Source organism: Brienomyrus brachyistius, unplaced genomic scaffold (genome assembly GCF_023856365.1).
Source record: "Brienomyrus brachyistius isolate T26 unplaced genomic scaffold, BBRACH_0.4 scaffold45, whole genome shotgun sequence".
Classification (NCBI taxonomy): Eukaryota; Metazoa; Chordata; class Actinopteri; order Osteoglossiformes; family Mormyridae; genus Brienomyrus; species Brienomyrus brachyistius.
Window position 1 is genome coordinate 2420864 of NW_026042320.1, and position 71245 is coordinate 2492108.

Sequence of the window (71245 nt, forward strand, 5' to 3'; positions counted from 1 at the left end):
GGACGATAGCTGGTAGGCAATGTAGGGTCTTTGCCTGGTTTTAGCAAGAGACTAATGTTAGCGAATTCATATTTGGTGGTAGCCTACCATTTTCCCTGGTTTCTTGCAACATTCTGTATAATGTTGGTGCCAGAATTGTCCAGAATTCTTTATAGAATTCTGCTGGAAATCCATCTGGACCTGGCACCTTTTTATTGGGCATACCGTTCAGGGCTTCCTGGAGTTCACCTGGAGTCAGCGGAGAGTCCAGTGCCATCGCTTGATTGTCTGATAATTTCGGAAGGGTTATACTATCAAGAAACTGATCAATTTCGTCTTTAGATGGGTTTATCTGTGGTGAATATAAAGATTTGTAAAAGTCCCTGAAAGTGTTGCTTATTCTGTCAGGATCATATACTGTATCCCCAGTTGAGTCTTTAACAGCACATATAGCTGTTTTTTCTTATTTATTTTTAACTGATTAGCTAAAAATTTACCTGATTTGTTACCATGTTCATAATTTTGTCAGCGAAGCCTTTGTGCTAAGAATTGAGTTTTTTTATTAATAATTTCATTTAATTCTAGTTTTGCTTTACGTATTTTATTCAGCATTTCCTGTTCCTGGGATGATACACAGGCTTCTTCTAAGGATTTGATGGTTTCTTCTAATTCCTGGATACACTTGTTTTCTTTTTTCTTTTTATGTGATGAGAATGAGATTATTTTACCTCTCATCACAGCTTTGCCTGCTTCCCAGAGAACAGATGCTGATGTTCCAGGCAGGTCATTATAGTCTAAATATAAAGCCCACTCTTTTTTAAAATAGTTAATAAAGTCTCCATCTTTAAGCAATGATGTATTAAATCTCCAGTTTCTACTTGGTGGAATGGCCTTCCTATTTATTAGGGTTAAAGAAACAGGATCATGATCGCTGACAGCTATAGGGTGTATCTCTGTGTCTGAAATGTCACTCAGCAGTGAGCTACTGACTAGGAAATAATCCAGACGAGAGTAAGAGTGATGGACATGTGAGAAGAAAGTATATTCCCTAGGGGTGGGGTGAAGAGAACGCCATGCATCGCAAAGTCCGTAGTCGCTCATGTACTGTTTAACTATATTAGTGGATTTCCAATTGCGCTGAGCAGCTGTACTGAGCCTGTCCATTTCTTTATCTAGTCCAAAGTTGAGGTCGCCCCCCAGAACAAGTGCGCAATCTAGGTGTTCAGAGAGTGCGGTAAAGAAAACGTGGAAGAATGAGGGGTTATCAACATTTGTACCATATACTGTACTATATACATATACTAACAATATACAACTTTTTGTTAAGTATAGATAATTTAATGATTATAAATCTACCCTCTGGATCTATAACTGTGAAACTGACATTTGCACATGCAAATGAATGAGGTATAAGCGAGCGTGTACACGCTTGTGCGTGTGTGTGTCCTATGTGTCTGTGTGCGCTATGAGGTCAGAGTGGTTTCGGATTGGGAACAGAACTCTGCGTCGCTCCAGGATCTCTTTGGGGAACTGGTCGTTTACGCCAAAGTCCGTTCCTTTTAGCTCCCTGCCGCGGCTCTTCACCTGCTCCTTCTGCTTAAAATGTCCAAATTTAGCCACAATAGGACGCGGTCTCAGTGCACCAGGCCTTTTGGCTCCCAGCCGATGGACTCTCTCAAAGCAGATGTTTTTCAGGTGGGTCTTCATAAAGGTTTTAACAGTAACTTCTGCGTCCTCTTCGGCAGATTCCGAGATGCCTGAAAACACCAGGTTTTCGCTCATGTTACGGGCCTGTAGATCAATGACAGTCTCTTTTGTTTTTTATTTTCTTCATTTAGATGGGTCACATTTTCAGTTAGAGACTTAACCGTTTTCAACAGAGAGTTTCCACCTGCTGCTGGCTGAACTCCATAGATTCCCTCAGGGATTTGAATTCCTGATGTAGAATCTCGACCAGAGCCAACCTCGCGTCGAAGCTGGACAATCGCTTGTCGATTGAATCCAGGATGTCGGCAAAGTCTTTACCAGTCGGCGATGCTGTGCCAGGGGAGTCTGCCGGGCGACTTCTTTTGGAGGACGGCGTCTCACTTTTGGCTGGAGAAGATGCATTTGCGTTCTTCTTCATGACTATAATGTCAAAGTACCAGTCGATGTATTCCTGAAGAGATTCCAAATTCCCCTTGCTGTCCTCGCTGTTCATTCAGATTTTCCGCCAAGTCTCCGGCGTCTGACGTCACCTACAGCATTTCCTTTTGCTTTAACAAAATGATCCTTATACATATTAAGAAAAAATGTTAACTACAGTACATTGTATATATGCCTGGTGATTTTTGATTGAGTTTGATTATCAAACTCTACAGGACAGTCCTTGGGGTGTGCACTTGTGTGCGTGTCTGGGGTTTTGTGTGTGTGTGTGTGCGTGTATGTCTGTGTGTGTGCGTGTGTGTCTGTGTGTGTCTGTGTGTGTGTCTGTGTGTGTGTGTCTGTGTGTGTGTGTGTGTGTGTGTGTGTCTGTGTGTGTGTCTGTATGTGTGTGTCTGTGTGTGTGCGTGTGTGTCTGTGCCTGTGTCCTGGGGGTCAGACTGGAGAAGCTGGCGGAGGTGTCTGAGAGGAGGATGCTGAAAAAGCTTCTCAGTATCATGGACAACCCCTCCCACCCCATGTACGCAGACATGATGGGTCATCAGAGCTCCCACAGCAAAAGACTAACTGCCTCCAAATGCAGAACCGAACGACACAGGAAATCCTTCTTACCTGTGGCAATAAGACTGTATAACTCTTCCTCATTCTGTAGGTGATTTTTTCAGAACTGTCATTAATCCTTATTTGGATTGTGCAATATTAGACATCTGTTTGGTATTGAATGTTTGTTCTATCCCATCATCACATGCTGCTATCTCAATTATTCAAGGCACTACACTAAGACACTTTTCATTACCACATGCACTAATAATCTGTTATTTTATATTTGTTATAGCTTAGTTACAGTTTTTTATTTTTTTACTTTGTACAGAGTATGAGTATTTAGGAGTATTTATATAGTTATAATACAAAGTATTACTCATAGTTATTTGCACTATTATTTTCTTTACCTTACCTTTATTCCTATTGTTGCACTGAGCATGTAAAGGACAAAAGAATTTCCCTCTGGATAAATAAAGTTTTTTCTTATCTTATCTTATCTTATCTGTGCGTGTGTGTGTGTGTGCGTGCGTGTGTGTGTGTCTGTGTGTGTGCGTATGTCTGTGTGTGTGCGTGTGTCTGTGTGTGTGTCTGTGTGTGTGTGCGTGTGTGTGTGTGCGCTCGCATGAGTGTGAACAAACATTTACTGAAAAAGCTTGTTTATTAAAATAACTAAGGCATTATTCTACCAAAGTTTTAAAATGTTTTTAATGTATGTCACTACTGTAAATACCGGGCAATAGTTCCTATAGCTAATACATGTAATTAAATAAACCGGGGGCGACTTATTTAAAATAAACTAACAAAATACAGCTAAAATGTTTTTGATGCTGGTTGCTAAATGCCGCTCACTACACAGCAAATGTGCCAGTGTTAAATTAACACTGCATGGTGTTTATATGGGTCCAGTGTTATCTTTCACACTTTACAGAGTGCCTTGAGTGTTGTTTTTACAGTGTTAATCTTTATTAACTCAAATAGTGTTCAATTTACACCATAGGGTGTTACTGTAAGTCACCGAGTCTCCACCTCCACATATCTGCCCCATTTTAATATGCGCACAAGAAGTCATGAGGATCAGAAGAGCCGTCCCACATTTACCCACCATCATGAGAAAGACTCTGACCAAACAGGACCTTACAGCTGTTTCTTGGTTTATATTGAGACTTTGCTGACTCAGTTCTGACTGATCCTAAAGATCAGAGGGCTGTGGTGCTGGTGGGTTTATAGCATGTTGGTGTGAAGTCAGCAAAAATCTCTTGGAAACCGACAGCACACATCTCCAGAGTGGTATATGTTTTAATGGGGTGGGGGTGTATTTGATTGCCGGTCCTGCTCTTGAATGTTTAGCATATGTGGAAAGGTGTTAGGACAGTTGTGATGCCCTTTTCTGTGCAGCTCCTGGTATGGTGTGAACCTATATAGACACCATGCAGTGTTAATTTAACACTGGCACATTTGCTGTGTACTTTTAATAAGTCAACTATTTAGCAGAGCAGGGCAGCTTTATAGCTATTCAGAGTTTCTGTCAGTTTTTGAAATCCCAATAAGCGCTAAAGTTTGCCATTGTTTTTGATACAATCCCTGATGGAGTAGTTATGTTGTTGAAGAATTTTGTTCCATCTATGGATCCTGTTGAATCTGCTGTTGGTAAGGTGTGTTTTTCTATACATGCTTTTCAAGAAATAATAATTTAAAAAATCAGGACATTCTTTACCCAAAACTACACCTTCGTTCCATATGTTGTTTCATACTGGAATGGCATAGTGGATAATATACCTTGGAAAAAGGTGTGGACTTTACCATGTAAGTTTTTATTAACAAATAATGTAGAAGAAGTCACCTTTAAATTGTCACATAAAGTTTATCCGTCCAAATATTTTCAATCTAAAAGGATGAGAGAGATTGACACCAGCTGTTCTTTCTGTGAATGTGACTGCAAAACTAATGTTCGTTTATTTTGGTCTTGCCCTTTTTCTGAAAAATTCTACTCTGATATGCTTAACATGATACAAACAAATGTATGTCATAATTTTCAGTTTTCTTGTGTGGAGCCATTATTATTTTCCTGTATGTTAAGTATGGTATTCAATGTTGTTATTTTGTAGTGTTAATTGCATTGTTCATCCTATTGCAATATTGTAAGGTACTGTGTGGCTAATGGGTTTAGGACGGAGACAAGTGTGGTGTAATTCGGTCATGCAGAGAAACAGAAAGGAGCATACGCAGGCACGTCGGGCAGCTAAGGAGGGGTCCAAAAAGCAGCGGGCAAAGAGTGTGCTGGTGTAGGCAGAGAACTGAAGAAAAAGAATCGCCGCAGAGAATACTGATTAACAAACGGTTTTTGTTTGTTTTTTGTGTGCTTATAACACAGTGCTTGTTTCCGTTGAAGTGAAAGAAATCACATTATTATTAAAAAGAACCCGACGCATGCCTGGAAGTTATCCATTTTATCCAAGTGTGCAACACTTGTAAAGATGTTTTTTGCGGGTTTTTGTGACTGGAAGAATACATGTCACGATCGCCGTCGGGCGAGTAGGGAGCGGAGAATCAGGAACTCCGGCTTATTAGGTAGAACAAACAGACCAGGCGAAACACGGAGCACGACGTCTATGACGGAACTGGGGATACGTACTCTGACGTGGACTTAAATACACAGGACTGAATGAAACAAGAAGAAACATCTGATAACGTCCGGGTTCCATATGAGGTTAACGAGGGGGCGTGGCACACAGGAGGATCGTACGAGCCGAGCTTGACAATACAGATAAATTTAATACTACTAATTTTATATTCATAAATGTAAATACAATAAATCTAACCTATTTTTCCTTGTTCACAAATTAGACCTAATAAATTATATTAATCTAATCAGAAAGTCTAAAAATAAAAAACAATCAGAACTGTATCCTGATTTGATGCGTTTTTACCTGATGTATGGACATAGTGCTAAAATGTTCTGTCATATTTGGTATTGAGACGGTATCTTTTACTTTGTAATAACTCTGTCTGAATATCATTTTTTGTTTTTGTTTTGTTTAATGTTCTGTCTGTAAAATATATTACCTGTACTTGTTGAGTATTGGAAATTTTTTTTAAAAAGTGTGATTCAAGTGTTTAGTTTGACCTTTACTTCGCTACACCAGTTAATATATTTTGATGAAATTATAAAATTACACAGTTTTGTCTTTGACCCCCAAATACCTTGGATTCCTCCATTTCTAAATTTCTCAAATCGCCACTGTTAATGATTTAAGTGTTACTGCAGTACCGCTTTTTACACGCACGATCATCCTTAATCTGTGTTATAAGGCCACTTAAAAAAAATTGGTTCTCGTCCTTTTTTTTTGGAGGGGGTGGGTCGGGATTTTTTTATTATTATTATTTATTTATTTATTTACTAATTTTGATTGACTGTTTGGACTTTCAAATATGTAAGAAAATACATATTTGAAAATACATACCGAAGAGAGCAGACCTACTTAGTACGCCTCCTCAGTTCTTCCAGTTTGTTGCGTTTCAAATATATTAAATGTAAGAAAATACAAGAATGTAAATTCCTTGATCCATGTGTATCTCATAAATGCCTTCCTAACCATGGATTTGGATACTGATGTTTCATTCGTGAATATAAAAATGATACTATTTGAAACCAATATTCTGTTTGTCATTCCCATTCTAAATGAACAACCAAGATTTTAAAATATATATCTAGAAAGAAAGTGTATTAGAACATGTTAAAACACGAGGAATTTACAAAATACAGGAACCTGAATGGTTGAACAAGGAAATGCAACTCTACAAACAAGTACTTAAGAACATGTACCACATCACTTCCCCAGATTTAAATCTTTGCACCAGCCCATCTCAGGTAGAGACAAATTTAGGTTCATGAAACCATTCCAAGACTAGGATTACACAATGTGGATCAATCGTCGATGTGGAATGCGCGGGAAATTCAAATTTCGTCATTCTTGGGCATTTTCCATGCGATTTTTACGAAATAAAAAAAAATCGGGTCAGAGGCATTTCGGCGGGTCGAGAGGGAACGAGAACCATTTTTTTTAAGTGGCATAACCGAATTACGGTTATTGTTACTAATAGATGTGGACCCCTTGTTAGTTTCCCATATGCTAAATATTGTGTTCAATGTTATTATTTTGCACTGTTATTTGCATTGTTCATCTCTTGTGATGAACATCTCTTGTGTTCATCTCTAGTGCAATGTACTGCGTGGCTGATGGGTTTAGGGCAGGGACAACTGTGGTACGATTCAGGCAGGCAGGGTAACAGGAGCGGAGCACACACAGGCACTTTGGCCAGCTCGCGGTGGGGTCCACTGAGTGGAGTGCAAAGAGCGCATGCGTCATGCAGAGCACTAGACAAGGATCGCAGCATACAGTCCTGTTTAACAAGCGGGTTTTTGTGCTTGTGTTTCAGGTGAGCGAAACTGTTCAAAAGAAGGGGCAAAGTGAAACTTACTGTGTGATACTCACGTAACTGTTTTAGGATAAATGTAAATCGATCAGAACAGTTACGAATGAGTAATACAGAAATATTAATGAATATCAGTAAGGGAAAACCTGTAGCTACTCAGACCATACAGTTGTACGAGCTCGCCCGAACATTATCAGTGTGCGTATTGAGGAAAGTAAATTGTGGGATTATTGATTGTTTATATGTATAAGAACGAATGTGTTTATCTGTGTGTTAAGTTGTTTCGAAGCGAAATCGACGTAAATGTTTAAAAGTAATTGTATGTGTAAAAATGGAATGAGCGCGAGTGGAGTGCAAAGAACGCATGCGTCATGCAGAACACTCGACAAGGATCGCCGCATACAGTTCTGTTTAACAAGCGGGTTTTTGTGCTTGTGTTTCAGTGTTTTTCCGGTGAAGTAAAAATCATCACATCATTGAAAAAGAACCCTATGCATGCCTGGAATTTATTCACCTTGTCCAAGTGTGCAACATAGACACATAGATAATATCACCCCAAAACCTTACGAAGTGCCGCTGAGTCCGTGTCCATTTTTTGCATGAGACGGAGCTGATCATTTCCTGCCTGTAAACGAAAGTGAAATTAAGTGTCGGGATTTTAAAGGCAGAGTCGCCATTTTATCAAGAAACATTTTATCAAGATTCTGGAATAATGTAAAGATATTCTATGTTTCAAGGTAAGATTAAATTAATAATAATAAAATTGATATGTTTAACACAGCCTACATATACAGCGGAATTTAAAATTTTCAATATAATTGAACATTAAATATACTTCCGTACAGCACAGTAGGTTACTGTACGTGTATCAGAAGAGTTTTCAAATTAACATCAATAATATTTAATTATTTACGCTCAGCCATGAGTTGGCCTAATATGCTGTGCTGCGTAATTATGGACCGGGACGTAGGCTGTAATATTTTGAAGCTATATTAAGTTTTTCTTTTATTAAGTGTTGGGGATTAATGCCAGTGTGCCGAAACATCCGGGTTAAACTCAATGTTTGACATTTTATTAAATCAAAGGTTTTACTACGGATCTGTTCTGTGTTCTCCAATCTGAAATGTGCTGATCTTAATTGTAGTCATACTTTGCAGTCGTATTTAAACTCTTTAATGCAAATAGTACGCAAGTCTGATTTTAATAATCGGTAAAGAATAAGTCAAACGCAACCCACAGCGCAGCTGAATGACTGAAGGTGGTGTCACTTACTCCGCCGAACTGTGAGTAGTGGAGCCGACCAATCACAACAAATCATTAACAGTAATAAGATAGAAAGAGATTTCTCAATGGAGGAAATTGATGATTTTATATCGTCCAAGGTGTTTAGAGATTTTTCAATACCATCGATACGAGCCAAAATCCGGTCCAGCACAGAATCGGCGCCGCCCGCGATAGAATGGGAGTCGTCGTCTTCCTGACCAGCGGATACTTGTAGAGCTGATTAATTTTTTTTTTCTTGTCAGTGTGAGAACGAGTTGAGGAAAAAAATGGGAACATCTTTGTGACTTCGACATGGTTAAAGTATACAGTTGTGCTCAAAAGTTTACATACCCTGGCAGAATTTGTGATGTTTTGGCCATTTTTCAGAGAATATGAATGATAACACAATAACCTCTCTGTCACTCGTGGTTAGTCGTTGGGTGAAGCCATTTATTATCAAACAATTGTGTTTGCCTTTTTTACATCATAATGACAACAGAAAATATCCAAATGACCCTGATCAAAAGTTTACATACCCTAGTTCTTAATACCTTGTATTGCCTCCTTTAGCATCAATGACAGCTTGAAGTCTTTTGTGATAGTTGTGGATGAGACACTTTATCTTCTCAGATGGTAAAGCTGCCCATTCTTCTTGGCAAAATGTCTCCAGTTCCTGTACATTCTTGGGCTGTCTTGCATGAACTGCACGTTTGAGATCTCCCCAAAGTGGCTCAATGATATTGAGGTCAGGAGACTGAGATGGCCATTCCAGAACCTTCACTTTTTTCTGCTGTAGCCATTGACAAGTTGACTTGGCCTTGTGCTTTGGATCGTTGTCATGTTGGAATGTCCAAGAGCGTCCCATGCGCAGCTTCCGAGCTGATGAGTGCAAATGTTCCTCCAGTATTTTTTGATAATGTGCTGCATTCATCTTGCCATCAATTCTGGCCAAGTTCCCTGTGCCTGTGTAGCTCACACACCCCCAAAACATCAGCGATCCACCTCCGTGTTTCACAGTAGGGATGGTGTACTTTTCATCATGGGCATTGTTGAGTCCTCTCTAAATGTAACGTTTAATTTTAGTCTCATCACTCCAAATAACTTTGTTCCAGAAGTTTTGAGGCTTGTCTCGGTGCTGTTTGGCATATTGTAAGCGAGCTATTTTGTGGCATTTGCGCAGTAATGGCTTTCTTCTGGCCACTCGACCATGCAGCCCATTTTTCTTCAAGTGCCTCCTTATTGTGCATCTTCATACATCCACACCACTTTTTTTCAGAGACTCCTGTATGTCAGCTGAAGTTATTTGTGGGTTTTTCTTTGCATCCCGAACAATTTTCCTGGCAGTTGTGGCTGAAAGTTTTGTTAGTCTACCTGATCGTGGTTTGGTTTCAACAGAATCCCTCATTTTCCACTTCTTAATTAGGGTCTGAACACTGCTGACTGGCATTCTTAATTGCTTGGAAATCTTTTTATATCTTTTTCCTGTTTTATGAAGTTCAACAACCTTCTCCCGCAGATCCTTTGATAATTCTTTTGCTTTCCCCATGGCTCGGAATCCAACAAAAATCAGTGCAACACTGAATGACTCATGTCAGGAGCCTAGAAACTCATTGACTTTTTATACACACCCACTAATTACAAGCAAACAGATCACAGGTGAGGATGGTAACCTTTAGTAGTCATTTACACCTGTGTGTGTCAACCTGTGTCTATGTTATCATGCCAGAATTTCCAGGGTATGTAAACTTTTGATCGGGGTCATTTGGATATTTTCTGTTGTCATTATGATGTAAAAAAGGCAAACACAATTGTTTGATAATAAATGGCTTCACCCAACCACTAACCACGAGTGACAGAGAGGTTATTGTGTTATCATTCATATTCTCTGAAAAATGGCCAAAACATCACAAATTCTGCCAGGGTATGTAAACTTTTGAGCACAACTGTATTCGGAACTGTTGTAATAGCGATTTGGACTTGTCATACTTTTAGGTCCCTTGGAAATCAGTCTCAGAATCAGAATCGGGTTTATTGGCCAAGTATGTGAGCGAACACATACAAGGAATTAGATTCCGGTCGATGGTCTCAAGCACTACAGTGTAAAAACAACAATCTACAATATGAATATGTATTATGGATTTATATTTATAAATATAAAGGTAAATGTTAAAAAAATGTATAAAAGTTATTTGTACGTATAATATGTTTATACTATTTATAAATGTAAATATATTTATGGATACTGTATATATATATACATGTGTACATATATACATACATATATACATACACACACATATATACATAAAGTGTGTAAATGAACAATGCGATATAGTAAGCAATGTAAATCTTATATACAGAAAATACAAAGATTACAGAAATATATTCCAAAGAGTGTATATAGAGTGCAGTTGCAGTGCTGTAGGTGTTTAGCAATGTGACAGATCAGCTGTTTAGGAGGGAGATGGCGAGGGGAGAGAAGCTGCTCCTGTGTCGGGTGTCCTGGTCTGCAGGCTTCTATATCGTCTGCCAGAGGGCAGCAGGTCAGAGAGTCTGTGTCCAGGCTGTGTGGGATCTGTGATTATTTTCCTGCTATTTTCCTGGATCTTGAGAGATCCGAGATACTTAATCTCCTCCACTTGGAGAAGTACCTCCTCCCCGACCCAGAGAGCACTCCACCCATTTCCGGCTGAGGACCATGGTCTCGGATTTGGAGGTGCTGATCCTCATCCCAGCCGCTTCACACTTGGCTGCGAACTGCTCCAGTGAGAGCCGAAGGTCACAGTCCAGTGAAGCCAACTGAACCACATCATCTGCAAAAAGCAGAGACCCAATCCTGAGGTCACCAAACCCTCAGTGCCCTGGCTGTGCCTAGAAATTCCATCCATAAAAGTCTAGTCAGAACCTCACAACCTCACACACCAGCTCAGGCTTCTTCTCCACCAGAGAGATGACATTCCATCTCCCTAGAGCCAACTTCTGCAGCTGAGGATCCCAGTGAAAGTCCCCGCCTTCGACCACTGCCCAATTCACACTGCACCCGACCCCCTTAGCCCCTCCTACAGGTGATGAGCCCACTGGAGGGGGAACCTATGTGCCTTCTTCAGGCTGTGCCCGACCAGGCCTCATGGGTGCAGGCCTGGCTGTGGGGGGGGGGGGGAGGGCCCGGTGACCCACATCCGGGGAGGGAAAACGTAAATCTGTGTTTTTCCTCATCATAAGGGGTCTAATGAGCTGCAGTTCGTCTGGTTCCTCACCCAGGACCTGTTTGCCTTCGGTGACCCTACCAGGGGCATAAAGCCCTGGGCAGCTTAGCTCCTGGGATCACTGGAACACGAAACCCCTCCACCACCATAAGGTGTCATCTCCAGGAGAGGATGTTTATACATATAATAATTTATAAAAAATGTGGCATTGAAAGTTTGCATTAAACCTCTTTACTATGTGTAATTCTACACATGGAACATAACAGAATGGAGACACAATTCATCAGTTTGATGTAAAAATACTGAGTACTCGATATTGTGTATTTATCTACTTACCATTCATGTTCACAGAGGCCCCAGCAGGAATCATCTGGTCTGGATCAGCGTAGAAATGGATGGATCTGCTTCTGAAATGCGCCCCCCTGTGGGGTGTAACAGAAAGAGCCCTGAGAGGTAACAGTGTTACAGCCCACTAGCATGCATGTCTCTCTGGGTCTATAGTCAGGCCATAACGTAAAAGTAAACTGGGCTCCTAGCTAGGGCTGGTCAGTGGGCAGCACTTTAATATGTGTAGCTTAATAAAAAGACCTCGCCATCTTCTGTCTTCACCGTCTTCTTCCACAATCAGCCAGTTCTTTTATACTAGAGGCGAGTAACAGACCATCCCTCCTCTACAAAATGGCCACATAACAAAACTAAACAAACAAACAAAAACATATATAAACAGCTAAAAAGGAATATCAGTCAAGTCTAGTTGTGGAGGTTTTTAACGGTCATACTAAAAGTTTCATATAATATTTAAATTTTAGATGAGATAATTTCCTTAAAAGCTGACTGTAAATAAGTCTGTTTACATCAAGAGCTTCACAGCATATCAAAGTACATGAAGGCAGAGCAGAAGGCTAAACAGCAGTGTGATGTCGTCCCCATTGTATGAATTATATTTATACCATGAGGGTTTGTTTCCTCTCGCTGCCCACAGTGTCCTGATGAAGAGAGCAGACTCCCCTGTACCCAGCTGTGTTTCCCTGAAGAGTGACTGGTCAATGGATCAACCACTCCACTTCAGAGAGGGACCTTTTCCTACAGATCAAAGGTAAATGTGCATTTAAACAAACACTGTTAATGACATTCAGATTCTCAGTCAAATAGCACAGAGATACATACAAGCTATGAGGAAATAACATATTTATAATGAATGCACCAATTTTTACCTTTAACAGATTCCATCACCTTGAGAATTTAAACAAAAGTTTTGTCTGTATTCTATATAAATAACATCTGAGGTAAATGGATGAGGATTTCTGTAAAACCTGACTTTCTGCGAGCTGGAATTGGAAATTATTTAATTGCAAAGTGGATTTTTAATTTCAGTCCTCAGCACAGAGCTGGAAAAAACTGGTTTGCCTGTTACCCCCCTGCATGTCCATTAAAGAATGACTCGACAATAGATTGTCAACATGCGAGATGGATGTTTCTGTTTTAATAAATAATTGCACTCTCATGATTTCGTTAGATTATGCTCAGACGAAGGCTTTAGTTTAACATGTTTAATGGAACAATGTGGCTTAATAATGAACCAGTATCATCAGACAAAAAAGAGAAAGACTATTGGTTTGTTTGCCAAAGGTGACAATTACATTTTGCTGATTCAGTGCAAATATAAGTAAACATTTTTAGAAGTAAATGAAATTTCTGTAGGATAACAAGTTTAAAAAGTGTACAGTACACAAAGAAAAAATCCTGAAAATACCATACAGTATAGTTCAATACATAAATATAGATAAAAAATTTTAAATAGTTAAAAATGGGACATTAAGGCTGGCTGTGGGGGCTGCACATCGACAGCAGGCATTGTGGTGTCTAACGGCAGCAGGCAGGAAAGATCCCCAGTAGCGCTTCTTAGCTCACGGTGGGGGAATGAGCCGGTGGCTGAAGGTGCCCCAAGATAGCGCCCCCTGGAGCCTTGGCTGGGTTATGGACCGGGCCAGTGGGGCCAGTGCCCTGGGGCCTCAGGACATTAGAAGCTCTGAGTCACAACATTTATAGTGCAAGCCATGAAATGCGCCCCCCTGTGGGGTGTAAGAGAAAGAGCCCTGAGAGGTAACAGTGTTACAGCCCACTAGCATGCATGTCTCTCTGGGTCTATAGTCAGGCCATAACATAAAAGTAAACTGGGCTTCTAGCTAGGGCTGGTCAGTGGGCAGCACTTTAATATGTGTAGCTTAATAAAAAGACCTCGCCATCTTCTGTCTTCACCGTCTTCTTCCACAATCAGCCAGTTCTTTTATACTAGAGGCGAGCAACAGACCATCCCTCCTGTCCAAGGCTTTTACAAGATAGACTTGCATAGTCTCACTTAATACGCACACCCGAGATATTTAAGAAGACCAAATGAATGGATGAACGATATTGACCAAATGAGTCGGAAAGCGTGTAAAACAAGAGCGGTGTTTACTGGGTACAAAGGGCTGCATAGAAAACTGTCCTTCCTGCCTGCTGTGTCTCTGTGTGCTGGAGCCTGATGTCACTGGTTCTCTTCTGCTGTCATGAGAGAATCAGGAAGCCGCCCCAGTGAATAAAGCTTAACATGGCAGATACATCTTTCCAAACTACAACCCCAATTCCAAAAATGGTGGGACGTTCTGCAAATTGCTAATAAAAACAGAATGCAGTGATATGGAAATCTCATAAACCTATATTTTATTCATAACAAAGTATAGAAAACACATCAGATGTTTAAACTGAGAACACGCATCATTTTAAGGAAAAAATAAGGTCATTTTGAATGTCACAGCAGCAACACGTCTCAAAAAAGTTGGAACAAGGCCATGTTTACCACTGTGTGGCATCTCCTCTTCTTTTAACAACAGTCTGTAAATGTCTGGGCACTGAGGAGATCAGTTGTTTGAGTTTTGGGAGAGGAATGTTGTCCCATTCTTGTCTGATACAGGATTCTATTTGCTCTACTGTCCTAGATCTTCTGTGCCATATTTTTCGTTTTATGATGCAGCAAATGTTCTCAAAGGCTGAAAGATCTGGACCGCTGGCAGGCCAGTTCAGTACCCGGACCCTTCTTCTAAGAATCCATCATGTTGTAATTGATGCAGTGTGTGGTTTGCATTGTCATGTGGGAAAATGCAAGGTCTTCACTGAAAGAGACGTCATCTGGATGGGAGCATCTGTTGCTCTAGAACCTGGATATAACTTTCAACATTGATGATGCCTTTCCAGATATGCAGGCTGCCCCTGCCATATGTACTAATGCACCCCCACACCATCAGAGATGCTGCCTTTTGAACTGAGTGCTGATAACACGCTGGGTGGTTCTTCTCCTCTTTAGTCCGGATGACATGGTGTCCCTGGTTTCCAAGAAGAATCTCAAATTTAGATTCGACTGACCACAGAACAGTTTTCCACTCAGCCGTAGTCCATTTTAAATGAGCTTTGGCCCAGAGACGACGTCGGTGATTCTGGATCATCTTCATATTCGGCTTCTTCTTTGAATGATAGTTTTAACTGGCATCTGTGCATGGCAGCGCGAATTGTGTTCACTGACAATGTTTGTGGGAAATATTCCTGAGCCTATTTAGTGATTCCATTACAGAATCATGCCTGTTTGTGATTCAGTGCTGCCTAAGGGCCAAAATATCACAGGCATCTAGTCTGGTTTTTCACAAATTTCTCCAGATTCTCAGAATCTTTTGATTACATTATGTGCTGTAGATGATAAAATATTCAACCTCTTTGCAGTTTCATACTGAGGAGCTTCTTTCTGAAATTGCTCTACTATTTGTCAGTGCAGTATTAGGGGGATAGTGACCCTCTGCCCATCTTTACTTCAGAGAGACACTGCAGCTCTAAGATGCTCTTTTTATACCCAGTCATGTTACTCACCTGTTGCCAATTGACCTAATTATTTGCAAATTGTTCCTCCAGCTGTTGGGTTTTTGTACCACTAACTTTTCCAGCCTCCTATTGCCTCCATCCCAACTTTTTTGAGACGTGTTGCTGTCATGAAATTCAAAATCAGCCAATATTTTTCATGAAATAGCAAAATGTCTCAGTTTAAACATCTGATATGTTTTCTATACTTTGTTATGAATATAATACAGGTTTATGAGATTTCCATATCATTGCATTCTGTTTTTATTTACAATTTGCACAATGTCCAACTTTTTGGAATTGGTGTTGTAATATAACACAATGTTATTCTTTATCTGCAGTAACAGCAGTTTTAATGGGGAACTTTTCAGTCTTTCTGTTACATTTCTGTAGATGAATTGAGGTCTTTATGTTTCTGCCTAATTCACAGAGATCAAATGGAAGAATGCAGTGCAGATCTACATGATAAATCGGGTTTATCATCCATATTGAAGGTTTGTATTTATTGCTGATATATATTTTCTTGGCTGTTATGTCAATTAGCTTATATTTTATACAGCTGTATAATAAGAAATTCATCATCTTAAAGAAAATATGTTTTAATCTATGATTTACAAGTGAAATTCTGAAAAGGTTTGGTGTAAGTAGCAATAATTAACTCTGACTGTTTATTTTAGTCGCTAGAGGAAAAAGCCATGAAGTTCCTAAAGGAGGAACTGAAGACGTTTGTGAGGCACCTAGATCAGAATTACCCAGAATGCTCTGAGCCTCAACTGGAGGAGGACAATGACCTGGACTGTGATGGTCAGATGCAGAAGACCAGTGTTAGAGAGGTAGCTCTGAAGATCACACTGTACATCCTGAGGACCATGAAGCAAAATGATCTTGCTGACCTGCTGGACAAGAGTAAGAGCTTTATAACATTATGTACATGTACAATATTGTGCAAAAGCCTTAGGCAGGCAGAGAAAAGTATGTTTAAATGGTCTTCATGTTGGGGTAGAACTACTATAATATGTATGTCAAAGTGTGTTTGCCATTTCAGAACCTCTCCCAACATCACCCTAATATTTACAGAAATCATGCAGTATATCCACGTATTTTTTTACTTGACCACTAACACACCTCATGTGGCTGATCAATATCTTCTTGAGTTTTAAACTAATTTAATTAATTAATGAAGTGAGCTGGTCGTGAAATTTAACAAATACATGGACTGGCTGTGGTGTGTCACGATCGTGTTCGCGGGAAGCGGCGATCGTGCGGGTCGGCAGGTAAGGAGAGGCAGGCAGGCAGTGATCAGGGCTAAACTGGGGTTTATTTACGACGAGACAGGAGCTTGAAACACACACCACACCGAATCCACAATGATGGACAAGGGGAACAGGTCAGACCAGGACTTAAATAGGACAAGACTAAGCAAAGTAATCAGACAGGGCTGGAAACAATCAGGGAAGCACACGTGGGTAATCAGGGGGCGTGGCACACACGAGGAGCCGACGAGCCGGGTCATGACATGGTGCCCCTGAGGAGAGGTTTGGGAAATGAAAAGGGGTTTTGTGTTTTTTTTGGTTCTGAGCAGATATACACTTACTACCCAGATAAATGGCTTTAAACATTTCCTTTGGCTGCCTAAGGCTTATTCACGGTCCTGTATTCGGTGTTCCAGTAAAATACTCATGATAGAACTTTCAGTTTCACATTCACAGTCACAGGGAAATATCTGGATATGTATGTGTAAAAAAGTGTGTTTTTGGAAAATATTCTTCCTCATACTGGTCAGGATCACGGTGAGAATTAGTGCATTTTTATCTCATTTCTTTTCAGGACAGCTCATGCTACAGGATATCAAAGCTAAACTTAAGAAGCAATTTGAGTGTGTATTTGAAGGGAAAGCTAAGGAAGGACAGCCAACACTTCTCAGTGAGATTTACACAGAACTCTACATAACTGAAGGTGGGACTGGAACAGTCAATGATGAACATGAAGTGAGACAGATTGAAACAGTATCCAAGAAAAGGCGAACAGAAGATACTACAGTCAAGTGCAAAGATATATTTAAACCCTTATGTGGGCGTGTGACACCGATCAGAACTGTACTCACGAAAGGGGTGGCAGGTATCGGGAAAACAGTCTCTGTGCAGAAATTTATTCTCGACTGGGCAGAAGGAAAAGCAAACCAGGATGTTCACTTCATATTTGCTCTTCCTTTCCGGGACCTGAATTTGATTAAGGGTGAATACAGTCTGATTGAACTGCTTCACCACTTTGTCCCAGAACTGAAATCATTTCAATCCACTGACCTGTTTAGCTCCAAAGTCTTGTTCATCTTTGATGGTCTGGATGAGTGTCGCCTTCCTCTGGATTTTCAGAACAATGAGAGCTGGTTTGATGTAACAAAGAAAACGTCACTAGATGTGCTGTTGACTAACCTCATTAAGGGGAATCTGCTCCCATCCGCTCTCCTCTGGATAACCTCCCGGCCAGCAGCAGCCAATCAGATACCTGCTAAGTGTGTCCACCAGGTGACAGAGATACGAGGGTTCAGTGATGCCCAGAAGGAGGAGTATTTCAAGAAGAGATTTAATGATCAGAGCCTGGCCAGCAGGATTATTGCACATGTGAAATCATCAAGGAGCCTCTTCATCATGTGCCACATACCTGTGTTCTGCTGGATTTCAGCCACTGTGCTTGAGAGGCTTTTTAGCGAGACTGACAGTGGAGAAATTCCAAGGACTCTGACTGAAATGTACACACACTTCCTGATCTTTCAGACAAGTTTAAAAAATGACAAATATATGAAAAACCATGAAACTAAGCTTAAGAAATACAGCAAGGAATTCCTTTTAAAACTTGGTAAACTTGCTTTTGACAACCTTGAGAAAGGCAATCTCATATTTTATGAGCATGATCTGTCAGAGAATGGCATTGATGTCACTGAAACTTCAGTTTACTCTGGAGTGTGCACAGAAGTCTTTAAAGAGGAGTATGGGTTGTACCAGGAGAAGGTGTACTGCTTTGTGCATCTGAGCATCCAGGAGTATCTCGCTGCTTTATATGTGTTTCTGTCAAACTCATCAGCTGACTTGCTGGAGACTGCAGTGGATCAGGCATTAGAGAGCAAGAATGGACACTTGGACCTCTACCTCCGCTTCCTGCTGGGCCTCTCAACAGACTCCAGTAAGACTCTGTTACAAAGACTACTGGGGCCGACAAGAATCAGCTCACATACCATTAAGGATACAGCCCAGTACATCAAGAGGAAAATAAAGGAGAATTTATCTCCAGAAAGGACCATCAATCTGTTCCACTGTCTGACTGAACTGGGTGACAATTCTCTAGTAGAGGAAGTACAAAGATACCTGAATTCAGGAAACATTTCAGCAGATGACCTCTCACCTGCACAGTACTCAGCTCTGGCCTTTGTGATGCTGATGTCAGATGAGGAGCTGGATGTGTTTGACCTGAAGAAATACATCAGATCAGATGAAGAGCACTGCAGGCTGCTGCCTGTGGTCAAGAACTCCAGGACGGCTCTGTAAGTGACGTGGGGATGGGAAATCATGTCTGGTCTGGCAGTAATGCATGAATATTGTTTGAAATGTGTAATATATATTATATCTTTCTCCTCATGCATTAATAAATGGGTTTTATTTTGATAATCATAGCTATATCTGTTTGTATAGCAGTAGCTAATCTTGACCACAGACTTTATAATGACTGAAGGTAGTGATGTCACTTTTTGTTTGTTACTACGTTTCCATTCCCATCCAGTCTGCCTTCTGATCACAGGCACAGCATCCTAACCTGCTATAGAAACAGTGAGGGCTCTTTATCCACAGGGTGTATAAGTGGTATGTGAGTGTTATTGTCAGCAGGCGTGTTCATGTGATGGAGCCCAGAGCTGGGAGCTTCTGTATGACTGCTGTCTCTGGCTGCTCACTGGCGCCCTCTGCTGGCCTCAGCTGCACCTGGCTGAGGATGTGAGGACACATCTAGTCCGGCAGACATAGATAAACATTGTTTAAAATATAAAATGAATATGTATATATGTAATTTATTTCCCCTCTTTTATCAACAAGGTTCCTTTTTAATCTAGTTTATATTAACTGAAGGTAGTGATGTAGTAAAAACAAAAAAGACAAGATTTACACGACCTTCCTTTGTGTAACAAATAACCAAAGATACAGCATCATACAGAATGGTCCAGTTTTCATTAATAGTGGGAAAACCACTCATATTTGTTTCAGTTCTGGATGCTGTAGGAAGCATTTCTGTAAATACTGGGTGTGGTGCGTGACTCTTTGGGTTTGGACTCTGTGTCCATGAGCGGACGGTCGCTGGTTCAGATCTCTTGGCCGGCAGAGTGATGTCATCGCTGAGTCCTTGAGCTCCAGGGGTGCTGGATGCTGGCCGATCCTGCGCTGCGACCCCCAAACTTCCTCTCACCTGTATATGTGTCTGTGTGTCTCTCGGAGAGCAAGATGGGAGGGATGAAAAGACAATTTCCCCATGGGGGTGAATGAAGTATCATTATTCATAAATCATTCAAACAAACATTTTTTATAAAAGCCTATTTCACAGGACTGATAGCTCTCCGATTAGTGTATTGTTGGTTAGGGCTGGGCGATAAGTAAGAAAATGTGTATGTGTCATTTAGTATAAAAATATCGCAATAAACAATCATTTTGAGTCCTCCCCCTAAACACTGAATGCAATTTCAGTTCAGTTCAGTTTTATTTGCATAGTGTGTTTTCACAACATTACATCATCTCAAAGCACTTTACAGCATCCCTGCCCAAAGCCCCTAGTGAGCAAGTCAGAGGGGACAGTGGCAAGGAAAAGCTACATAGAAGGAAGAATCCTTGGGAGGAACCAGATACAAAGGGAGAGCCCATCCTCCAGGGGGCAGTAGAGGAAGCCCTAAACCTAACCAGACTGAAAGGGGGAGCCCATCCTCCAGGGGGCAGCAGAGGAAGCCCTAAACCTAACCAGACTGAAAGGGGGAGCCCATCCTCCAGGGGGCAGCAGAGAAAGTCCTAATCCTAACCAGACCCAAAGGGGGAGCCCATCCTCCAGGGGGCAGCAGAGGAAGCCCTAACCCTAACCAGATACAAAGGGGGAGCCCATCCTCCAGGGGGCAGCAGCAGGCCAGAAGGACGTCACAGATAGTGGAGACGTCACAGGCAGCAGGGTAGGCAGGATATCTTGAAAATGTGGGGTCTCCAGGCAGCACAGCCCAGGGGGAGCATAGAACAGGGCTAATATAATAAATTTTTTTAGTGTTTGTATGAACTCTGGCTGCTGCATTTTGTACCAGCTGACGTTTATGTGAGGATCCAGATGGGCACCCAGAAAGGAAGGCATTACAGTATCCAGCCTGGAAGTTATAAAGGTGTTGCTGCATCACCAGGTAATGTAAACGATCGGTAGCGAAGCTCCTCTCACGGCCAATGAGAGGGAGTCTCACAATCTTTCAGTCGAGTTTGAGGTTTTAGAGCTTTGTAGCCAAATCGCACAGAGGCAGGGACTATTGTGAGCACTCAATGAACAGAGGCTGAAGTGGTTGATACCAAACATGCCATACCAGCCTAGCGGTTCACACCGAATACCATCTGTAATGATTAATTAATGATTACTATATTATGTCATTATGTTATATTACTCACAGCAATCACTGGTCTAAGTGGTCTAGGTTGCACCTCAATCAGAGGTTACCCTTTATACGGACATTATATGACATATTCTCATGTCAGCAGCACATCTTACCCTTAGATAGGCATGGTAGAATACAAGGATCAGATAAGGGCTGCTGAGGAATGTGGAAAAGAAAAGGGGGTGAAGGTTTGTCAGTCAAAGAAAAAGAGTCTTTCAAAGTTAGGACACATTACAAACATAACCTCTCTGTATATTGAGACTAGTAGTTATGGGTAAATAAATATACAGATATACTGTACAACAACCAAACTTAAAAGAAACTTTCTTTAGGGTGTTGGTCTGTTGGGTGAGTGGTATGTAAGGCAGGATGTCTGGGGAGGGGGTTGTGTGCCAAGTTGAGGGACCCCTGTCCTTGAGGTCCACTCTGCTGTCCGTAGGTCGTTAAAACTTTGAGCAATAAAAGTTGGAGTGCTGGCCCCCCTTGTTATCTGTGTGTGTTTAAGTGTGTCTGTGTGTGTGGGGTCACGAACCCCCCTTTGAGGCCTAGGCCAATGTGTGCCTCTCGTACCAGGGTAGGCCTTGTCTCAGGCCACCTGGAATTTAAGCTTTGTGATATGTACATGTGTGATCCTACACCAGATTTAAAATGGGTAACCTTAAAAGGGAAATACTGTTCTGCAAAGCAAGCACAGTTTGTGGAAACACGACCTTAAAGTCATAAAGCAGGCTAACAGAACTGCTTAGGTTGTTAGAATGAAAGGAAGTTGGTTTACTTGTTTGCAGAGTGGATGGGGTCTTGGCAGTATTAAATAATACCTGCTTTTCTTTCTAGTAGAATAAATGACTGTAATGCCCTCTTGTCTGTTTCACATCTACTGTTTCACATCTACAAGGGGCCCAGAATGCCGCTGGCGGAGTGTTAACACGCACCAGTCACAGGGATCACATCTACAACGGGCCCAGAATGCCGCTGGCGGAGTGTTAACACGCACCGGTCACAGGGATCACATCTACAACGGGCCCAGAATGCTGCTGGCGGAGTGTTAACACGCACCAGTCACAGGGATCACATCTACAACGGGCCCAGAATGCCGCTGGCGGAGTGTTAACACGCACCAGTCACAGGGATCACATCTACAACGGGCCCAGAATGCTGCTGGCGGAGTGTTAACACGCACCAGTCACAGGGATCACATCTACAACGGGCCCAGAATGCCGCCGGCGGAGTGTTAACACGCATCAGTCACAGGGATCACATGTACAACGGGCCCAGAATGCCGCTGGCGGAGTGTTAACACGCACCAGTCACAGGGATCACATCTACAACGGGCCCAGAGTGCCGCTGGCGGAGTGTTAACACGCACCAGTCACAGGGATCACATCTACAACGGGCCCAGAATGCTGCTGGCGGAGTGTTAACACGCACCAGTCACAGGGATCACATCTACAACGGGCCCAGAATGCCGCTGGCGGAGTGTTAACACGCACCAGTCACAGGGATCACATCTACAACGGGCCCAGAATGCGGCTGGCGGAGTGTTAACACGCACCAGTCACAGGGATCACATCTACAACGGGCCCAGAATGCGGCTGGCGGAGTGTTAACACGCCCCAGTCACAGGGATCACATCTACAACGGGCCCAGAATACCGCTGGCGGAGTGTTAACACACACCAGTCACAGGGATCACATCTACAACGGGCCCAGAATGCGGCTGGCGGAGTGTTAACACGCACCAGTCACAGGGATCACATCTACAACGGGCCCAGAATACCGCTGGCGGAGTGTTAACACGCACCAGTCACAGGGATCACATCTACAACGGGCCCAGAATGCCGCTGGCGGAGTGTTAACACGCACCAGTCACAGGGATCACATCTACAACGGGCCCAGAATGCCGCTGGCGGAGTGTTAACACGCACCAGTCAGAGGGATCACATCTACAACGGGCCCAGAATACCACTGGCGGAGTGTTAACACGCACCAGGGACAGGGATCACATCTACAACGGGCCCAGAATGCCGCTGGCGGAGTGTTAACACGCACCAGTCAGAGGGATCACATCTACAACGGGCCCAGAATGCCGCTGCCGGAGTGTTAACACGCACCAGTCACAGGGATCACATCTACAACGGGCCCAGAATGCCGCTGGTGGAGTGTTAACACGCACCAGTCAGAGGGATCACATCTACAACGGGCCCAGAATGTCGCTGGCGGAGTGTTAACATGCACCAGTCACAGGGATCACATCTACAACGGGCCCAGAATGCCGCTGGCGGAGTGTTAACACGCACCAGTCACAGGGATCACATCTACAACGGGTCCAGAATGCCGCCGGCGGAGTGTTAACACGCCCCAGTCACAGGGATCACATCTACAACGGGCCCAGAATGCCGCTGGCGGAGTGTTAACACGCACCAGTCACAGGGATCACATCTACAACGGGCCCAGAATGCCGCTGGCGGAGTGTTAACACGCACCAGTCACAGGGATCACATCTACAACGGACCCAGAATGTCGCTGGAGGAGTGTTAACACGCACCGGTCACAGGGATCACATCTACAAAGGCCCCAGAATACCGCTGGCGGAGTGTTAACACACACCAGTCACAGGGATCACATCTACAACGGGCCTAGAATTCCGCTGGCGGAGTGTTAACACGCACCGGTCACAGGGATCACATCTACAAAGGCCCCAGAATACCGCTGGCGGAGTGTTAACACGCACCAGTCACAGGGATCACATCTACAACGGACCCAGAATGTCGCTGGAGGAGTGTTAACACGCACCGGTCACAGGGATCACATCTACAAAGGCCCCAGAATGCCGCTGGCGGAGTGTTAACACGCACCAGTCAGAGGGATCACATCTACAACTGGCCCAGAATGCCGCTGGCGGAGTGTTAACACGCACCAGTCACAGGGATCACATCTACAACGGGCCCAGAATGCCGCTGGCGGAGTGTTAACACGCACCAGTCACAGGGATCACATCACACCTGCTCTCACATCCCTGCACTGGCTTCTAGGATTGATTTTAAAGTTCATTTGCTAATTTGTAAATATTTACATTGTTTAGCTCTGTCCTGCCTCAGTAACATGACTGTAAGGTATGTCCCAGGCAGATCAGGCAGATCATCCGGCAGTAATTTACTGATTATTCCTAAAACCCGGCTGGGGAGGGAGGGGGCAGCTTTTAGTCACTATGGGCCCAAACTCTGGAACTCTCTCCCAGAAAACCTGAGAGCTACTAAATGTCTCAGTACTTTCAAAACTAGGCTGAAAAGGCATCTTTTCACCAACGCATATAACAATCTATGATAATCAGTTGTATTATTTTATGCTTTTATTAATATCAGTAATTGTGGGGGGGCGGTCGCTTCCCCCAGAAGACATAGGGGCTAGAGGCCCCTTTGAGGAGGGGACCTTAAAGAGGACATGGGTGGTTAAAGTCCTTTATGATGGTTTTTAATTTTATTTTTTTAAAACATTTTTACTCTATTTTTATTTCTTTTGCACTTATTGTTATTTATTCTGAGCTTATTTGAATTTCTTTTTCTTCTTTTTAAATGTTTGCAAAATTCTTTATAAACGCTGTGGCTAAAATGCGCTATATAAATAATGATTGATTGATTCAGATAGATAGATGAGAGAGAGAGTTTACTTTTAACCACCTTCATTAAACAGTTAGCAACCAATGCTAATCACAGCCCTGGCGGGTCAGGGACACACTTAAAGCTGTGCCTGAGACTAAGATACGAAAAACTGAGTAGGGAAGCTCAAAATTCCCACCAGAAAGCTGCACTTGAATGACTGACATTCTGGCTGCTGACTCAGAGATAGAAGTTGGTGATGTGACAATACTGAACTTACAAGAATGGCGAACGCATGGTTACTGCATTGGACAATGCTTGTGAAATTCTGTGCAATGTTTCTTTTTAACTGCTTCAGAATCTTTGGCTAGAAAGCTGAACTGAAAGCAAATCATGAATCTTTCTGTTTTCTTGCTTTGTATGTAGCCTAAGCGTATTTCCTCAGCAAAGACGATAATCGCCGGTTAGTCACGGTCAGATATCGACACCGGGATACTTGTCTGATTACGCTCATTACTGATAATATCGTCATATCACCCAGACGTAATTGGTGATTTGACATGTTCCCAGGTATAACAATACAGGGAGAGAAAGGATTTTACTCATGGGATCAGGAATCCAAGTGCCAGTTGCTGCTGCATTAGCTGCTGGGAATGTTCACATCTCCTCCTTTCAGTGATACGTGTCGAGTGTAGGGACACCTGGCAGAAAGATGGCTAAGGACTGCACTGGAAGCACTGGTCTGACTGTTATGGGAGGTTCACGTCCATCTTGCTGTTGATGTGTTCCTATGTATTCCTATAGCTTGTACTTAATGTTTTTACCTCTAGTTTTGAGCAAAGGTGCACTGACAATTAGTGATCATGTGACTGCAGCAGATTGTCAGGACGCACAGAACACTCTGCAGACTATAATTCATTTTGAAGTGTAAGCTGTGCTGCTAATTATAATGAAAACAAATGCTTATTGTAATGCTTTGTATTTTACTAATGTGTCGGATGTGTATATGTCTGTGTCTTAAAGTGTTTTCTGTTTCAGGCTGAACAGCTGTGATCTCATAGATAAACACTGTGAAGTGCTGTCTTCAGCTCTCAGATCAAACTCCTCACCCCTGAGAGAGCTGGACCTGAGTGACAATGACCTGCAGGACTCAGGAGTGAAGCTGCTCTCTGCTGGACTGGGGGACTTACACTGTAAACTGGAGATACTGAGGTCAGTATTACTGAGTATTCCACACTGTAAACTAGAGATACTGAGGTCAGTTTTACTGAGTATTCCACACTGTAAACTGGAGATACTGAGGTCAGTATTACTGGATATTTCACACTGTAAACTGAGGATACTGAGGCCAGTATTGTGGGGTATTCCACACCGCAAACTGGAGATACTGAGGCCAGTATTACTGGATATTCCACACTGTAAACTGGAGATACTGAGGCCAGTATTACTGGATATTCCACACTGTAAACTGGGGATACTGATGCCAGTATTACTGGATATTCCACACCGCAAACTGGAGATACTGAGGCCAGTATTACTGGATATTCCACACTGTAAACTGGGGATACTGATGCCAGTATTACTGGATATTCCACACCGCAAACTGGAGATACTGAGGCCAGTATTACTGGATATTCCACACTGTAAACTGGGGATACTGAGGCCAGTATTACTGGATATTCCACACTGTAAACTGAGGATACTGAGGCCAGTATTGCTGGGTATTCCACACCGCAAACTGGAGATACTGAGGCCAGTATTACTGGATATTCCACACTGTAAACTGGGGATACTGAGGCCAGTATTGCTGGGTATTCCAAACCACAAACTGGAGATACTGAGGTCAGTAATATTGGGTATTCCACACTGTACGCTTTAGATACTGAGGTCAGTATTACTGTGTATTCCACACTATAAAGAGGAGATAGTGAGCAATTAGCTAAGGGAAAGAGAGGAGGGGTCCTGCCTTGTCTTAGACACTAAACTGTAATTCTTGAATTATTTATTAGAGCATCACATTTATTTAATAATTATAATGGTGAGGTGATATTGTCACACTCGATCGCGGGCAGAGCGGCGATCGTGCGGGCGAGCAGGCAGAAACGGGCAAACACGCCGTAATCAGGGCAAACAAGGGGTTTATTCCGAAAGACGGGGCAGGGAACAGAAGACGCCAACTAACATCAATGACAGACAACGGGTTAGTACAAAACAGGAACTTAAATACATGGAACAAGGCAGCAGGAAACAAGACACGACTGGGCACGATCAGGAAATCACACGTGGGTAATTAGGGGGCGTGGCACACACGAGGAGCGGACGAAGCGGGTGTCACAGAACCCCCCCCCAAAGGCGCGCTACACCGGGCGCGCCCAGGAAGGGGGCGACGGACGGGACGAGGGAGAACAGGACCTGAAAGACAAGAGCAAAAATCAATGGGGAACCGGGAACAAGACAGACAGGCAAAACTGACACAGAGGCAGGAGCCAGGACACGACACTACACAAGACAGGAAAAGCCGACAGACAGACCAGGAAGGGAGAAACAGAGGGAACAGGCGGAACAAAAGGAGCGGGAGTGACGGGAGGGAACGACGGGAAACCAGGAACAGAGCGGGGCGGAACAAAGGGACCAGGAACAGAGGACGGCGGGACAAAGGCAGGAGGAGGAACAAAGACAGGCGGGACAGGGACAGGAAAGAAGGGAGAGAAGGAGGAGGAAGGAAGGGGAGCCCGAGGGAGCCCCAGCGGGCGACGGGAGGCAGCCGGAGGGGCCGCAGGCGGCCGGGAGGCCGGAGCCGGAGGGGACCTCGGAGGGGCCGAGGAGGCAGGGCGAGGGACCCGCGGAGGGGCCAGGGAGGAAGCAGGAGGGAGCACCGGGGAAGGGGACGAGGGAGCAGGAGGGGCCCACGGCGAAGGCCCGGAGGAGGGGGGAGCCGCAGCAGGCGGCGACGTCCGGTGGAGGGCCGGAGGTAGGGGCCCCGCAGGCAACCGAGGAGCCGCCGTCGGGGAGCCCGCAGGCGACCGACCAGGCACCGGAGGGGGGAGCGAGGCAGGGTGACGAGGCATCGGAGGGGGACCCGTAGGCGACAGCCGACCCGGAGGGCCAGGACCTGCAGGCGCCAACCGAGCCAGAGCGTAGGCGAGGGAGGGCGAGCCAGGGGGCAGGGCGGGAGGGACCCCAGTCCGACGTCTGTGTCCCCTCCCTCTGCGGGACACAGACATACCGACCCCCGGTCGGGGTCGATGTCGCCGGGGTGAGGGTGAAGGAGTCACAGGAGCGGGGCCAGGGACAGGAGCGGGGCCAGGGACAGGAACCGGGTCAGCAGGCGGAGGGGGGCGCCTCGGGAGCTGCTGCAGCGCGGTCAGGGGGCGCCTCGGGAGCTGCAGCAGGCGGCTGCAGTGGGGGCACCTGCCCGGGAGCTGCAGCAGGCGGCTGCAGTGGGGGCACCTGCCCGGGAGCTGCAGCAGGCGGCTGCAGTGGGGGCACCTGCCCGGGAGCTGCAGCAGGCGGCTGCAGTGGGGGCACCTGCCCGGGAGCTGCAGCAGGCGGCTGCAGAGGGGGCGCCTGCCCGGGAGCTGCAGCAGGCGGCTGCAGAGGGGGCGCCTCTGCAGGAACAGGAGCGCGGTCAGGAACAGGAGCTGGCTGCAGTGAGGGCGCCTGCCCGGGAGCTGCAGCAGGCGGCTGCAGAGGGGGCGCCTCTGCAGGACCAGGAGCGCGGTCAGGAACAGGAGCTGGCTGCAGTGGGGGCGCCTGCCCGGGAGCTGCAGCAGGCGGCTGCAGTGGGGGCGCCTGCCCGGGAGCTGCAGCAGGCGGCTGCAGTGGGGGCGCCTGCCCGGGAGCTGCAGCAGGCGGCTGCAGTGGGGGCGCCTGCCCGGGAGCTGCAGCAGGCGGCTGCAGTGGGGGCGCCTCTGCAGGCGGCTGCAGTGGGGGCGCCTCTGCAGGAACAGGAGCACGGTCAGGAACAGGAGCACGGTCAGGAACAGGAGCACGGTCAGGAACAGGAGCTGGCTGCAGTGGGGGCGCCTGCCCGGGAGCTGCAGCAGGCGAAGGGGGCTGTGTAGGCAGCGAAGGCAGCTGCGCAGGCGGCTGCACGGGAGCGGGGTCCGCCGGCAATGACGGCTGCACAGGAGCAGGGGCTGCAGGCACAGGAGGCGGCTGCTCGGGCTGAGCAGGGGCTGCAGGCACAGGAGGCGGCTGCTCGGGCTGAGCAGGGGCTGCAGGCACAGGAGGCGGCTGCTCGGGCTGAGCAGGGGCTGCAGGCACAGGAGGCGGCTGCTCGGGCTGAGCAGGGGCTGCAGGCACAGGAGGCGGCTGCTCGGGCTGAGCAGGGGCTGCAGGCGGCGGGACCGGTAGGTCCCGTGCGGGCAAGACGGACGTGGTCCCTTTAAGTGTCCGGGGCGCACGCGGGATAGCGTCCCGCACCGCGCGGGCCCCCTTGTTGGCCAGCCGCTCCGGCCGGAAGTAGTACCGCTCGAGGGGCGGTAGCAGCTCAGCGGCGGCTGAGTGCTCTCCCCGGACTGGGGAAGCTGCCAGCGCAGGCAGCTTAGCTGCGGTGATGACGTCGAGGTCAGCCGGGGAGTCCTCCAATTCCCCGGTTAGGAGAGAAGCGGGGATGAGCGCGCACGCTCCCAAAACGATTGCAGGGGCGATCGCGTGCTTCTTCTTCTTCTTCTTCCTCTTCGTCACGGTGTCCGCGGGAGGCTGTTCCACGTCCGACAGGACGGACGGCTGGGGAACAACCTCCGGGACGCACCGTGCGTCCAGCCCCAACCTCCGCGCTGTTAGGCGCTGAACCAGCTGGTTGAGGTGGGAGCGCACCTCTCCTAGACGATGCCCGCCCTCCGATGGGGACATCGCCAGCAGGAGATCGCAGCTGTCAGTGGCTAAGTTCAGCGCGACGGGATCCTCCCGGACGTCGGGCTGGTTTAGCCAATAGTATACCTCTTGCAGCAGACCGAGACGTTGGCTCTCGGTCTGCTGCTGTGCCTTGTTGAGTTGGTCTGTCATTCTGTCACACTCGATCGCGGGCAGAGCGGCGATCGTGCGGGGCGAGCAGGCAGAAACGGGCAAACACGCCGTAATCAGGGCAAACAAGGGGTTTATTCCGAAAGACGGGGCAGGGAACAGAAGACGCCAACTAACATCAATGACAGACAACGGGTTAGTACAAAACAGGAACTTAAATACATGGAACAAGGCAGCAGGAAACAAGACACGACTGGGCACGATCAGGAAATCACACGTGGGTAATTAGGGGGCGTGGCACACACGAGGAGCGGACGAAGCGGGTGTCACAGATATTATTTACTGGGGAGTTTCTGTCTTTCTCTGCAGGCTGTCAGGCTGTAGAGTCACAGAAGAAGGCTGTTCTTCCCTGGCTTCAGCTCTGAGGTCAAACCCCTCACACCTGAGAGAGCTGGATCTGAGCTACAATCACCCAGGAGATTCAGGAGTGAAGCTACTCTCTGCTGTACTGGAGGATCTCAGCTGTAAACTGGAGAAGCTGCAGTGAGTACAGAATATGCATTTTACACAAAAGTAACTGGACAGCAAGAAAACCCACAATGCCTTTCAGCAGTTACATAATAAACAAACACAAACAGCTTCTGTTTTCTTCTCCTACGTCCTTATATCCCACAATCTTATCAGCCCTCGATCCATGCTAGAAATAATTAAGCAGGGAAGCAGGAAACATCCATTCAACCATATTGTGACGTCCGCTGAGCGGAGGAGCAGGCAGACAGGGCAGTGGAGCCGTGAAGACGAGCAAACGGAGTTTATTAAGGGCAGACGAGGAAACACGGCTCACAACATCAATGACAGATCTAGGGAAACAGACCTGAACACGGACTGAAATACACAAGACAAGCCGAAATAACAGGAAACAGCTGGTCAGAATCGGGGCAGCAGACGTGGTTAATGAGGGGGCGTGGCACACGAGGATCACACGAGCTGGGCGTGACACATATAATCCATGCAAAACATTTGTATTGGTTAGCAAAGTTAACAGCACTGTTACAGATAAACATGCTGACTTTAACGTGTTATGGACAAAAAAATAATGGACACCAAATAGAATCGGAATGATTGTTAAAATTATTTTTAATAATTTAATTGTTTTCTGAAAATCCATTATGTCATGACCCTTATCCTCCTCATTTGAATACAGTGCTGCAGTGTAAAAAGTGGATTTAAAAGTGTTTAATCTTTTTAAGGGTGGGCCGGTGTGAACTCACAGAGAAATGCTGTGAGGCACTGGCTTCAGCTCTCAGATCAAACTCCTCACCCCTGAGAGAGCTGGACCTGAGTGACAATGACCTGCAGGACTCAGGAGTGAAGCTGCTCTCTGCTGGACTGGGGGACTTACACTGCAACCTGGAGATACTGAGGTCAGTCTGACTGGGTATTCCACACTGTAAACTGGGGGTAGTGAGGTGAGTATTACTGGGTATTTCACACTGTACGCTGGAAATACTAAGGTAGAAAATAACTAATGATTTCAAAATAAAGCAGGAGTATCTAAGTCTAGGGGTTGACTTAAAAAATAACATTAGATTCGCTACAGTAAGTGGAATGTCGAAAGTAAGACTGCATTGGAGGTTAAGGATGACATTAAAAGTTTCTTCCAATATTTTAACTCCAAAAGAGCTCTAAAAGCTGAAATCACTCATCTGCAGGATAGTAACGGCCTTATAATTGAAAATGAAAATTAATATAGTAAATGAGTTTAATGATTATTTTACACGGGTGTTCACAGTAGAGGACATGATTAAATTACCACCATTTAGTACAAATACAGTGTCCTATATAAACAATATACAGTCCCTCCACAATTATTGCCCCCCTTGTAAAGATTTGTAAAAAGGGTTAGAAAAAAATCCACCTTTTAGTGAAGCAGCTTCATCTCACACTGAAAAAATTAGAAAAATCCAACCTTTCATTGAAATAAATTTATTCAAAGAAAAACAAATCCTTCATCAAGAAATAATTATTTTCAACAAAAACGATTATTGGCAGCCCTGCTTTTAATACTTTGTACAGCCTGACTTTGCCAGTATAACAGCACTGAGTCTCCTATAACATTTTATAAGGTTGGAGAATACAGAGCAGGGCATCTGAGACCATTCCTCTTTACAGAATCTCTCCAGATCACCCAGGGTCCTCGGCCCTCTCTTGTACACTCTCCTCTTCAGCTCAGCCCACAGGTTTTCAGTGGGGTTCAGGTCAGGGGACTGAGATGGCCATGGCAGAAGCTTGATTCTGCGGTCAGCTGACCATTTTTAGGTTTATTTGGACATGTGCTTAGGATCACCGTCCTGCTGGAAGATCCAATGAAGCCCCAGTTTTTGTTTCCTGGCAGCAGCAGCCAAATTTTGATATAAAATGTCCTGGTATTTCATGGACCCCATAGTGCCATGTACCCTAACGAGGTTTCCAGGGTTTTTGGAGGAAAAACAGCTCCACAACATCACAGAACCTCCACCATATCTTACAGCTGGGATAAGGTTCATTTCATTATAACCATCCTTATTTTTACGCCAAACCCACCTTAAATGTTTATTGCCCAAAAGCTCCATTTTTGTTTCATCTGATCATTGAATTTCATTCCAGTCAAAGTTGTATAATGTTTTGCAAACTCCTGGCTCTAACATTTTAAGTAACTGACAGAAAAAGCTTCTTTCTGTCATAACTTTCAAAACGTCTGTTAGCATGAAGGGGGCATCTGATGGTTTTTTGGAGACGTGGTAACCCCAAGGTTTTACTTTGTCTGGTAATTGACTAACAGTCATCCTTGGGGATTTTTTGTCTCTCTTACGATCATCCTCACTGTATGTGGGGGCAAAATAAACTTGGGTCCTCTTTCAGGCAGGTTTCTAACAGTTCCAGTTGATGTCCACTTTTTAATTATTGCCCTAACAGTAGAAATGGGCATTTTAAGGCGAGTAGCTATTTTTTAATACCCATTCCCTGACTTATGAAGGTCAGCACACTTCTCCCTCATTTGGTCTGTGTGTCTCTTATCTTTCCCATGTTCATGGATGACTTGGAATTTGGGCTCTGTGTCTCCTCATGTTTGTACCCCAGTTACTCAGGAAGTCATGGATTACAGCTTGAAGGTTCCTATTCACTTCAATCAACTCAAATATGTATAATTTACATGGGAAACATGCTTCAGTTACATTGTGTTTGTCACGCTACGTAAATTCGGGTAAGGCAGGTGGGCAGGAAGGACCAGGCAGGAAGGCGGTAAACGGGGCAAACGAGGGTTTAATTGGGAATAGGGCAGGACGGAAACGCAGGCAGGGACAAACGGCAGGTAACGTCAATGACAGACAACGGGTTAGTGTACAACAGAGACTTAAATACAGGGAACTAATCAGAAAAGAACATGACGCGACTGGGCACAATCAGGGAATCACACGTGGGTAATTAGGGGCGTGGCACACACGAGGAGCGGACGGAGCGGGCGTCACAGTGTTCATTATAATTTGCAGGGCTGCCAATAATCGTGGCTCATGTGTTTTTGTTAAAAATAATTATTTATTGATGAAGGGTTTGATTTTCCTTCAAATAAATTGATTTTAAATAAAGGTTGGATTTTTCTCATTTTTTTCCGTGTGAGATGAAGCAACTTCACCAGAAGGTGGATTTTTTCTTACCCCTTGTACAAAGGGGTGCCAATAATTGTGGAGGGACTGTATGTATAACTGAGGCTGATGTGGTACAAAACCTAGCTAAGCTCAAAATAAATAAATCACAGGGTCCTGATGGCATCTTACCTATAGTTTTAAAATAGATGAGGGTTATTATTAGCCAACCTTTAACTTTACTGTTTCCGAAATCCTTATTTGCACGTGTGGTACCTTATGATTGGAAGTATGCTAATATAACACCCATATTCAAAAAAGGGGATAGATGTAATCCAGTAAACTATAGGCCAATTACTTTAACTTGCATAACTGGAAAAGTTATGGATACAAATAACCTGGATACAAATAACATTCTGAGGGGTAGCCAACCTGGATTTAGGAGAAGTAGATCCTGTTTAACTAATCTACTTGAGTTCTTTGAGGAAGCAAAAATAGAACTTGGTCACAAAAAGTACTTACATTTGCAGAAGACCTTTGATGTTGTCCCCCTCAAACAGCTCTTGCTTAAGCTCAAAGCTGCAGGGATTTTAGGAACTGTAGCATCTTGGATTGAAAACTGGTTAACAGACAGGAAGCAGCAGGTAGTTATTAGAGGCACAATGTCACAGTGGGCCTGCGTTCATAGTGGGGTACCGCAGGGTTCAATTTTAGGACCACTATTGTTCCTATTTTACATTAATGATATTGACACCAATACATACAGTAAACAAGTTAAATTTGCAGACAACACCAAGGTGGATGATGTAGCAAATACTGATCTAGCAGTGGAGAGGCTACAACGGGATCTTGATTTAATTAGCGACTGGGCTGATACCTTGCAGATCAAATTTAATGTAGATAAATGTAAGGTAATTCATACAGGGAGCAGAAATATAAAGTACAGATATTTTATGGGTTCCACTGAAATAAAGTTAGCTGATTGTGAGAATGACCTCGGTGCGTATGTTGATGCTTTCATGTCCCACTCTCGCCAGTGTGGGGAAGCAATTAAAAAGGCCAATAGGATGTTGGGTTACATCTCTAGGTGTGTGGAGTTTAATTTAAATGAAGTGATGCTAAGATTATACAATTCCTTGGTAAGACCCCACCTAGAATATTGTTTTAATGTGAGAGGGGGATATAGGGATGTCGAAGGAACAATCAGGTTCGCTTTGGTCCGTTCAGAAATATTTCTTAAAATATACACAAAATTATGATATATTTCATAAGCATTGATAGGTAATCGGGGGCAGCATGGTGGTGCAGTGGTTAGCACTGTTACCTCACACCTCTGGGACCCGGGTTCGAGTCTCCGCCTGGGTCACATGTGTATGGAGATTGCATGTTCTCCCCATGTCGTCGTGGGGTTTCCTCCGGGTACTCCGGTTTCCCCCCACAGTCCAAAAACATGCTGAGGCTAATTGGACTTGCTAAATTGCCCATAGAAATGCGTGTGTGAGTGCATGGTGTGTGAGTGTGCCCTGCGATGGGCTGGCCCCCCATCCTGGGTTGTTCCCTGCCTCGTGCCCATTGCTTCCGGGATAGGCTCCGGACCCCCCGTAACCCAGTAGGATAAGTGGTTTGGAAAATGGATGGATGATAGGTAATCCCACTAATTAATAAAATGAAAAAGTAGCCACAAGCCATCTACACTCGGACGTGCTATTATCACCCACCTTCACACACGGACTGGGGAGCCCCTTTCAGTCCTGGCAGGAGACCAACACATAATTCCTGAGAAGTTCCGGGCGATGCGCGCTCTATCCCACGGCTGATCTCCGGTCAGTGCTGAGCTCTCCCCCTTCCTTTATACTAAATCTGGAGTGGTACGCGTGCGGGGAGGGGGCGAGCTGGCCAGGGTCACCCCTCCCTCAGGGAATATGCTGTTTATTCTCCAATTCCTGTCCAGGTGAGGCTGTTTTGCGCTTGCGATTATGAAGCATTTTGGGCAAGGCTTTCCCTTTTCCCCTGGGAGAGAAAAGATAAGCCTCCCTTTCCGCTGGGAAAGGCAAGATAGGTGTTCTAGCTCTTTCTGTGAGAAACAAGTTATATAAGTGATCAGTGAAAAAACATGTTTGTGCAGTTCACCTGTGGCACAACAATACTGTGGGTGAATCACGGTGGATGATGTATTTGAATCCCGGGGTGTTTAGTCCAAACACGATCAGAATCAATCCATACCTCAATCCCCTCATAGGTATGTCTGCTAGGTGGAGTTGGAGGTGCAGTATAATCCCATTATAACGAACTCGCTTATAACGGAATATCATCTGTAACAGACAAGGTCCGCTGGCCGTGCACCTTTAAGAACCTGCAGAAAAAGCATCGCATATAGCGGACTCACATACAATGGAATTTCGCTTATAACGGACAAACAGTTTGGTCCCATTTGTCATTTGCCATTTGTCTGCGGCAGGATACATGTATGTGAGAGTGTCTGGCAGGGTATGTGTGTTTGAGAGTGTCAGTGACCGGGTACGCGTGTGTGTGAGTGTCTGGCAGGGTATGTGTGTTTGAGAGTGTCTGTGACAGGGTACGTGTGTGTGAGAGTGTCTGTGGCAGGGTATGTGTGTGTGAGAGTGTCTGGCAGGGTATGTGTGTGTGAGAGTGTCTGTGACAGGGTACGTGTGTGTGAGAGTGTCTGTGGCAGGGTATGTGTGTGTGAGAGTGTCTGGCAGGGTATGTGTGTGTGAGAGTGTCTGTGACAGGGTACGTGTGTGTGAGAGTGTCTGTGGCAGGGTATGTGTGTGTGAGAGTGTCTGGCAGGGTATGTGTGTGTGAGAGTGTCTGTGGCAGGGTACGCATGTGTGAGAGTGTCTGTGGCAGGGTACGTGTGTGAGAGTGTCTGTGGCAGGGTATGTGTGTGTGAGAGTGTCTGGCAGGGTATGTGTGTGTGAGAGTGTCTGGCAGGGTATGTGTGTGAGAGTGTCTGTGACAGGGTACATGTGTATGAGAGTGTCTGTGGCAGGGTACATGTGTATGAGAGTGTCTGTGGCAGGGTACATGTGTATGAGAGTGTCTGTGGCAGGGTACGTGTGTGTGAGAGTGTCTGTGGCAGGGTATGTGTGTGTGAGAGTGTCTGGCAGGGTACGTGTGTGTGAGAGTGTCTGGCAGGGTACGTGTGTATGAGAGTGTCTGGCAGGGTACGTGTGTGTGAGAGTGTCTGGCAGGGTATGTGTGTGTGAGAGTGTCTGTGACACGGTACGCGTGTGTGAGAGTGTCTGTGACAGGGTACGTGTGTGTGAGAGTGTCTGCGGCAGGATACGTGTGTGTGAGAGTGTCTGTGGCAGGGTACACGTGTCTGAGAGTGTCTGTGGCAGGGTACGTGTGTCTGAGAGTGTCTGCGGCAGGATACGCGTGTGAGAGAGTGTCTGTGGCAGGGTACACGTGTCTGAGAGTGTCTGCGGCAGGGTACGTGTGTGTGAGAGTGTCTGTGGCAGGGTACGTGTGTGTGAGAGTGTCTGTGGCAGGGTACGTGTGTGTGAGAGTGTCTGTGACAGGGTACGTGTGTGTGAGAGTGTCTGTGGCAGGGTACGTGTGTGTGAGAGTTTCTGTGACAGAGTACGCGTGTGTGAGAGTGTCTGTGGCAGGATACGTGTGTGTGAGAGTGTCTGTGACAGAGTACGCGTGTGTGAGAGTGTCTGTGGCAGGATACGTGTGTGTGAGAGTGTCTGCGGCAGGGTACGTGTGTGTGAGAGTGTCTGCGGCAGGGTACGTGTGTGTGAGAGTGTCTGCGGCAGGGTACGTGTGTGTGAGAGTGTCTGCGGCAGGGTACGTGTGTGAGAGTGTCTGCGGCAGGGTACGTGTGTGTGAGAGTGTCTGTGGCAGGGTACGCGTGTATGAGAGTGTCTGCGGCAGGGTACGTGTGTGTGAGAGTGTCTGCGGCAGGATACGTGTGTGTGAGAGTGTCTGCGGCAGGATACGTGTGTGTGAGAGTGTCTGAGGCAGGGTACGTGTGTGCGAAAGTGTCTGTGGTAGGTTACGCGTGTATGAGAGTGTCTGCAGCAGGGTACGTGTGTGTGAGAGTGTCTGCGGCAGGATACGTGTGTGTGAGAGTGTCTGTGACAGAGTACGTGTGTGTGAGAGTGTCTGCGGCAGGATACGTGTCTATGAGAGTGTCTGCGGCAGGATATGTGTGTGAGTGTCTGTGACAGTGTACGCGTGTGTGAGAGTGTCTGTGGCAGGGTACGTGTGTGTGAGAGTGTCTGTGGCTAGGTACGTGTGTGTGAGAGTGTCTGTGACTGGGTATGTGTGTGTGAGAGTGTCTGCGGCAGGATACGCGTCTATGAGAGTGTCTGCGGCAGGATATGTGTGTGAGTGTCTGTGACAGTGTACGCGTGTGTGAGAGTGTCTGTGGCAGGGTACGTGTGTGTGAGCCTGTCTGTGGCAGGGTATGTGTGTGTTAGTGTGTCTGTGGAAGGGTACGTGTGTGCGAGAGTGTCTGCGGCAGGATACGTGTGTGCGAGAGTGTCTGTGGCAGGGTACGTATGTGTGAGAGTGTCTGAGACAGGGTACGCGTGTGTGAGAGTGTCTGTGACAGGGTACGTGTGTGTGAGAGTGTCTGCGGCAGGATACGTGTGTGTGAGAGTGTCTGTGGCAGGGTACACGTGTCTGAGAGTGTCTGTGGCAGGGTACGTGTGTCTGAGAGTGTCTGCGGCAGGATACGCGTGTGAGAGAGTGTCTGTGGCAGGGTACACGTGTCTGAGAGTGTCTGCGGCAGGGTACGTGTGTGTGAGAGTGTCTGTGGCAGGGTACGTGTGTGTGAGAGTGTCTGTGGCAGGGTACGTGTGTGTGAGAGTGTCTGTGACAGGGTACGTGTGTGTGAGAGTGTCTGTGGCAGGGTACGTGTGTGTGAGAGTTTCTGTGACAGAGTACGCGTGTGTGAGAGTGTCTGTGGCAGGATACGTGTGTGTGAGAGTGTCTGTGACAGAGTACGCGTGTGTGAGAGTGTCTGCGGCAGGATACGTGTGTGTGAGAGTGTCTGCGGCAGGGTACGTGTGTGTGAGAGTGTCTGCGGCAGGGTACGTGTGTGTGAGAGTGTCTGCGGCAGGGTACGTGTGTGTGAGAGTGTCTGCGGCAGGGTACGTGTGTGTGAGAGTGTCTGCGGCAGGATACGTGTGTGTGAGAGTGTCTGCGGCAGGGTACGCGTGTATGAGAGTGTCTGCGGCAGGGTACGTGTGTGTGAGAGTGTCTGCGGCAGGATACGTGTGTGTGAGAGTGTCTGCGGCAGGATACGTGTGTGTGAGAGTGTCTGAGGCAGGGTACGTGTGTGCGAGAGTGTCTGTGGTAGGTTACGCGTGTATGAGAGTGTCTGCAGCAGGGTACGTGTGTGTGAGAGTGTCTGCGGCAGGATACGTGTGTGTGAGAGTGTCTGTGACAGAGTACGTGTGTGTGAGAGTGTCTGCGGCAGGATACGTGTCTATGAGAGTGTCTGCGGCAGGATATGTGTGTGAGTGTCTGTGACAGTGTACGCGTGTGTGAGAGTGTCTGTGGCAGGGTACGTGTGTGTGAGAGTGTCTGTGGCTAGGTACGTGTGTGTGAGAGTGTCTGTGACTGGGTATGTGTGTGTGAGAGTGTCTGCGGCAGGATACGCGTCTATGAGAGTGTCTGCGGCAGGATATGTGTGTGAGTGTCTGTGACAGTGTACGCGTGTGTGAGAGTGTCTGTGGCAGGGTACGTGTGTGTGAGCCTGTCTGTGGCAGGGTATGTGTGTGTTAGTGTGTCTGTGGAAGGGTACGTGTGTGCGAGAGTGTCTGCGGCAGGATACGTGTGTGCGAGAGTGTCTGTGGCAGGGTACGTATGTGTGAGAGTGTCTGAGACAGGGTACGTGTGTGTGAGAGTGTCTGCGGTAGGATACGCGTGTGTGAGAGTGTCTGTGGCAGGGTACGCGTGTGTGAGAGTGTCTGTGGCAGGCTACGCGTGTGTGAGAGTGTCTGTGACAGGGTACGCGTGTGTGAGAGTGTCTGAGGCAGGGTACGCGTGTGTGAGAGTGTCTGTGACAGGGTACGCGTGTGTGAGTGTCTGCGATAGGATACGTGTGTGTGAGAGTGTCTGCGGCAGGATACGTGTGTGTGAGAGTGTCTGAGGCAGGGTACGTGTGTGTGAGAGTGTCTGTGACAGGGTACGTGTGTGTGAGAGTGTCTGTGGCAGGATACGCGTGCGAGAGAGTGTCTGTGGCAGGGTACACGTGTCTGAGAGTGTCTGCGGCAGGGTACGTGTGTGAGAGTGTCTGTGGCAGGGCACGTGTGTGTGAGAGTGTCTGTGGCAGGGTACGTGTGTGTGAGAGTGTTTGTGACAGGGTACGTGTGTGTGAGAGTGTCTGTGGCAGGGTACGTGTGTGTGAGAGTGTCTGCGGCAGGGTACGCGTGTGTGAGAGTGTCTGCGGCAGGGTACGTGTGTGTGAGAGTGTCTGCGGCAGGGTACGTGTGTGTGAGAGTGTCTGCGGCAGGATACGCGTGTGTGAGAGTGTCTGCGGCAGGATACGCGTGTGTGAGAGTGTCTGCGGCAGGGTACGCGTGTGTGAGAGTGTCTGCGGCAGGGTACGTGTGTGTGAGAGTGTCTGCGGCAGGATACGTGTGTGTGAGAGTGTCTGCGGCAGGATACGCGTGTGTGAGAGTGTCTGCGGCAGGATACGCGTGTGTGAGAGTGTCTGCGGCAGGGTACGCGTGTGTGAGAGTGTCTGCGGCAGGGTACGTGTGTGTGAGAGTGTCCGTGACAGAGTACGTGTGTGTGAGAGTGTCTGAGGCAGGGTACGTGTGTGCGAGAGTGTCTGTGGTAGGTTACGCGTGTATGAGAGTGTCTGCAGCAGGGTACGTGTGTGTGAGAGTGTCTGCGGCAGGGTACGTGTGTGTGAGAGTGTCTGTGACAGAGTACGTGTGTGTGAGAGTGTCTGCGGCAGGATACGTGTCTATGAGAGTGTCTGCGGCAGGATATGTGTGTGAGTGTCTGTGACAGTGTACGCGTGTGTGAGAGTGTCTGTGGCAGGGTACGTGTGTGTGAGAGTGTCTGTGGCTAGGTACGTGTGTGTGAGAGTGTCTGTGACTGGGTATGTGTGTGTGAGAGTGTCTGCGGCAGGATATGTGTGTGAGTGTCTGTGACAGTGTACGCATGTGTGAGAGTGGCTGTGGCAGGGTACGTGTGTGTGAGCCTGTCTGTGGCAGGGTACGTGTGTGTTAGTGTGTCTGTGGAAGGGTACGTGTGTGCGAGAGTGTCTGCGGCAGGATACGTGTGTGCGAGAGTGTCTGTGGCAGGGTACGTATGTGTGAGAGTGTCTGTGGCAGGGTACGCGTGTATGAGAGTGTCTGCGGCAGGGTACGTGTGTGTGAGAGTGTCTGCGGCAGGATACGTGTGTGTGAGAGTGTCTGCGGCAGGATACGTGTGTGTGAGAGTGTCTGAGGCAGGGTACGTGTGTGCGAGAGTGTCTGTGGTAGGTTACGCGTGTATGAGAGTGTCTGCAGCAGGGTACGTGTGTGTGAGAGTGTCTGCGGCAGGATACGTGTGTGTGAGAGTGTCTGTGACAGAGTACGTGTGTGTGAGAGTGTCTGCGGCAGGATACGTGTCTATGAGAGTGTCTGCGGCAGGATATGTGTGTGAGTGTCTGTGACAGTGTACGCGTGTGTGAGAGTGTCTGTGCAGGGTACGTGTGTGTGAGAGTGTCTGTGGCTAGGTACGTGTGTGTGAGAGTGTCTGTGACTGGGTATGTGTGTGTGAGAGTGTCTGCGGCAGGATACGCGTCTATGAGAGTGTCTGCGGCAGGATATGTGTGTGAGTGTCTGTGACAGTGTACGCGTGTGTGAGAGTGTCTGTGGCAGGGTACGTGTGTGTGAGCCTGTCTGTGGCAGGGTATGTGTGTGTTAGTGTGTCTGTGGAAGGGTACGTGTGTGCGAGAGTGTCTGCGGCAGGATACGTGTGTGCGAGAGTGTCTGTGGCAGGGTACGTATGTGTGAGAGTGTCTGAGACAGGGTACGTGTGTGTGAGAGTGTCTGCGGTAGGATACGCGTGTGTGAGAGTGTCTGTGGCAGGGTACGCGTGTGTGAGAGTGTCTGTGGCAGGCTACGCGTGTGTGAGAGTGTCTGTGACAGGGTACGCGTGTGTGAGAGTGTCTGAGGCAGGGTACGCGTGTGTGAGAGTGTCTGTGACAGGGTACGCGTGTGTGAGTGTCTGCGATAGGATACGTGTGTGTGAGAGTGTCTGCGGCAGGATACGTGTGTGTGAGAGTGTCTGAGGCAGGGTACGTGTGTGTGAGAGTGTCTGTGACAGGGTACGTGTGTGTGAGAGTGTCTGTGGCAGGATACGCGTGCGAGAGAGTGTCTGTGGCAGGGTACACGTGTCTGAGAGTGTCTGCGGCAGGGTACGTGTGTGAGAGTGTCTGTGGCAGGGCACGTGTGTGTGAGAGTGTCTGTGGCAGGGTACGTGTGTGTGAGAGTGTCTGTGACAGGGTACGTGTGTGTGAGAGTGTCTGTGGCAGGGTACGTGTGTGTGAGAGTTTCTGTGACAGAGTACGCGTGTGTGAGAGTGTCTGTGGCAGGATACGCGTGTGTGAGAGTGTCTGTGACAGAGTACGCGTGTGTGAGAGTGTCTGCGGCAGGATACGTGTGTGTGAGAGTGTCTGCGGCAGGGTACGTGTGTGTGAGAGTGTCTGCGGCAGGGTACGTGTGTGTGAGAGTGTCTGCGGCAGGGTACGTGTGTGTGAGAGTGTCTGCGGCAGGGTACGTGTGTGTGAGAGTGTCTGCGGCAGGGTACGTGTGTGTGAGAGTGTCTGCGGCAGGATACGCGTGTGTGAGAGTGTCTGCGGCAGGGTACGCGTGTGTGAGAGTGTCTGCGGCAGGGTACGTGTGTGTGAGAGTGTCTGCGGCAGGATACGTGTGTGTGAAAGTGTCTGCGGCAGGATACGTGTGTGTGAGAGTGTCCGTGACAGAGTACGTGTGTGTGAGAGTGTCTGAGGCAGGGTACGTGTGTGCGAGAGTGTCTGTGGTAGGTTACGCGTGTATGAGAGTGTCTGCAGCAGGGTACGTGTGTGTGAGAGTGTCTGCGGCAGGGTACGTGTGTGTGAGAGTGTCTGTGACAAAGTACGTGTGTGTGAGAGTGTCTGCGGCAGGATATGTGTGTGAGTGTCTGTGACAGTGTACGCGTGTGTGAGAGTGTCTGTGGCAGGGTACGTGTGTGTGAGAGTGTCTGTGGCTAGGTACGTGTGTGTGAGAGTGTCTGTGACTGGGTATGTGTGTGTGAGAGTGTCTGCGGCAGGATATGTGTGTGAGTGTCTGTGACAGTGTACGCATGTGTGAGAGTGGCTGTGGCAGGGTACGTGTGTGTGAGCCTGTCTGTGGCAGGGTACGTGTGTGTTAGTGTGTCTGTGGAAGGGTACGTGTGTGCGAGAGTGTCTGCGGCAGGATACGTGTGTGCGAGAGTGTCTGTGGCAGGGTACGTATGTGTGAGAGTGTCTGAGACAGGGTACGTGTGTGTGAGAGTGTCTGCGGTAGGATACGCGTGTGTGAGAGTGTCTGTGGCAGGGTACGCGTGTGTGAGAGTGTCTGTGGCAGGCTACGCGTGTGTGAGAGTGTCTGTGACAGGGTACGCGTGTGTGAGAGTGTCTGAGGCAGGGTACGCGTGTGTGAGAGTGTCTGTGGCAGGATACGCGTGTGAGAGAGTGTCTGTGGCAGGGTACACGTGTCTGAGAGTGTCTGCGGCAGGGTACGTGTGTGAGAGTGTCTGTGGCAGGGCACGTGTGTGTGAGAGTGTCTGTGGCAGGGTACGTGTGTGTGAGAGTGTCTGTGACAGGGTACGTGTGTGTGAGAGTGTCTGCGGCAGGGTACGTGTGTGTGAGAGTTTCTGCGACAGAGTACGCGTGTGTGAGAGTGTCTGCGACAGAGTACGCGTGTGTGAGAGTGTCTGCGGCAGGATACGCGTGTGTGAGAGTGTCTGCGGCAGGGTACGCGTGTATGAGAGTGTCTGCAGCAGGGTACGTGTGTGTGAGAGTGTCTGCGGCAGGATACGTGTGTGTGAGAGTGTCTGCGGCAGGATACGTGTGTGTGAGAGTGTCCGTGACAGAGTACGTGTGTGTGAGAGTGTCTGAGGCAGGGTACGTGTGTGCGAGAGTGTCTGTGGTAGGTTACGCGTGTATGAGAGTGTCTGCAGCAGGGTACGTGTGTATGAGAGTGTCTGGCAGGGTACGTGTGTGTGAGAGTGTCTGGCAGGGTATGTGTGTGTGAGAGTGTCTGTGACACGGTACGCGTGTGTGAGAGTGTCTGTGACAGGGTACGTGTGTGTGAGAATGTCTGCGGCAGGATACGTGTGTGTGAGAGTGTCTGTGGCAGGGTACGTGTGTATGAGAGTGTCTGCGGCAGGATACGTGTGTATGAGAGTGTCTGCGGCAGGATACGTGTGTGTGAGAGTGTCTGTGACAGAGTACGTGTGTGTGAGAGTGTCTGCGGCAGGATACGTGTCTATGAGAGTGTCTGCGGCAGGATATGTGTATGAGTGTTTGTGACAGTGTACGCGTGTGTGAGAGTGTCTGTGGCAGGGTACGTGTGTGTGAGAGTGTCTGTGGCTAGGTACGTGTGTGTGAGAGTGTCTGTGACTGGGTATGTGTGTGTGAGAGTGTCTGCGGCAGGATACGCGTCTATGAGAGTGTCTGCGGCAGGATATGTGTGTGAGTGTCTGTGACAGTGTACGCGTGTGTGAGAGTGTCTGTGGCAGGGTACGTGTGTGTGAGCCTGTCTGTGGCAGGGTATGTGTGTGTTAGTGTGTCTGTGGAAGGGTACGTGTGTGCGAGAGTGTCTGCGGCAGGATACGTGTGTGCGAGAGTGTCTGTGGCAGGGTACGTATGTGTGAGAGTGTCTGAGACAGGGTACGTGTGTGTGAGAGTGTCTGCGGTAGGATACGCGTGTGTGAGAGTGTCTGTGGCAGGGTACGCGTGTGTGAGAGTGTCTGTGGCAGGCTACGCGTGTGTGAGAGTGTCTGTGACAGGGTACGCGTGTGTGAGAGTGTCTGAGGCAGGGTACGCGTGTGTGAGAGTGTCTGTGACAGGGTACGCGTGTGTGAGTGTCTGCGATAGGATACGTGTGTGTGAGAGTGTCTGTGGCAGGATACGTGTGTGTGAGAGTGTCTGAGGCAGGGTACGTGTGTGTGAGAGTGTCTGTGACAGGGTACGTGTGTGTGAGAGTGTCTGTGGCAGGATACGCGTGCGAGAGAGTGTCTGTGGCAGGGTACACGTGTCTGAGAGTGTCTGCGGCAGGGTACGTGTGTGAGAGTGTCTGTGGCAGGGCACGTGTGTGAGAGTGTCTGTGGCAGGGTACGTGTGTGTGAGAGTGTCTGTGACAGGGTACGTGTGTGTGAGAGTGTCTGTGGCAGGGTACGTGTGTGTGAGAGTTTCTGTGACAGAGTACGCATGTGTGAGAGTGTCTGTGGCAGGATACGTGTGTGTGAGAGTGTCTGTGACAGAGTACGCGTGTGTGAGAGTGTCTGTGGCAGGATACGTGTGTGTGAGAGTGTCTGCGGCAGGGTACGTGTGTGTGAGAGTGTCTGTGGCAGGGTACGTGTGTGTGAGAGTGTCTGCGGCAGGGTACGTGTGTGTGAGAGTGTCTGCGGCAGGATACGTGTGTGTGAGAGTGTCTGCGGCAGGGTACGCGTGTGTGAGAGTGTCTACGGCAGGGTACGTGTGTGTGAGAGTGTCTGGCAGGGTATGTGTGTGTGAGAGTGTCTGTGACACGGTACGCTTGTGCGAGAGTGTCTGTGACAGGGTACGTGTGTGTGAGAGTGTCTGCGGCAGGATACGTGTGTGTGAGAGTGTCTGTGGCAGGGTACGTGTGTATGAGAGTGTCTGCGGCAGGATACGTGTGTGTGAGAGTGTCTGTGACAGAGTACGTGTGTGTGAGAGTGTCTGCGGCAGGATACGTGTCTATGAGAGTGTCTGCGGCAGGATATGTGTGTGAGTGTCTGTGACAGTGTACGTGTGTGTGAGAGTGTCTGTGGCAGGGTACACACGTGGACAAAATTGTTGGTACCCTTCAGTCAATGAAAGAAAAACTCACAATGGTCACAGAAATAACTTTAATCTGACAAAAGTAATAATAAATAAAAATTCTATGAAATTTAACTAATTAAAGTCAGACATTGATTTTTAACCATGCTTCAACAGAATTCATAATAAAAAAAAAACTCATGAAACAGGCCTGGACAAAAATGATGGTACCCCTAACTTAATATTTTGTTGCACAACCTTTTGAGGCAATCACTGCAATCAAACGATTCCTGTAACTGTCAATGAGACTTCTGCACTTCTCAGCAGGTATTTTGGCCCACTCCTCATGAGCAAACTGCTCCAGTTGTCTCAGGTTTGAAGGGTGCCTTTTCCAGACGGCATGTTTCAGCTCTTTCCAAAGATGCTCAATAGGATTGAGGTCAGGGCTCATAGAAGGCCACTTTAGAATAGTCCAATGTTTTCCTCGTAGCCATTCTTGGGTGTTTTTAGCTGTGTGTTTTGGGTTATTGTCCTGTTGCAAGACCCATGACCTGCGACTGAGACCAAGCTTTCTGACACTGGCCAGCACATTTCTCTCTAGAATCCCTTGATAATCTTGAGATTTCATTGTACCCTGCACAGATTCAAGACACCCTGTGCCAGATGCAGCAAAGCAGCCCCAGAACATAACAGAGCCTCCTCCATGTTTCACAGAAGGGACAGTGTTCTTTTCTTGATATGCTTCATTTTTCCGTCTGTGAACATAGAGCTGATGTGCCTTGGCAAAAAGTTCAATTTTTGTCTCATCTGTCCATAGGACATTCTCCCAGAATCTTTGTGGCTTGTCCACATGTAGTTTGGCAAATTCCAGTCTGGCTTTTTTATGACTTGTTTTCAACAATGGTGTCCTCCTTGGTCGTCTCCCATGAAGTCCACTTTGGCTCAAACAACGACGGATGGTGCGATCTGACACTGATGTTCCTTGAGCTTGAAGTTCACCTTGGATCTCTTTAGAAGTTTTTCTGGGCTCTTTTGTTACCATTCGTATTATCCGTCTCTTTGATTTGTCATCAATTTTCCTCCTGCGGCCACGTCCAGGGAGGTTGGCTACAGTCCCATGGATCTTAAATTTCTGAATAATATGTGCAACTGTAGTCACAGGAACATCAAGCTGCTTCGAGATGGTCTTATAGCCTTTACCTTTGACATGCTTGTCTATAATTTTCTTTCTAATCTCCTGAGACAACTCTTTCCTTCGCTTCCTCTGGTCCATGTTGAGTGTGGTACACACCATGTCACCAAACAACACAGTGACTACCTGGAGCCCTATATATAGGTCCACTGACTGATTACAAGATTGTAGACACCTGTGATGCTATTTAGTGGACACACCTTGGATTAACATGTCCCTTTGGTCACATTATTTTCAGTCTTTTCTAGGGGTACCATCATTTTTGTCCAGGCCTACTTCATGAGTTTTTTTTTTAATTAATTCTGTTGAAGCATGGTTGAAAATCAATGTCTGACTTTTATTAGTTAAATTTCATAGAATTTTTATTTATTATTACTTTTGTCAGATTAAAGTTATTTCTGTGACCATTGTGAGTTTTTCTTTCATTGACTGAAGGGTACCAACAATTTTGTCCACGTGTGTACGTGTGTGTGAGAGTGTCTGTGGCTAGGTACGTGTGTGTGAGAGTGTCTGTGACTGGGTATGTGTGTGTGAGAGTGTCTGCGGCAGGATACGCGTCTATGAGAGTGTCTGCGGCAGGATATGTGTGTGAGTGTCTGTGACAGTGTACGCGTGTGTGAGAGTGTCTGTGGCAGGGTACGTGTGTGTGAGAGTGTCTGCGGCAGGATACGTGTGTGCGAGAGTGTCTGTGGCAGGGTACGTATGTGTGAGAGTGTCTGAGACAGGGTACGTGTGTGTGAGAGTGTCTGCGGTAGGATACGCGTGTGTGAGAGTGTCTGTGGCAGGGTACGCGTGTGTGAGAGTGTCTGTGGCAGGCTACGCGTGTGTGAGAGTGTCTGTGACAGGGTACGCGTGTGTGAGAGTGTCTGAGGCAGGGTACGCGTGTGTGAGAGTGTCTGTGACAGGGTACGCGTGTGTGAGTGTCTGCGATAGGATACGTGTGTGTGAGAGTGTCTGCGGCAGGATACGTGTGTGTGAGAGTGTCTGCGGCAGGGTACGTGTGTGTGAGAGTGTCTGTGGCAGGATACGCGTGTGTGAGAGTGTCTGTGGCAGGCTACGCGTGTGTGAGAGTGTCTGTGACAGGGTACGCGTGTGTGAGAGTGTCTGAGGCAGGGTATATGTGTGTGAGAGTGTCTGCGGCAGGATACGCGTCTATGAGAGTGTCTGCGGCAGGATATGTGTGTGAGTGTCTGTGACAGTGTACGCGTGTGTTAGTGTCTGTGGCAGGGTACGTGTGTGTGAGCCTGTCTGTGGCAGGGTATGTGTGTGTTAGTGTGTCTGTGGAAGGGTACGTGTGTGCGAGAGTGTCTGCGGCAGGATACGTGTGTGCGAGAGTGTCTGTGGCGGGGTACGTGTGTGTGAGAGTGTCTGCGGTAGGATACGTGTGTGTGAGAGTGTCTGCGGTAGGATACGTGTGTGTGAGAGTGTCTGCGGCAGGGTACGTGTGTGTGAGAGTGTCTGTGGCAGGATACGCGTGTGTGAGAGTGTCTGTGGCAGGCTACGCGTGTGTGAGAGTGTCTGTGACAGGGTACGCGTGTGTGAGAGTGTCTGAGGCAGGGTACGCGTGTGTGAGAGTGTCTGTGACAGGGTACGCGTGTGTGAGTGTCTGCGATAGGATACGTGTGTGTGAGAGTGTCTGTGAAGGGGACGTGTGTGTGAGAGTGTCTGTGGCAGGATACGTGTGTGTGAGAGTGTCTGTGGCAGGGTACGTGTGTGTGAGAGTGTCTGAGGCAGGGTACGTGTGTGTGAGAGTGTCTGTGGCAGGATACGTGTGTGTGAGAGTGTCTGTGGCAGGGTACGTGTGTGTGAGAGTGTCTGTGGCAGGGTACGTGTGTGTGAGAGTGATTGCGGCAGGGTACGTGTGTGTGAGAGTGATTGCGGCAGGGTACGTGTGTGTGAGAGTGTCTGCGGCAGGATACGTGGGTGTGAGAGTGTCTGAGGCAGGGTACGTGTGTGTGAGAGTGTCTGTGACAGGGTACGTGTGTGTGAGAGTGTCTGTGGCAGGGTACGTGTGTGTGAGCGTGTCTGTGGCAGGGTACGTGTGTGTTAGTGTGTCTGTGGAAGGGTACGTGTGTGCGAGAGTGTCTGCGGCAGGATACGTGTGTGCGAGAGTGTCTGTGGCAGGGTACGTGTGTGTGAGATTGTCTGCGACAGGGTACGTGTGTGTGACAGTGTCTGCGGCAGGATACGTGTGTGTGAGAGTGTCTGAGGCAGGGTACGTGTGTGTGAGAGTGTCTGAGGCAGGGTACGTGTGTGTGAGAGTGTCTGTGACAGGGTACGCGTGTGTGAGTGTCTGCGATAGGATACGTGTGTGTGAGAGTGTCTGTGACAGGGTACGTGTGTGTGAGAGTGTCTGTGGCAGGGTACGTGCGTGTGAGAGTGTCTGTGACAGGGTACGTGCGTGTGATAGTGTCTGTGGCAGGGTACGTGCGTGTGAGAGTGTCTGTGGCAGGGTACGTGTGTGTGAGAGTGTCTGTGGCAGGGTACGTGTGTGTGAGAGTGTCTGAGGCAGGGTACGCGTGTGTGAGAGTGTCTGTGGCAGGGTACGCGTGTGTGAGAGTGTCTGTGGCAGTGTACGCGTGTGAGAGAGTGTCTGGGGCAGGGTACACGTGTCTGAGAGTGTCTGCGGCAGGGTACGTGTGTGAGAGTGTCTGTGGCAGGGCACGTGTGTGTGAGAGTGTCTGTGGCAGGGTACGTGTGTGTGAGAGTGTCTGTGACAGGGTACGTGTGTGTGAGAGTGTCTGTGGCAGGGTACGTGTGTGTGAGAGTTTCTGTGGCAGAGTACGCGTGTGTGAGAGTGTCTGTGGCAGGATACGTGTGTGTGAGAGTGTCTGCTGCAGGGTACGTGTGTGTGAGAGTGTCTGCGGCAGGGTACGTGTGTGTGAGAGTGTCTGCGGCAGGGTACGTGTGTGTGAGAGTGTCTGCGGCAGGATACGTGTGTGTGAGAGTGTCTGCGGCAGGATACGTGTGTGTGAGAGTGTCCGTGACAGAGTACGTGTGTGTGAGAGTGTCTGAGGCAGGGTACGTGTGTGCGAGAGTGTCTGTGGTAGGTTACGCGTGTATGAGAGTGTCTGCAGCAGGGTACGTGTGTGTGAGAGTGTCTGTGACAGAGTACGTGTGTGTGAGAGTGTCTGCGGCAGGATACGTGTCTATGAGAGTGTCTGCGGCAGGATATGTGTGTGAGTGTCTGTGACAGTGTACGCGTGTGTGAGAGTGTCTGTGGCAGGGTACGTGTGTGTGAGAGTGTCTGTGGCAGGGTACGTGTGTGTGAGAGTGTCTGTGACAGGGTACGTGTGTGCGAGAGTGTCTGCGGCAGGATACGTGTGTGCGAGAGTGTCTGTGGCAGGGTACGTATGTGTGAGAGTGTCTGAGACAGGGTACGTGTGTGTGAGAGTGTCTGCGGTAGGATACGCGTGTGTGAGAGTGTCTGTGGCAGGGTACGCGTGTGTGAGAGTGTCTGTGGCAGGCTACGCGTGTGTGAGAGTGTCTGTGACAGGGTACGCGTGTGTGAGAGTGTCTGAGGCAGGGTACGCGTGTGTGAGAGTGTCTGTGACAGGGTACGCGTGTGTGAGTGTCTGCGATAGGATACGTGTGTGTGAGAGTGTCTGCGGCAGGATACGTGTGTGTGAGAGTGTCTGAGGCAGGGTACGTGTGTGTGAGAGTGTCTGTGACAGGGTACGTGTGTGTGAGAGTGTCTGTGGCAGGATACGCGTGCGAGAGAGTGTCTGTGGCAGGGTACACGTGTCTGAGAGTGTCTGCGGCAGGGTACGTGTGTGAGAGTGTCTGTGGCAGGGCACGTGTGTGTGAGAGTGTCTGTGGCAGGGTACGTGTGTGTGAGAGTGTCTGTGACAGGGTACGTGTGTGTGAGAGTGTCTGTGGCAGGGTACGTGTGTGTGAGAGTTTCTGTGACAGAGTACGCGTGTGTGAGAGTGTCTGTGGCAGGATACGCGTGTGTGAGAGTGTCTGTGACAGAGTACGCGTGTGTGAGAGTGTCTGCGGCAGGATACGTGTGTGTGAGAGTGTCTGCGGCAGGGTACGTGTGTGTGAGAGTGTCTGCGGCAGGGTACGTGTGTGTGAGAGTGTCTGCGGCAGGGTACGTGTGTGTGAGAGTGTCTGCGGCAGGGTACGTGTGTGTGAGAGTGTCTGCGGCAGGGTACGTGTGTGTGAGAGTGTCTGCGGCAGGATACGCGTGTGTGAGAGTGTCTGCGGCAGGGTACGCGTGTGTGAGAGTGTCTGCGGCAGGGTACGTGTGTGTGAGAGTGTCTGCGGCAGGATACGTGTGTGTGAAAGTGTCTGCGGCAGGATACGTGTGTGTGAGAGTGTCCGTGACAGAGTACGTGTGTGTGAGAGTGTCTGAGGCAGGGTACGTGTGTGCGAGAGTGTCTGTGGTAGGTTACGCGTGTATGAGAGTGTCTGCAGCAGGGTACGTGTGTGTGAGAGTGTCTGCGGCAGGGTACGTGTGTGTGAGAGTGTCTGTGACAAAGTACGTGTGTGTGAGAGTGTCTGCGGCAGGATATGTGTGTGAGTGTCTGTGACAGTGTACGCGTGTGTGAGAGTGTCTGTGGCAGGGTACGTGTGTGTGAGAGTGTCTGTGGCTAGGTACGTGTGTGTGAGAGTGTCTGTGACTGGGTATGTGTGTGTGAGAGTGTCTGCGGCAGGATATGTGTGTGAGTGTCTGTGACAGTGTACGCATGTGTGAGAGTGGCTGTGGCAGGGTACGTGTGTGTGAGCCTGTCTGTGGCAGGGTACGTGTGTGTTAGTGTGTCTGTGGAAGGGTACGTGTGTGCGAGAGTGTCTGCGGCAGGATACGTGTGTGCGAGAGTGTCTGTGGCAGGGTACGTATGTGTGAGAGTGTCTGAGACAGGGTACGTGTGTGTGAGAGTGTCTGCGGTAGGATACGCGTGTGTGAGAGTGTCTGTGGCAGGGTACGCGTGTGTGAGAGTGTCTGTGGCAGGCTACGCGTGTGTGAGAGTGTCTGTGACAGGGTACGCGTGTGTGAGAGTGTCTGAGGCAGGGTACGCGTGTGTGAGAGTGTCTGTGGCAGGATACGCGTGTGAGAGAGTGTCTGTGGCAGGGTACACGTGTCTGAGAGTGTCTGCGGCAGGGTACGTGTGTGAGAGTGTCTGTGGCAGGGCACGTGTGTGTGAGAGTGTCTGTGGCAGGGTACGTGTGTGTGAGAGTGTCTGTGACAGGGTACGTGTGTGTGAGAGTGTCTGCGGCAGGGTACGTGTGTGTGAGAGTTTCTGCGACAGAGTACGCGTGTGTGAGAGTGTCTGCGACAGAGTACGCGTGTGTGAGAGTGTCTGCGGCAGGATACGCGTGTGTGAGAGTGTCTGCGGCAGGGTACGCGTGTATGAGAGTGTCTGCGGCAGGGTACGTGTGTGTGAGAGTGTCTGCGGCAGGATACGTGTGTGTGAGAGTGTCTGCGGCAGGATACGTGTGTGTGAGAGTGTCCGTGACAGAGTACGTGTGTGTGAGAGTGTCTGAGGCAGGGTACGTGTGTGCGAGAGTGTCTGTGGTAGGTTACGCGTGTATGAGAGTGTCTGCAGCAGGGTACGTGTGTATGAGAGTGTCTGGCAGGGTACGTGTGTGTGAGAGTGTCTGGCAGGGTATGTGTGTGTGAGAGTGTCTGTGACACGGTACGCGTGTGTGAGAGTGTCTGTGACAGGGTACGTGTGTGTGAGAATGTCTGCGGCAGGATACGTGTGTGTGAGAGTGTCTGTGGCAGGGTACGTGTGTATGAGAGTGTCTGCGGCAGGATACGTGTGTATGAGAGTGTCTGCGGCAGGATACGTGTGTGTGAGAGTGTCTGTGACAGAGTACGTGTGTGTGAGAGTGTCTGCGGCAGGATACGTGTCTATGAGAGTGTCTGCGGCAGGATATGTGTATGAGTGTTTGTGACAGTGTACGCGTGTGTGAGAGTGTCTGTGGCAGGGTACGTGTGTGTGAGAGTGTCTGTGGCTAGGTACGTGTGTGTGAGAGTGTCTGTGACTGGGTATGTGTGTGTGAGAGTGTCTGCGGCAGGATACGCGTCTATGAGAGTGTCTGCGGCAGGATATGTGTGTGAGTGTCTGTGACAGTGTACGCGTGTGTGAGAGTGTCTGTGGCAGGGTACGTGTGTGTGAGCCTGTCTGTGGCAGGGTATGTGTGTGTTAGTGTGTCTGTGGAAGGGTACGTGTGTGCGAGAGTGTCTGCGGCAGGATACGTGTGTGCGAGAGTGTCTGTGGCAGGGTACGTATGTGTGAGAGTGTCTGAGACAGGGTACGTGTGTGTGAGAGTGTCTGCGGTAGGATACGCGTGTGTGAGAGTGTCTGTGGCAGGGTACGCGTGTGTGAGAGTGTCTGTGGCAGGCTACGCGTGTGTGAGAGTGTCTGTGACAGGGTACGCGTGTGTGAGAGTGTCTGAGGCAGGGTACGCGTGTGTGAGAGTGTCTGTGACAGGGTACGCGTGTGTGAGTGTCTGCGATAGGATACGTGTGTGTGAGAGTGTCTGTGGCAGGATACGTGTGTGTGAGAGTGTCTGAGGCAGGGTACGTGTGTGTGAGAGTGTCTGTGACAGGGTACGTGTGTGTGAGAGTGTCTGTGGCAGGATACGCGTGCGAGAGAGTGTCTGTGGCAGGGTACACGTGTCTGAGAGTGTCTGCGGCAGGGTACGTGTGTGAGAGTGTCTGTGGCAGGGCACGTGTGTGAGAGTGTCTGTGGCAGGGTACGTGTGTGTGAGAGTGTCTGTGACAGGGTACGTGTGTGTGAGAGTGTCTGTGGCAGGGTACGTGTGTGTGAGAGTTTCTGTGACAGAGTACGCATGTGTGAGAGTGTCTGTGGCAGGATACGTGTGTGTGAGAGTGTCTGTGACAGAGTACGCGTGTGTGAGAGTGTCTGTGGCAGGATACGTGTGTGTGAGAGTGTCTGCGGCAGGGTACGTGTGTGTGAGAGTGTCTGTGGCAGGGTACGTGTGTGTGAGAGTGTCTGCGGCAGGGTACGTGTGTGTGAGAGTGTCTGCGGCAGGATACGTGTGTGTGAGAGTGTCTGCGGCAGGGTACGCGTGTGTGAGAGTGTCTACGGCAGGGTACGTGTGTGTGAGAGTGTCTGGCAGGGTATGTGTGTGTGAGAGTGTCTGTGACACGGTACGCTTGTGCGAGAGTGTCTGTGACAGGGTACGTGTGTGTGAGAGTGTCTGCGGCAGGATACGTGTGTGTGAGAGTGTCTGTGGCAGGGTACGTGTGTATGAGAGTGTCTGCGGCAGGATACGTGTGTGTGAGAGTGTCTGTGACAGAGTACGTGTGTGTGAGAGTGTCTGCGGCAGGATACGTGTCTATGAGAGTGTCTGCGGCAGGATATGTGTGTGAGTGTCTGTGACAGTGTACGTGTGTGTGAGAGTGTCTGTGGCAGGGTACACACGTGGACAAAATTGTTGGTACCCTTCAGTCAATGAAAGAAAAACTCACAATGGTCACAGAAATAACTTTAATCTGACAAAAGTAATAATAAATAAAAATTCTATGAAATTTAACTAATTAAAGTCAGACATTGATTTTTAACCATGCTTCAACAGAATTCATAATAAAAAAAAAACTCATGAAACAGGCCTGGACAAAAATGATGGTACCCCTAACTTAATATTTTGTTGCACAACCTTTTGAGGCAATCACTGCAATCAAACGATTCCTGTAACTGTCAATGAGACTTCTGCACTTCTCAGCAGGTATTTTGGCCCACTCCTCATGAGCAAACTGCTCCAGTTGTCTCAGGTTTGAAGGGTGCCTTTTCCAGACGGCATGTTTCAGCTCTTTCCAAAGATGCTCAATAGGATTGAGGTCAGGGCTCATAGAAGGCCACTTTAGAATAGTCCAATGTTTTCCTCGTAGCCATTCTTGGGTGTTTTTAGCTGTGTGTTTTGGGTTATTGTCCTGTTGCAAGACCCATGACCTGCGACTGAGACCAAGCTTTCTGACACTGGCCAGCACATTTCTCTCTAGAATCCCTTGATAATCTTGAGATTTCATTGTACCCTGCACAGATTCAAGACACCCTGTGCCAGATGCAGCAAAGCAGCCCCAGAACATAACAGAGCCTCCTCCATGTTTCACAGAAGGGACAGTGTTCTTTTCTTGATATGCTTCATTTTTCCGTCTGTGAACATAGAGCTGATGTGCCTTGGCAAAAAGTTCAATTTTTGTCTCATCTGTCCATAGGACATTCTCCCAGAATCTTTGTGGCTTGTCCACATGTAGTTTGGCAAATTCCAGTCTGGCTTTTTTATGACTTGTTTTCAACAATGGTGTCCTCCTTGGTCGTCTCCCATGAAGTCCACTTTGGCTCAAACAACGACGGATGGTGCGATCTGACACTGATGTTCCTTGAGCTTGAAGTTCACCTTGGATCTCTTTAGAAGTTTTTCTGGGCTCTTTTGTTACCATTCGTATTATCCGTCTCTTTGATTTGTCATCAATTTTCCTCCTGCGGCCACGTCCAGGGAGGTTGGCTACAGTCCCATGGATCTTAAATTTCTGAATAATATGTGCAACTGTAGTCACAGGAACATCAAGCTGCTTCGAGATGGTCTTATAGCCTTTACCTTTGACATGCTTGTCTATAATTTTCTTTCTAATCTCCTGAGACAACTCTTTCCTTCGCTTCCTCTGGTCCATGTTGAGTGTGGTACACACCATGTCACCAAACAACACAGTGACTACCTGGAGCCCTATATATAGGTCCACTGACTGATTACAAGATTGTAGACACCTGTGATGCTATTTAGTGGACACACCTTGGATTAACATGTCCCTTTGGTCACATTATTTTCAGTCTTTTCTAGGGGTACCATCATTTTTGTCCAGGCCTACTTCATGAGTTTTTTTTTTAATTAATTCTGTTGAAGCATGGTTGAAAATCAATGTCTGACTTTTATTAGTTAAATTTCATAGAATTTTTATTTATTATTACTTTTGTCAGATTAAAGTTATTTCTGTGACCATTGTGAGTTTTTCTTTCATTGACTGAAGGGTACCAACAATTTTGTCCACGTGTGTACGTGTGTGTGAGAGTGTCTGTGGCTAGGTACGTGTGTGTGAGAGTGTCTGTGACTGGGTATGTGTGTGTGAGAGTGTCTGCGGCAGGATACGCGTCTATGAGAGTGTCTGCGGCAGGATATGTGTGTGAGTGTCTGTGACAGTGTACGCGTGTGTGAGAGTGTCTGTGGCAGGGTACGTGTGTGTGAGAGTGTCTGCGGCAGGATACGTGTGTGCGAGAGTGTCTGTGGCAGGGTACGTATGTGTGAGAGTGTCTGAGACAGGGTACGTGTGTGTGAGAGTGTCTGCGGTAGGATACGCGTGTGTGAGAGTGTCTGTGGCAGGGTACGCGTGTGTGAGAGTGTCTGTGGCAGGCTACGCGTGTGTGAGAGTGTCTGTGACAGGGTACGCGTGTGTGAGAGTGTCTGAGGCAGGGTACGCGTGTGTGAGAGTGTCTGTGACAGGGTACGCGTGTGTGAGTGTCTGCGATAGGATACGTGTGTGTGAGAGTGTCTGCGGCAGGATACGTGTGTGTGAGAGTGTCTGCGGCAGGGTACGTGTGTGTGAGAGTGTCTGTGGCAGGATACGCGTGTGTGAGAGTGTCTGTGGCAGGCTACGCGTGTGTGAGAGTGTCTGTGACAGGGTACGCGTGTGTGAGAGTGTCTGAGGCAGGGTATATGTGTGTGAGAGTGTCTGCGGCAGGATACGCGTCTATGAGAGTGTCTGCGGCAGGATATGTGTGTGAGTGTCTGTGACAGTGTACGCGTGTGTTAGTGTCTGTGGCAGGGTACGTGTGTGTGAGCCTGTCTGTGGCAGGGTATGTGTGTGTTAGTGTGTCTGTGGAAGGGTACGTGTGTGCGAGAGTGTCTGCGGCAGGATACGTGTGTGCGAGAGTGTCTGTGGCGGGGTACGTGTGTGTGAGAGTGTCTGCGGTAGGATACGTGTGTGTGAGAGTGTCTGCGGTAGGATACGTGTGTGTGAGAGTGTCTGCGGCAGGGTACGTGTGTGTGAGAGTGTCTGTGGCAGGATACGCGTGTGTGAGAGTGTCTGTGGCAGGCTACGCGTGTGTGAGAGTGTCTGTGACAGGGTACGCGTGTGTGAGAGTGTCTGAGGCAGGGTACGCGTGTGTGAGAGTGTCTGTGACAGGGTACGCGTGTGTGAGTGTCTGCGATAGGATACGTGTGTGTGAGAGTGTCTGTGAAGGGGACGTGTGTGTGAGAGTGTCTGTGGCAGGATACGTGTGTGTGAGAGTGTCTGTGGCAGGGTACGTGTGTGTGAGAGTGTCTGAGGCAGGGTACGTGTGTGTGAGAGTGTCTGTGGCAGGATACGTGTGTGTGAGAGTGTCTGTGGCAGGGTACGTGTGTGTGAGAGTGTCTGTGGCAGGGTACGTGTGTGTGAGAGTGATTGCGGCAGGGTACGTGTGTGTGAGAGTGATTGCGGCAGGGTACGTGTGTGTGAGAGTGTCTGCGGCAGGATACGTGGGTGTGAGAGTGTCTGAGGCAGGGTACGTGTGTGTGAGAGTGTCTGTGACAGGGTACGTGTGTGTGAGAGTGTCTGTGGCAGGGTACGTGTGTGTGAGCGTGTCTGTGGCAGGGTACGTGTGTGTTAGTGTGTCTGTGGAAGGGTACGTGTGTGCGAGAGTGTCTGCGGCAGGATACGTGTGTGCGAGAGTGTCTGTGGCAGGGTACGTGTGTGTGAGATTGTCTGCGACAGGGTACGTGTGTGTGACAGTGTCTGCGGCAGGATACGTGTGTGTGAGAGTGTCTGAGGCAGGGTACGTGTGTGTGAGAGTGTCTGAGGCAGGGTACGTGTGTGTGAGAGTGTCTGTGACAGGGTACGCGTGTGTGAGTGTCTGCGATAGGATACGTGTGTGTGAGAGTGTCTGTGACAGGGTACGTGTGTGTGAGAGTGTCTGTGGCAGGGTACGTGTGTGTGAGAGTGTCTGTGACAGGGTACGTGCGTGTGATAGTGTCTGTGGCAGGGTACGTGCGTGTGAGAGTGTCTGTGGCAGGGTACGTGTGTGTGAGAGTGTCTGTGGCAGGGTACGTGTGTGTGAGAGTGTCTGAGGCAGGGTACGTGTGTGTGAGAGTGTCTGTGGCAGGGTACGCGTGTGTGAGAGTGTCTGTGGCAGTGTACGCGTGTGAGAGAGTGTCTGGGGCAGGGTACACGTGTCTGAGAGTGTCTGCGGCAGGGTACGTGTGTGAGAGTGTCTGTGGCAGGGCACGTGTGTGTGAGAGTGTCTGTGGCAGGGTACGTGTGTGTGAGAGTGTCTGTGACAGGGTACGTGTGTGTGAGAGTGTCTGTGGCAGGGTACGTGTGTGTGAGAGTTTCTGTGGCAGAGTACGCGTGTGTGAGAGTGTCTGTGGCAGGATACGTGTGTGTGAGAGTGTCTGCTGCAGGGTACGTGTGTGTGAGAGTGTCTGCGGCAGGGTACGTGTGTGTGAGAGTGTCTGTGGCAGGGTACGTGTGTGTGAGAGTGTCTGCGGCAGGATACGTGTGTGTGAGAGTGTCTGCGGCAGGATACGTGTGTGTGAGAGTGTCCGTGACAGAGTACGTGTGTGTGAGAGTGTCTGAGGCAGGGTACGTGTGTGCGAGAGTGTCTGTGGTAGGTTACGCGTGTATGAGAGTGTCTGCAGCAGGGTACGTGTGTGTGAGAGTGTCTGCGGCAGGGTACGTGTGTGTGAGAGTGTCTGTGACAGAGTACGTGTGTGTGAGAGTGTCTGCGGCAGGATACGTGTCTATGAGAGTGTCTGCGGCAGGATATGTGTGTGAGTGTCTGTGACAGTGTACGCGTGTGTGAGAGTGTCTGTGGCAGGGTACGTGTGTGTGAGAGTGTCTGTGGCAGGGTACGTGTGTGTGAGAGTGTCTGTGACAGGGTACGTGTGTGTGAGAGTGTCTGTGGCAGGGTACGTTTGTGTGAGAGTTTCTGTGACAGAGTACGCGTGTGTGAGAGTGTCTGTGGCAGGATACGTGTGTGTGAGAGTGTCTGCGGCAGGGTACGTGTGTGTGAGAGTGTCTGCGGCAGGGTACGTGTGTGTGAGAGTGTCTGTGGCAGGGTACGTGTGTGTGAGAGTGTCTGCGGCAGGATACGTGTGTGTGAGAGTGTCTGCGGCAGGATACGTGTGTGTGAGAGTGTCCGTGACAGAGTACGTGTGTGCGAGAGTGTCTGTGGTAGGTTACGCGTGTATGAGAGTGTCTGCAGCAGGGTACGTGTGTGTTAGAGTGTCTGCGGCAGGGTACGTGTGTGTGAGAGTGTCTGTGACAGAGTACGTGTGTGTAAGAGTGTCTGCGGCAGGATACGTGTCTATGAGAGTGTCTGCGGCAGGATATGTGTGTGAGTGTCTGTGACAGTGTACGCGTGTGTGAGAGTGTCTGTGGCAGGGTACGTGTGTGTGAGAGTGTCTGTGGCTAGGTACGTGTGTGTGAGAGTGTCTGTGACTGGGTATGTGTGTGTGAGAGTGTCTGCGGCAGGATACGCGTCTATGAGAGTGTCTGCGGCAGGATATGTGTGTGAGTGTCTGTGACAGTGTACGCGTGTGTGAGAGTGTCTGTAGCAGGGTACGTGTGTGTGAGCCTGTCTGTGGCAGGGTATGTGTGTGTTAGTGTGTCTGTGGAAGGGTACGTGTGTGCGAGAGTGTCTGCGGCAGGATACGTGTGTGCGAGAGTGTCTGTGGCAGGGTACGTATGTGTGAGAGTGTCTGCGGTAGGATACGTGTGTGTGAGAGTGTCTGCGGCAGGGTACGTGTGTGTGAGAGTGTCTGCGGTAGGATACGTGTGTGTGAGAGTGTCTGTGGCAGGGTACGCGTGTGTGAGAGTGTCTGTGGCAGGCTACGCGTGTGTGAGATTGTCTGTGACAGGGTACGCGTGTGTGAGAGTGTCTGAGGCAGGGTACGCGTGTGTGAGAGTGTCTGTGACAGGGTACGCGTGTGTGAGTGTCTGCGATAGGATACGTGTGTGTGAGAGTGTCTGTGACAGGGTACGTGTGTGTGAGAGTGTCTGTGGCAGGATACGTGTGTGTGAGAGTGTCTGTGGCAGGGTACGTGTGTGTGAGAGTGTCTGAGGCAGGGTACGTGTGTGTGAGAGTGTCTGAGGCAGGTTACGTGTGTGTGAGAGTGTCTGTGGCAGGATACGTGTGTGTGAGAGTGTCTGTGGCAGGGTACGTGTGTGTGAGAGTGTCTGTGGCAGGGTACGTGTGTGTGAGAGTGATTGCGGCAGGGTACGTGTGTGTGAGAGTGTCTGCGGCAGGATACGTGTGTGTGAGAGTGTCTGAGGCAGGGTACGTGTGTGTGAGAGTGTCTGTGACAGGGTACGTGTGTGTGAGAGTGTCTGTGGCAGGGTACGTGTGTGTGAGCGTGTCTGTGGCAGGGTATGTGTGTGTTAGTGTGTCTGTGGAAGGGTACGTGTGTGCGAGAGTGTCTGCGGCAGGATACGTGTGTGCGAGAGTGTCTGTGGCAGAGTACATGTGTGTGAGAGTGTCTGTGACAGGGTACGTGTGTGTGACAGTGTCTGTGGCAGGGTACGTGTATGTGAGAGTGTCTGAGGCAGGATACGTGTGTGTGAGAGTGTCTGTGGCAGGGTACGTGTGTGTGAGAGTGTCTGTGGCAGGGTACGCGTGTGTGAGAGTGTCTGCGACAGGGTACGCGTGTGTGAGAGTGTCTGCGGCAGGATACGTGTGTGTGAGAGTGTCTGAGGCAGGGTACGTGTGTGTGAGAGTGTCTGTGACAGGGTACGCGTGTGTGAGTGTCTGCGATAGGATACGTGTGTGTGAGAGTGTCTGTGACAGGGTACGTGTGTGTGAGAGTGTCTGTGGCAGGATACGTGTGTGTGAGTGTCTGCGGCAGGGTACGTGTGTGTGAGAGTGTCTGCGGCAGGATACGTGTGTGTGAGAGTGTCTGAGGCAGGGTACGTGTGTGTGAGAGTGTCTGTGACAGGGTACGTGTGTGTGATAGTGTCTGTGGCAGGGTACGTGTGTGTGAGAGTGTCTGTGGCAGGATACGTGTGTGTGAGAGTGTCTGTGGCAGGGTACGTGTGTGTGAGAGTGTCTGCGGCAGGATACGTGTGTGTGAGAGTGTCTGAGGCAGGGTACGTGTGTGTGAGAGTGTCTGTGACAGGGTACGTGTGTGTGACAGTGTCTGTGGCAGGGTACGTGTATGTGAGAGTGTCTGAGGCAGGATACGTGTGTGTGAGAGTGTCTGTGACAGGGTACGTGTGTGTGACAGTGTCTGTGGCAGGGTACGCGTGTGTGAGATTGTCTGTGACAGTGTATGTGTCTGTGAGAGTGTCTGTGACAGTGTATCTGTCTGTGAGAGTGTCTGCGACACCCCACCCCCAGTGCACTAGGTGACCTGCCCCACCCAGAGGCACAGGTGAAAAGAACCACTACCCCAAAGTAGAGGCTAGTTGAAGTGGCAGGAATGGGGGGGCGAATGAAGTCAGTATTTAATGTGAGGAGTCGTAGAGGGGAGAGGAAAAGAAAAGGAGATAAATGCAAAAAAGTAAAAAACAAAGGATTCTATTTATATATGATGATTGTGGATGATTGGAGCCGTAATTGTCAAAAAGAAATTAGTAAATAAAAAATTATAACACATATACACTCCTCAAAAAAATTAAAGGAACACTTTGAAAACACATCAGATATCAATGGGGGAAAAAAAATCACGCTGGATATCTATACTGATGTAGACTGGGTAATGTGTTAGGAACGAAAGGATGCCACATCGTTTGAAGGAAATGAAATTATCAACCTACAGAGGGCTGAATTCAAAGACACCCCGAAAATCAAAGTGAAAAATGATGCGGCAGGCTAGTCCATTTTGTTGAAATTTCATTACAGTAACAGTATCATACTCAGTAGTTTGTATGGCCCCCACATGGTTGTATGCATGGCTGACAATGTCGGGGCATCGTCCTAATGAGACCATGGATGATGTCCTGGAGGATCTCCTCTCACATCTGGACCAGGGTATCACTGAGCTTCTGGACAGTCTGAGGTGCAACCTGGTGGCATCGAGTGGACGAAACATAATGTCCGTGGGGGGCAGTCAATGGTATCAATTCCTTCATCCTCCAGGAACTGCCTACATGCTCTTGCCACATGAGGCCGGGCATTGTCGTGCACCAGGAGGAACCCAGGACCCACCGCACCAGCATAGGGTCTGACAATGGGTTCAAGGATTTGAACCTCCATGCCCTTGAGATTGTGCTGGGAGACACAGCAAACCTTCTGGCAATGGCACGTACTGATGCGCCATCCTGGAGGAGTTGGACTACCTGTGCAACCTCTGTAGGGTCCAGGTATCGCCTCGTGCTACCAGTAGTGACACTGACCGTCGCCAAATGCAAAACTAGTGAAAACACTGTCAGAAAAGATGAGGAGGGAAAAATGCCAGTGGCCCCCACCTGTTAAACCATTCCTGGTTTGGGGGTCGTCTCATTGTTGCCCCTCTAGTTCACCTGTTGATAATTTCATTAACACTAAAGCGGCTGAAACTGATTAACAACCCCCTCCGCTACTTAACTGACCTGATCAATATCCCAGAACTTTAATAGACTTGATGCTACACATATTAAAAAGTGTTCCTTCAATTTTTTTGAGCAGTGTATATTAATACATAGATGTGAATGTCCATACATACACAGACACACTTTCATACATATCTGTAATGACTGAAACATACAATACATGAATCAAACAGTAATAATAATAATTAATAAAAATAACTGCAAAAAAGTAAGGGGGCGGTGGGCATTGAGGTAGCTTTTATTCACAAAATAGTTTGCTGCAAACATACATCCATCCATCCATTTTCCAAACCGCTTATCCTACTGGGTCGCTGGGGGTCCGGAGCCTATCCCGGAAGCAATAGGCAAAAGGTAGGGAACAACCCAGCATGGGGGGCCAACCCATCGCAGGGCACATTCACATACCAGTCGGGCAATTTAGCAACTCCAATTAGCCTCAGCATGTTTTTGGACTGTGGGGAAAACCGGAGTACCCGGAGGAAACCCCACGACGACATGGGGAGAACATGCAAACGCCACACACATGTGACCCAGGTGGAGACTTGAACCCGGGTCCCAGAGGTGTTAGGCAATAGTGCTAACCACTGCACCACCTTGCCGCCCCCAGCAAACATACAAACAACCAGAATTCTAGAAAAGTACTTTATATTTGAATGAAATAACAAATAAAACACTTTCAAATCACATGAGCCTATATTTTATTCACAACAGAACATAGATGATATTACAAATGTTCAAAGGCCGAAGACCTGTATTGGATGCCCGTGGTCTTCGGGCCCTCAGACGACTCTACATCACTCATCGGCATGATTGTGTCAGTGACATTACTAAATGGGCCCAGGAATACTTCCAGAAAGCACAGTCGGTAAACACAATCCGCCGTGCCATCTGCAGATGCCAGCTAAAGCTCTATCATGCAAAAAGGAAGCCATATCTGAACATGGTCCAGAAGCGCCGTCGTGTCCTGTGGGCCAAGACTCATTTGAAATGGACTGTTTCAAAGAGGGAAAGTGTTCTATGGTCAGACGAGTCCAAATGTGACATTCTTGTTGGTAATGAAGGGCGCCGTGTCCTCCGGGCTAAAGAGGAGGGAGACCTTCCAGCGTGTTATCAGCGTTCAGTTCAAAAGCCAGCATCTCTGATGGTATGGGGGTGCATAAGTGCATACGGTATGGGCAGCTTGCATGTTTTGGAAGGAACTATGAATGCTGAAAGTTATATAAAGGTTTTAGAGCAACACATGCTCCCCTCCAGAGGATGTCTGTTTGAGGGAAGGCCTTGTGTATTTCAGCAGGACAATGCAAAACCACATACTGCAGCTATTACAAGCACATGGCTTCGTCGGAGAAGAGCCCGGGTGCTGAATTGGCCTGTCTGCAGTCCAGATCTTTCACCTATAGAGAACATACAGTAATTACCTGTGACACCCATGGTGCACTGTGAGCAGGTATACAGGCCCACAGAGCATGCAGATAATTATCTGTGACACCCATGGTGCACTGTGAGCAGGTATACAGGCCCACAGAGCATGCAGATAATTATCTGTGACACCCATGGTGCACTGTGAGCAGGTATACAGGCCCACAGAGCATGCAGATAATTATCTGTGACACTCATTGTACACTGTGAGGAGGTATACAGGCCCACAGAGCATGCAGATAATTATCTGTGACACCCATGGTGCACTGTGAGCAGGTATACAGGCCCACAGAGCATGCAGATAATTATCTGTGACACTCATTGTATACTGTGAGGAGGTATACAGGCCCACAGAGCATGCAGATAATTATCTGTGACACCCATGGTGCACTGTGAGCAGGTATACAGGCCCACAGAGCATGCAGATAATTATCTGTGACACTCATTGTACACTGTGAGGAGATATACAGGCCCACAGAGCATGCAGATAATTATCTGTGACACCCATGGTGCACTGTGAGCAGGTATACAGGCCCACAGAGCATGCAGATAATTATCTGTGACACTCATTGTACACTGTGAGGAGGTATACAGGCCCACAGAGCATGCAGATAATTATCTGTGACACCCATGGTGCACTGTGAGCAGGTATACAGGCCAACAGAGCATGCAGATAATTATCTGTGACACCCATGGTGCACTGTGCGCAGGTATACAGGCCCACAGAGCATGCAGATAATTATCTGTGACACCCATGGTGCACTGTGAGCTGGTATACAGGCCAACAGAGCATGCAGATAATTACCTATGACACCCATGGTGCACTGTGAGCAGGTATACAGGCCAACAGAGCATGCAGATAATTATCTGTGACACCCATGGTGCACTGTGAGCAGGTATACAGGCCAACAGAGCATGCAGATAATTACCTGTGACACCCATGGTGCACTGTGAGCTGGTATACAGGCCAACAGAGCATGCAGATAATTACCTGTGACACCCATGGTGCACTGTGAGCAGGTATACAGGCCAACAGAGCATGCAGATAATTATCTGTGACACCCATGGTGCACTGTGAGCAGGTATACAGGCCAACAGAGCATGTAGATAATTATCTGTGACACCCATGGTGCACTGTGAGCAGGTATACAGGCCCACAGAGCATGAAGATAATTATCTATGGCACCCATAGTGCACTGTGAGCAGGTATACAGGCCAACAGAGCATGCAGATAATTATCTGTGACACCCATGGTGCACTGTGAGCAGGTATACAGGCCAACAGAGCATGCAGATAATTACCTGTGACACCCATGGTGCACTGTGAGCAGGTATACAGGCCCACAGAGCATGCAGATAATTATCTGTGACACCCATGGTGCACTGTGAGCAGGTATACAGGCCAACAGAGCATGCAGATAATTATCTGTGACACCCATGGTGCACTGTGAGCAGGTATACAGGCCAACAGAGCATGCAGATAATTATCTGTGACACCCATGGTGCACTGTGAGCTGGTATACAGTCCCACAGAGCATGCAGATAATTATCTGTGACACCTATAGTGCACTGTGAACAGGTATACAGGCCAACAGAGCATGCAGATAATTATCTGTGACACCCATGGTGCACTGTGAGCAGGTATACAGGCCCACAGAGTATGCAGATAATTATCTGTGACACCCCTTGTACACTGTGAGCAGGTATCAGTACTGACTACTTTTTATATTGAGTCACATGTTTTATGTGAATTACTTTGTACTGAACTGAAGGCCAGTATTTGTCACTGTGAATATGTTGTTGCAGATGTCCATCCAGAAATCAGAGCTGGGGGAAAAGATAAGGTCCTTATTCCAATTAATTTTTGGTACAAATATCAATGTCTCTGTCGCAGATTGAGGATTATATATTCTAGAGGTTTCTTTTTATTTTTAAGTTGCAGAATGTTGTCTCATCTGAGGAGGATTCAGTGTATTATGTGTGAGGTTCGTTTTGGTTTTGATGCTGGATTCAGTTAGTAAATATTAGAAAAATTGCTTATTCTCAACTCGTATTTATGGATTAAGTCTTCGAATGTCATGAAATGACTGTTACTGAAAAGGAGGTGGAGATGTGTAATCCCTTTCTGTCCCCGTGAGTGATAGTGAATAGTGATATTGTGAAGTAGGAAGTCCAGATCATTCCAGATTGGCGTGTATTTACAGGCTCTGAGAGTACAGTTAGTGATTTTAATGGCTTTCCACTGGGCTGTCAGTGCTGTGGAAATGGCAGCACTGTGTTGTTAAAGCAGTTTTGTTTCTTTAATGAAATTTTGAGTAAGTCTGCATGTCTGAGATTTTTACAGTACAGCTGCTCCTGCTGTAACCATGAGCTGCTGTTACTGCTGTAGTGTGACCATTTAGTTAAGTCTTGCAGTTGATTTGCTAAGTAATAATTAAGAAAAATGAGCTTGTAATCCAACTTGAGATTTACATTTCTGTAATGTGGAATGTTTGATTTTGAGTTTTTGTTTTTCCAGCAAAAATGTGACATTAATGAGTTTGAAAGAATTTTTCTGAATTTATTCTGGACGAGTAATTTTATTTTTATTGATTTAAGTGGGAGACTCATCTATTGTTTTGAATAAGGGGGTGTAGTTGAGGGTAACCAAGTCAGACAGCCTGTGGGAGATGTAGATACCCAAGTACCGGATATTTCCAGTGTGAAATGGACCATCCTGATCGGCTGAATCCCAGGCATCTTCAGACAGTGAGAATATTATGGGTTTTTTTCCAGTTTATTGTGTAGTTTGATAGATTTGAAAAGGTATTAATAAAATTAAAATGTCATATTTTGAGGGTTTCATAAAAACAGCAAGATATCATCTGCATAGAGAATAATTTTGGGTTGACTTATTAGTATGAATTCCATTTATTTCACTGTTCTGTCGTATTGCTGCCACAATTGTTTCTATGAAGATGGCAAACAGTGAAGGAGAGAGTGGGCATGCAGGCCGTCTTCCCCGTCGGAGTGTGAATGCAGGTGATGTCATCCCATCTGTGACACTGTAGCTTTGGCTGAGCTGTACAGTATTTTAACCCAGTGGGTGAACGATTCTCCGAAGCCAAATCTATGCAATGTATTAAAGAGGAATGTCCACCTGACTGTCAGATGCAGTTTCTGCATCTAATGATGTAATCATGGTTTTAGTATGGGTATGCTGAGCAGTCTAGACTAAATTAAATAATCTATAGATGTTGTCCGAGGCATGTCTTGTCTTGATGAAATCTGTCTGATCAGGATGGATTATAGTAGGAATGACTGTCTGTAACTGAGTGGCGAGAGCTTTTGTAATGATTTTCAAGTTATTCATTAATGAGAGTGCCGGGTAACTGGAGGGTTGTGTTGGGTCTTTATCAGGTTTCAATAACACTGTAATGGCCGGTAACTGGAGGGCTGTGTTTGGTCTTTATCAGGTTTCAATAACACTGTAATGGCCTATAGATTTCTGCAGGGTAACCATCCGGTCTGGCGATTGGTTGTTAGGCATTTGGTTGAGGACCTTATGGAGTTCTTCTGATGTTAATGGTGCATCAAGCAGAGGTGGAGATTTCAGGTCCAGGGAGTACAAATCCAGACCAAGATTTTGTTTCAACAAACCAGTTGAGTCTCTGTGACTGTGACTCTTTATATTCATCTGGTTGGTTGAAACAAAATCTTGGTCTGGATTTGTACTCTCTGGACCTGAAATCTCCACCTCTGGCATCAAGGGCATCTGCTGTTTCATTGGTTAATATGGGTAAGTCTAGATTATTTTTAAATGATTCTATATCGACTGGATCTGGTTCTGAGAAGTATAGGTTCTTATAAAATGTTCAAAAGATGTTAATTTTGTGTGATTATTGAAATATTTATTAGAGGAGTCACTTTTGCTTAAAAGTAATGCTTGTAATGGTCAGGTGATCTTATTTATTGTGGATTTTTTTCCCATGTTTCTGCAGACTGTCAGGCTGTAGAGTCACAGAAGAAGGCTGTTCTTCCCTGGCTTCAGCTCTGAGGTCAAACCCCTCACACCTGAGAGAGCTGGACCTGAGCTACAATCACCCAGGAGACTCAGGAGTGAAGCTGCTTTCTGCTGTACTGGAGGATCCCAGCTGTAAACTGGAGAAGCTGCAGTGAGTACAGAGTGTGTGTCTGACACGCTACAGATACTTATGCATGTATGTGAAGAAGAGGCACCAATAAATAAATGGATACAGCAGTACTATATAATTCTGCTTCTCCTGTAGTGTGGATTACGGTGGAGAGTGCAGGACCAGAGCAGGCTTACAGAAATGTAAGTGTCTTTGCATGTTTTTATTAATAATCCCATGAATACTACTGTATGTTTTGGTTGTATTCACACAATTGTTGTGATGAGTGGCTTTTTGCACTGTGTGTAGATGGATTTCCATGTTTGTGTTTAGGTGAGTTTCATGTCATTTTAGACAAACATCCAAACGGGAAACAAAAAATCAAAATTATCACCAAAACACTATCAATTAATTTAATCGGTTTTTAAAATATTTTTTGCAAATGCTTTATAGCTGCTTGTATTATCTTCGTGTTTGTGTGGGAGTGTAGGATGGTTAAATATATTCTGAATTAGTTATACATATTTAATTTCACAAAAAAAGAATCCTTTGCATTTGTTCTTTTTGCGGATGCCGTCAGTGTATGTGTTTTCTGTGAGAGATTCGTTAGTATTGTCCTAAGGAGGCACCTGTAGGCAGTGAGACCGGACTCTCTCCTCAAGTGCAAAATGTGAATTTGCATTTTTACAGGGTGGTTCTGTAACACTCCTTAAAATTCATGAGAGAATATTACTGATTGGTCACTGAATGCCTTAAACCAGGGGAGCCCAAATCCAGTCCTGGAGGGCCAGAGTCCTGCACATTTTTGGGTTTCCCCTCATTTAACACACCTGATTCATCTCCTTGTGCTAATAACCACACAGCTCTTGAGCTGAATTATTTATGGTGGAACAGGGAAAGAGCTGAGCTACACAGGGCACCGGCCCCCCAGGACTGGATTTGGACACCCCTGCTTTAGGTAGAAGAAACAGGCAGCACAAGTCGATGTTAACTGGCCAATGAGGTAGTGCCCCTCTCATAAATATTAATCAGCCAGCCAATCGTGTAGTGCTTCACTCGTGAATATTAAAAAGTTCTGCTGATCCACGGTGCTAAAAGAAATTAGCGCCCAGGACACACTGGATGTGCGGCGGAAAATATCAAATTTCATTTCGGCGCCCATGTTAACAGATTAGAGCGGCCGCGTGCGTGCGCTAGATGCGGGGCTCACGCCTCGCGGCAGCGGCGCAGCATCTACAGTCACGCGCGCGGTAAGCGGTTCTCTATGGAAGCGTATTGCATTCATCTGGGGGAAATTAATTCTGTTTTTCCGAATTAATGAGATAATAATCCCGTTTTTCAGAGCAATATTTTTCTGAATTAATGAAAACCTTCCTGTTTTTTATGATGCACGATCTGTGCCGGAATCATCGTTTATATCAGAATCCAGATCCAAATGTTTATTAAATATCACTTTAAACGTGTAATAATATTACTTAAATATTCTGTTATTGATGGCCATTTTCGAGCCGGATGCGCCGGAATTAGCGGTTTGAAGGAAAGACACTGACTTTAGTATTGATCTCTGGTGCCGTTTTGTGGTAAATATGCTTGTGATGAATATGTCTGATGAATGTCGCTGCTTTGTCATTTTTTAATTAAATTAATTAAGCTGTTAGTTTAGCTCGCGCCCCATTTTGGCGGCTCTTCCCGCCGCCGTCGCGCGCCCACTTTATGTTTCATAAACTTCAGTTCCCGCTTCGTTAGGGGAAGCTGTGCTGTTTTTATATCGTACAGAAACATAAAGTACAGGCGGCCTGATGGGATTAATAATTCTTCCTCCTGCCTACAGACTCCTGCCAGCTGACGTTGGACCCGAACACAGCAAACAGATTCCTGTCTCTGTCAGGGGGGAACAGGAAGGTGACAGGGGGGGCAGAGCAGCCATATCCTGATCATCCAGAGAGATTTGACAGCTGGGAACAAGTTCTGTGCAGAGAGAGTCTGACTGGCCGCTGTTACTGGGAGGCTGAGTGGGATGGACGTGCAGCCTGGATAGGAGTGACTTATAAAGGGATCGGGAGGAAAGGAGTGAGTGACTGTGGGCTTGGAGGTAATGACAAGTCATGGAGTCTGTACTGTAATACTTACAGTTACTCTGTCTGTCACAATAATAAACAGACTCTCATACCCATACGGCCCTCAGGCTCCCGCAGAGTAGGAGTGTATCTGGACTGGGGGGCTGGTGCTCTGTCCTTCTACAGAGTCTCCTCTGATGGACTGACCCTCCTGCACAGATTCACCTCCTCATTCACTGAGTCCCTCTATCCAGGGTTTTGGGTTTTTAACTCCTCAGTGTCACTGTGACGTGTTGCTGGTTCTCCTGCAAAAAGGTAAAATCTCTGCTTTTTAACCTTTATAATCCTTTTTACTCTGAAATGTACAGAACTGTGCAAAAGTCTTAGGCAGGCAAAGAAAATGATGTTTAGATTATCCTCCTGTTGGTGTAAAACTATGATATGATGCCTGTCAAAGTGTGTCAGCTTCGCCATTTCAGAACCTCTGCTAAAATCATCAGTATTTACAGCGACCGTCCAGTGCAGCCATGTATTTTTTGACTTGGCCACTAACACACCTCATACAGCTAGTCAATCTCTCACTGACTTTTTAAACCAATATATTTAATTATTTAATTCAGCTGTTGGTGAAATTTAACAAAATCGTGGAACAGCTGAGGTGCCCTGAGGAGAAGATTGGGAACTGAAGCGGTGTTCATCTAGCCATCCAACTAGATATCAGTAACTTTTTAGGAAACAGAAGAAATTACTACTAGTTTTTATTGTGTTACTCTTAATTTGCACACGTTCTAATGTTAAATTGTGTATTTTTCTTCTAAGCCAAAGTACACTTGATACCCAGATAAACAGCTTTAAACATTTCTTTGGACTGGCTAAGACTTTCGCACAGTACTGTGTGTTTTACAAAAAATAAATGACTGTGTTCAGTGAGCTGAATAAACATGAAAAATATTGTTTTTTTTATACGTTTTCTCTCTGACTAAAATGTAATTAAATGTAATCCTGATTGGGGGGGGCTATCCCCTTCTCTTGTATATGTACATTTTATATATTATATATTTATGTCCATTTACTGTATTCCCTCCCTGTACAATGACAATAAAGGCTTTCTGTTCTGTCCTATTAATGTCCTGCTTCAGCGTCACCCAAAGCATAACTGAGTCACATAATAAAACCACAGTTTGCTGGATTAAGTTAAATTCACTGTATTACTGCAGCTGAACATAACTGACACAATGACACTCAATCAATGTGTATAATAATCATTTAACTAGAGACATAAGACCGAAAAAAAACTGGAAAATATAATTATGTCCTGTTACTATCCTGCTTCAGTGGATTAAAGTAAATAAAATTATTATTAATATATTTAAATAAAGAAATTTGATTTGTTAAATAATTAACACCCTTGCCACCCCCACCCCCCAGTAATAGGTCTGGTTGCTCCCCCGTAGGACAGAACGGGCGGGTGCCCAGGCACCATAGCCACCCACACCCCACTGTGAAAGGTCTGGTTATGCCCCCATCAGACAGAACGGGCATGTGCCCAGGGTCCCTTGCCACCCCCACCGCACTGCAAAAGGTCTGGTTACTCCTCCGTCGGACAGAAGGGTCAGGTGCCCAGCCAGCCTTGCCACCC

At 47.7% G+C, this 71245-nt stretch overlaps 1 protein-coding gene across 3 annotated transcripts; it reads left to right on the top strand.

Moving 5' to 3' along the window:
- Nucleotides 1–7021: 7021 nt before the first annotated feature.
- On the top strand, nucleotides 7022–31568 carry LOC125723103 (protein NLRC3-like). 3 transcript variants are annotated; one of them, XM_048999543.1, is made up of 10 exons: nucleotides 7022–7101; nucleotides 7542–7835; nucleotides 11919–12020; nucleotides 12550–12663; nucleotides 15883–15946; nucleotides 16130–16358; nucleotides 17280–18990; nucleotides 25742–25915; nucleotides 30041–30214; nucleotides 30922–31568. In XM_048999543.1, the coding sequence occupies exons 3-10, from the start codon at nucleotides 11959–11961 to the stop codon at nucleotides 31103–31105; spliced, it is 2712 nt and encodes a 903-aa protein (XP_048855500.1). In that variant the 5' UTR covers nucleotides 7022–7101; nucleotides 7542–7835; nucleotides 11919–11958; the 3' UTR covers nucleotides 31106–31568. The 3 variants fall into 3 exon arrangements, with proteins under 3 accessions (XP_048855500.1, XP_048855501.1, XP_048855499.1); XM_048999542.1 differs by lacking the exon at nucleotides 7022–7101 and having other exon boundaries at nucleotides 7478–7835; XM_048999544.1 differs by lacking the exons at nucleotides 7022–7101; nucleotides 25742–25915; nucleotides 30041–30214; nucleotides 30922–31568 and adding an exon at nucleotides 20773–23585 and having other exon boundaries at nucleotides 7475–7835.
- Nucleotides 31569–71245: the final 39677 nt, after the last annotated feature.

Coding starts and splice junctions, on each gene's coding strand:
- LOC125723103 (XM_048999543.1), top strand. CDS start 11,959: ATGGATGGATCTGCTTCTGAAATGCGCCCCCCTGTGGGGTGTAACAGA. Junction 12,021..12,549: donor AACAGAAAGAGCCCTGAGAG/GTAACAGTGTTA, acceptor CGCTGCCCACAG/TGTCCTGATGAAGAGAGCAG. Junction 12,664..15,882: donor CCTTTTCCTACAGATCAAAG/GTAAATGTGCAT, acceptor CCTAATTCACAG/AGATCAAATGGAAGAATGCA.